The following is a 60,948-nucleotide window of genomic DNA, read 5'->3' on the forward strand; positions in this document are numbered from 1 at the left end:
ACAGAGACAAACACCTACAAGATCTCTATCAAGCATTCTTACAACTACAATACCCACCTGCAGAAGTGAAGAAACAGATTGATAGAGCCAGAAGATTCCCAGAAGTCACCTACTACAGGACAGGCCTAACAAAGAAAACAACAGAACGCCACTAGCCGTCACCTTCAGCCCCCAACTAAAACCCCTCCAATGCATTATTAAGGATCTACAACCTATCCTGAAGGATGACCCAACACTCTCACAAATCTTGGGAGACAGGCCAGTCCTTGCCTACAGACAGCCCCCAACCTGAAGCAAATACTCACTAGCAACCACATACCACACAACAGAACCACTAACCCAGGAACCTATCCTTGCAACAAAGCCCGTTGCCAACTGTGCCCACATATCTATTCAGAGGACACCATCACAGGGCCTAATAACATCAGCCACACTATCAGAGGCTCGTTCACCTGCACATCCACCAATGTGATATATGCCATCAAGTGCCAGCAATGCCCCTCTGCCATGTACATTGGTCAAACTGGACAGTCTCTACGTAAAAGAATAAATGGACACAAATCAGATGTCAAGAATTATAACATTCATAAACCAGTCGGAGAACACTTCAATCTCTCTGGTCACGTGATTACAGACATGAAAGTTGCGATATTACAACAGAAAAACTTCAAAACCAGACTCCAGAGAGAGACTGTTGAATTGGAATTCATTTGCAAATTGGATACAATTAACTTAGGCTTGAATAGAGACTGGGAGTGGCTAAGTCATTATGCAAGGTAACCTATTTCCCCTTGTTTTTTCCTCACCCCCCCCCAGAGACGTTCTTGTTAAACCCTGGATTTGTGCTGGAAATGGCCCACCTTGATTATCATACACATTGTAAGGAGAGTGATCACTTTAGATAAGCTATTACCAGCAGGACAGTGGGGTGGGGGGAGAGAAAACCTTTTGTAGTGGTAAAAACCCATTTTTTCATGGTTTGTGCGTACAAAAAGATCTTATGTACTTTCCACAGTATGCATCCGATGAAGTGAGCTGTAGCTCATGAAAGCTTATGCTCAAATAAATTGGTTAGTCTCTAAGGTGCCACAAGTACTCCTTTTCTTTTTTCAGGAGGAGGAAGAGTCCCCAGCTACGGGGGAAGTCACACCTCTGCTGAACGGCTCCTGCCCAGGGATGTCCGTGCCCCTCTTACCCACTGACTGGTGAGTGTGCAGGGCCTTGATAGTGGGGCTGCAGAGGGCTGGTGACACCAAATCCCTATATGTGCAAGGAAGGCTACACTTGGCCAACTGTTACTGATGGACATTTTTTTTTCTATCTCAGTGCATCAGGTGAAATTGACGTTTACCGACAGCCAACTATTTAAATCGAATCCCACCGAGCCTAATTATACAAACGTATTTTTGTCCAAGTAGTCTAAGAAATCAAGATTCTATTGTTCTATTCTATGAAAGTATTAGCCTCCAAACACAATATTATTCGTGCAGTTTTTCAGATCCTTTTCAGAGTCACTGCTTTCCAAGATATGATCTCCCATTCTGTGACCATGGCATCATTCTTTGTTCCTGGCAGTATGACCTTGCATGCAGCTGTATTAAAACACATTTTGTTTGAATGGGCCCAGCTAACCAAGCAATCCAGATTGACCTGCATGACTGCCCTGTCCTCATCATTATTTACCTCTCAGTATTTGTGTCATCTGCAAATTTTATCAGCAGTGATTTTGTATTTACTTCCAGATCATTGATGAAAATGTTGACTAGCAATGGGCCTAGTACTGAATCCTGTGGAGCCCCATCAGAAACATCCCTATTTGATGATGATTCCCCATTGCCAACTACTTTTTGAGATCTGACAGTTAGCCAGTTCTTCATCCATTTAACGTTTGCTTAACTGACGTCGTAAAATGCTACTTTTTAAAATCAGAATGTTGTGCAGTAGTAAGATGCCTTGTAAAAGTCTATTATATCTACACAGTTATCAAACTTATCAAAAAATGGAATCTGGTTTCTCTGCCAAGACCTGTTTTCCATGCATCCATCCTTTAAGTCTTTATTGTTTGATTCTTGTATTAGTTTTTCTGTTATTTTGTGTGGGATTGATGTCAGTTTAACCTGCCTCTAATTACTCAGGTCAACCTGTTTGCCCTCTTTGAATGCTGGCACAACATTACAGAAATCCTGACTGTAATTCTCCTCTGGGGAACAGTTGAAAGGATGCATTAAGTTCTTGACAGCAACTCCTGTTCATTTTATATATTAATTATGCTTTTCCTAATATTCCAGTGCTTTTTGTTCATATCTTCAAACTAGGGCAGTGTTCCCCCATGAGACGATGTATTGGCAATATACTAGCCGTTGTGGACTGCACATAACTTACATAAAATGAAACAGGCAGCAACCACCTTTTATCTTTCATACAGAAATGTAGCCAGCAGAGATGACAGGTCCAAGCATGCAGTGTTTTATGTTGGTGCTGTGGAACATCACAGGCTACACCTTGCCAGCTCTGCAGGTTGCACCTTGTTATAGCTACTCAGATAACGATGATGTGATCTTTCTAGTGTGGATGGCCACTCTGATCATGGCTGCTTAACTTCTTGTGCCTCCGTCCCATGTGTGAGATAACTTGGGGCTAATACTGTCTGGGTGTCATTTTCACTACTGTACTAACAATGTAGCACTGTTGAGAGCCAAACATAAGTAGCACTAACAGCATTACTTGTGGGCACATCACCAATGGCAGGAAAAAGCTCAACACCAGATCTATGTGAGTTCTGCTTGTCTTTGGGCCCAATCCTGAAACTGTACCATCAAAGTTGAAAACAAGACTAGCCACTTTTACCAAAAAAATCCAGACCTCAGCATATCCTCAAGCCTGAGCACTACAAAAACCCCAATCTGATATCTGGATCCTGCTGTCTTCAGCCAAAGTTTGGCTCAAATTTCCCATATTCTAGGGGTTAGAGGAACAGTCTATCAACGCTTACTGCACCAAAAACTTCTGGACCCCACAGTCCATAAGCCTTATAAAAACTCAGATCACACAACTGATATCATGTAGGTGTGTTTTCAGTGCTATTAGAATGGAATGCAGATTTTTTTCCAGTAAAGGAGGAGCAGCTACACTGATTTTCCATTTATACTGAACAATTTAGAGTCAAAAATTGCCAAGATGCACCTAGATGTAAATGGTGGATCAAAAATTTTTCAGTGCTCATGTGACAAGATTCATCAAAGCCCAGAATGTTTTTGGTGCAATAGAAGAGGCTAGAGTTGTTCTTGATTTATGCATTGGAACATGGGGGGCATCAGGCCAAAATTTGCCTGAATCCAGGAGCTGGAACTGGGATTTTGTAGCAATTGTGCCCAATGCTGTCAGAATCCAGGGGAGGTTGGTGCAGGAAAAGGGGACTTGATACTAAATAGCAGCAGAATCCAGGCAGATTTCAGCTTTGGCCTTTTTCTCTGATTGAATAAAAGTCTAAATGTGCAGTTTCCCCTTCTCTGCTCAGCAGGTGGGCGGCTAGGGGCTGGGTAAAAAAATCTGTTTGCATTTTGCCCTCGTACCACACCAGGGGCTGTTCAGAGGGGCAGAGGGGCAGGTCCCCTCCAGGCAGCAGCAGGGGTTAGTTCAGAGCAGGGAGTGGGGCAGTGCCAGGGATTTCCTACACTCCCCCACCAATTTTCCCAGACACCCCCCCATGGTCAACTAGTTACATGCAGTATTGCCAATTTAGTCATTGGCTGGAAATTTGAATTCAAACTGAAACATTAATACACACTTTAAAAGCACATACAGTATATGATAAAATATGTGTATCTGAAAAAGCATGATAGGTTTGAAAAGTATGAACCAAGACTAGCTTCCTCACACAGCTGTGTTTTTTATGACACTGTCGACGCATTCATTTCAGGGATGTTGGCTGACCTAATAATTTAAATTATTATTTGCAAGCAGGGTCTGAATGAGCTCTCCCTTGACAGCTAGTGATGATCTAGGGTGGGTGAGGGGGAAAGGCTTCAGGACCAGATTGTATTTAAATGAAAACACCTATTCTGCCTAGGTATCCAGCAGACACAGTTGTGTTGCCCAAGTGATCAATTCTGGCTGGTGTTGGGTTATAAATCAGTTTAGAATTGAATGCCGGGGTAATTAAATGTTTGTTGTTATTTTATAATTAAAGGGCAGCAGAACTGTGCTTAGCCTGTCCTGACTGAGGGGGTCACCCACCCTCAAGTGAACTACACTCGCTAAGCAGAGGGCTTGGAGGCCAGGTCCCAGTGGAGAGAGAGGGTGGGGACAGGTGTTTTGCTTGATGGTGTGGGCTCTGCCTAAGGCTTTGTCTATACTAGGACTTATGTCAGCAAAATTTTTGTCTGTCAGGGGTGTGAAAAAAAGACACCCCTGACCGACATGATTTTCACCAACAAAAGCGCTGGTGTGCACAGTGCTATGTTGGTGGGCGCACTCTCTCCCACCGGCACAGAGCACCTACACAGGAGACCTTACAACAGTGCAGCTGCAACGGTTCAGCTGTGCAGCTGTAAGGTCTGCAGTGTAGACATAGCCTAAGGGCAAGTCGACACTACCGTGCCGCATCGGCACAGCTGCACTGATACAGCTGTGCCACTGTAGAGCATCTGGTGAAGACGCGCTATTCCAGTGGGAGAGCACTCTCCTGTCGGCATCATTACTCCATCTCTGCGAGAGGTGGAAGCCATGCCAGCGGGAGAGCGTCTTCCACTGACATAGCACAATGTGGACAGCGCTTAGGCCATTGTAACTTGCGTTGTTCAGGGGGTGTCGTTATCACACCTCTGAGTGATGTCAGTTAGATTGACTTAAGCGGTAGTGTAGACCAGCCCTAAGAGTGACCAGCACTATTTGACCTGCCTCTATCCCCTGTTAAAAGATAGAGCTGATTAGGCACCATTGAGAGTCTTTTGTTATTAGGATACCACTAGAGGTGAAATCACTGATAATCAGGCCTAAGTGCTGAGACCTGCTGTGGGACAGTGTTTCCGTGGAAGAGACTTGCCCAGCCTTCACCAGCAGTGAGGTTCCCCCACTGAGAGCTGAAATCACTGAGAGCTGGGTGGAACCTCAAGAGACCTACTCGCAGAGGTCATAGTGGTAGGTGACAGCAGAAGGTGAGGGTGCAGGGCCATTGGCAATGGAGCGGTAGAGTGAACGGTGACATGATGAACAACAGTGGCCAGAGCAAGCGGTTAGCAGCTGGAGGAATCAGCAAGGTACTTTTCCACCCACCCTCCTCCATGGGAGGTGAACTCTCGTGAAAGCACCTCTGCACTCCGGAACTCCAGTGACCAAAGACAACAACGGTGAGTGAGGTGGGGTGGAGGAAGACTTGACAGCGATGTTAAAGGAACCTTTGTTTGTTGGACTATGTTTTAGTGACTTTGCTCCAGAATGCCAGATTTGTGACTGGGAAACTTATATAAATATATGTTTCCTAGTAGGCCAAGATTTTTAAAATGCATTATTTGCCAAGGTTGTTATCTCACATTGTTACTATCTCAAGAGGTTGTTATCTTGGGGAGTTTCTGTACTAAACATTTTTATTATTATATCATAATTAATTTTTACATAAGAACGGCCATACTGGGTCAGACCGATGGTCCATCCAGCCCAGCATCCTGTCTTCCTACAGTGGCCAATGCCAGGTGTTTCAGAGGGAATTAACAGAACGGGCAATCATCAAGTGATCCATCCCCTGTCATCCAATCCCAGCTTCTGGTGAACAGAGGCAAGGGACACTCAGACCATGCTGTTGTACCTCTGCCAATCCTACCTAATAGCCATTGATGGACCTATCCTCCATAAACTTATCTAGTTCCTTTTTGAAGCCATTTATACTTTTGGCCTTCACAACAGCCCCTGGCAATGACTTCCACAGATTGCCTGTGTGTTGTGTGAAGAAATACTTCCTTTTGTTTGTTTTAAACCTTCTGCCTATTAATTTCATTGGTGACCCCTGGTTCTTGTATTATATGAAGGATTAAATAACATTTCCTTAATCACTTTCTCCACACCAGTCAAGATTTTATAGACCTCTATCATACCCCTTAAGTCATCTCTTTTCCAAGCTGGAAAGTCCCAGTCTTATTAATCTCTCCTCACATGGAAGCTGTTCCATACCCCTAATCATTTTAGTTGTCCTTTTCTGTACCTTTTCCAATTCCAATGTATCTTTTTTGAGATGGGGCAACCAGAACTGCAGGCAATATTGAAGGTGTGGGTGTACCATGGATTTATATAGCGGCATTATGATATTTTCTGTCTTATTATCTATCCCTTTCCTAATGGTTCTTAACATTCTGTTAGCTTTTTTGACTGTTGCTGCACATTGAGCAGATATTTTCAGAGAACAATCCACAATGACTCTGAAATCTCTTTCTTGAGCAGTAACAGCTATTTTAGACTCCATCATTTATGTATGTATCGTTGAGATTATGTTTCCAACGTGCATTATTTTGCATTTATCAACCTTGAATTTCATCTGCCATTTTGTTGCGCAGTGACCCAATTTTGTGCAATCCCTTTGTAACTCTTCGCAGCCTGCTTTGGACTTAACTATCTTGAATAATTTTGTATCGTCTGCTAATTTTGCCATCTTACTGTTTACCCCTTTATCCAGATCATTTATGAATATGTTGAATAGTACTGGCCCCAATATAGACCTCGGGGGAACACCACTATTTATCTCTCTCCCGTCTGAAAACTGACCATTTATTCCTATCCTTTGTTTTCTGTCTTTTAACAGTTACTGATTCATGAGAAGACCTTCCTTCTTATCCCATGACTGCTTACTTTTCCAAAGTCAATTTAAATTCAATACATTTTTATGTATGTTTTTTGTTTTAGAAATCTAGAACTGTTATGTGTTTTGGCATAATTTGCATTATCCTTATGTTAAATTTGTATTATGCTAACAAAACATTTAATTTATTCATATCTGTTTTATGTGTTGCAAGTCCAAGTGAAAATGAAAAGACAAAAAACAATGCCACAATTTTTCCACTCAAAGGCCTCAAAAACCAGCCAAGATAAAGAACACATCAAGAACCAAGAATATACCTATATGTGATCTGAAGGTTAAAGTGGTATATACTATATCTGACCAGCCTAAAGCACAAATACAGCAACCTGCTGAAGAAACAGTGTCTCCAAAACCTAAAGGCGTTTCCAATGTTTGTCGGTCAAAGTTTTCCCATATATTGAAGTGACAAAAGATGGCTACCAGTGCACCTCTTGCATAAAAGCTTATGAAGAAGGAAAGCTTCCCAAAGCTACAACTGATGTGAAGGGGCTTGGTTTTCCAGACCAACTTGCAAAGTCAATACTGACAAACTATGTGAAAAGGCTACAAAACCCCAACCATCTGCACTGCATCGATATGCAGAAAGCCTTATAAGCCAGTCACTGTCAAAGCCAATATTAGAAGTACTTTATGAGGCTGTTAAGAATGCTGGAGACACAACACAGTTTATGCGAACATATGGCTGTCACATCATACTTTCTATTTAAGCAAGAGATACCACACACTACAAACTTGAGGCCAATGTTAAGGGCAGTGTCACTTGCTAATCCTGAAGTTGGACACTGGCTCTGAACAAGACTGGCAAATGTTCACTATCTTTCTGCAAGAAACTCAACTGACTGGTTAGAAGCATGCGGTGCAACAGTGAAAGACTCAGCAGTTGAAAAAGTGAAGCACTCTCTCACTACATTCAAAAAAATTGCATAAAGGGCTGATAAATGCACTGATACAAATGGATGTCAAGTATTACGTCATTGCATACATTATCTTGATGCCAGTGGTAGGCCAGTAGATTCATTTCTAGATGTTCAGGTTATAGAAGACACATTGGCTGCATCTGTGACAACCCATATCTTAGAAGAGTTAAATACTTGTAAATTGGACCCCAAACAGATGGCTGCTTGTGCATTTGATGGAGCTGCAAACTTCTCTGGAAGACATAGTGGAGTACAAGCTTTGCTCAGAGAAAAGTGTAACCCTAATCTCTCCTGTACACGCTGCAGAGGCCATCTACTCCAACTAGCGCTAGTATGAGCGCCAGACTCTTCAAAAGACATTTAAAAAGCTATAAATGTAATGTCTTCATTATACTCTTTTTTCAGCAAGAGAACAAAAAGACTGAACCTCTTGGAAAAAACAGAAGATACTCTGGGATTGAAGTTCAAATTAGTCCAACCTGAGAAAACCCGCTGGCTTTCTCATGGGTAATCCTTGGCTGTTGTCTTAAAATTACTGCAACCGTGACTCTCCTTGCTTGCAGCAGTCTCTCCCAGCCGGTCATTCACCTGTCACCCATGCCTCTGCCTGATCATATGAACGAACTAATGAGCATATCAGTTGAAGGAATGGAAGTACTGGACACACGAGAAGCCACTGAAGATGGACGCACTGTATTCAAAAGTTCGTTAACAGAGTTGTGCAAAATTGTAACTCGAAACCAAGAAGGATGTAGCTGTTGTGCTTCATAGCCAGCTTGTGGAGCTAAATTTAATATATTCAATGATTTTAAAACATGAGTTAAAATTAATGAAAAGGTCACGAAACGTTTTTCAATTTTTGCTATGGTGCCATGACTACAGCCCACCTTCTCCCTCCTGCTCTCGCCCCCGCCCCAGTTTCAGTTCCTGGGGGATACACGGGGCAGTGCCCCTCTAGCCAGCAGCGCGAGGCAGTTCAAGGGGGAGAGGAACAGGGCCCCTCCAAATTAGCAGCGGGGACCTGTTCACGCGGTGCACTGCCCGTGTCCCACCCGCCTGCCGGGGGAAGCTGCTGGACATGGAGGAGAACGGGGCGGGGAACCCCACGCGCCCCTCCAGGCTGCAACCACAGACCCAGCCACGATCGCGCCCGCCATAGGCTCAGCGGGGCCGCCGGGCTCCACCCTCCGAACGCTGTCGCTCCCAGCTGGGAATGACCCGGCCGCCATCTATTGGCTATGCAAATGAGAGAACGGCGGCAGCACCAATGAGCAGCGGCCACGGCTGGGAACTCGGGGCCGCGTGGGCAGGAGGGTGGGGGTGGTGGGGAGCGGATCTTAGGGGCCGGTTGCGGGGAGGTCGCGAGCCCGCCAGCGAGACACGGAGCAGCCCAGTCACTATGGGGATGTTCGGCGCGAGCGGCCTCTTGCTGGGTAGGCGCCCTGCGAGCGCGGGCTCCGGCGGGCGGGGGCCCGGGGGGAGGCCTGCGTGGGGCCGGCAGGCCGGGGTCAGGGCGCTCCCCTGGGAGCTGGTTGGGCGGTGACCCTGGCGGAGGCTCCATCGCTGGCCGAGCTCCGTGCTCTGAATGGAGCCGTGAGACCCTGGGCTCGGCACGAGCCCACCTTGCCCGGGGCCCTGCGGGCGCAGCGCGGCTGTCCCTGCCTCTCGGGCCGGGGGCCAGCGCTGCCGGGCCGGGGGGGCACTGTGGAGAGGGGGAGGCTCGCGGCCGAGTCAGGCCTCCCTGCTCGGTCGGTGGGCGGCTCCTGGAGATCCCACGCGGGAAGTGGGGGCCCTAGCGCTGCAGTGGGCTGTGTGTGTGTGCTGGGGCGGGGGGGCCTGAGTGACTGGGGCACAAGCTGAGGGGGGAGAAGTGTGTAACCAAAGCTAATGGGAAAAGAACATAGATTCGGGCTCAAGGAAGAAACCAACTAATGGGGAGATTTGTTAGGTTGCAGAATAATCTTTGAGGGGAAAACAGTGGGAGCCCTAAATAACGAAGAGTCCTTGTGGCACCTTAGCGACTAACAGATTTATTTGCCTAAATTTGTTAGTCTCTAAGGTGCCACAAGGACTCCTCGTTGTTTTTGCTGATGCAGACTAACAGGGCTACCCCCTCTGAAAATAGGAGCCCTGTTCCTGAAGACATTTTAAAATTAGGCCTGACAAATAGCAAGAAAGAATCCTGCGATTGCTCCTGGGGGAGTGGCCTACATGAGCCAGTGGTGAGCCTCTTCCATCCTTTCATAGAATATCAGGCTTGGAAGGGACCTCAGGAGGTCATCTAGTCCAACCCCCTGTTCAAAGCAGGACCAGTCCCCAATTTTTGGCCCAGATCCCTAAGTGGCCCCCTCAAGGATTGAACTCACATCCCTGGGTTTAGCAGGGCAATGCTCAAAAACCACTGAGCTATCCCTCCTCCCACCCCTCATTTATAAGAACCCAGTTCTGTTCTAATTTGGGCCAAGCTCCTGTTGAACAACTGTGGAAGTTCATGGGATTGTTGGACTCTGATTCTAAAAATTTTACTTCTCTGTGTATTTTCTAACCTTACCAAGGTATCCATCTATAGCAAACCTTATTCTTAGTTGAGCCACACTTTCCAATGGAGGTGTAGGAGACTATTCTCCATGCATGAAGAAGATCATTCCGGGAGATAAGGGTTCAAGTTGTGAGATGTAACATGATGCAAAGGCCAAATCATAGAATGCATGGTTATGCTACTGGATTCCTGAATTGTAAAAAGTGTTGAGTGCATAACTTTGAGGGGAGGCCAAAGCAGCAACTAGATCTATGAACAGATCACTGCAGTCTCACAGATCATTTTATTAGAAGCATCATGTTGTAATGGAATCATGTTGATAAGTTGTATCATTTAACATCTTAAAGAATTGCTTATAATTGCTAGCTCCAGAGCACACAAGAGCAGAGACTATCATCCTAAGTAACACACAGGTGAGGAATTAATGATAGGTAGGCTACTGAGTTCTAGTGACCACAATGTAAGTAAGTTTTAGCATGGAGGGATAAGCATTGTGAGCAAGTTTAGAAAGTGAGACTATTTTTTTAAAGGAGGATAATCAAAAATGAGAACTAAATTTCTCAGACTCAGCATGTATATCATAAGCGGCAAAATATATCGTAAGACTCAAAGCATGTATAATACCCCCCCTAACCAAAATAATAATTACAGGAAGGCAACCAGTATGGATAGTTAAATGGGAAGGTTCCAAATATGGATTCAGATGTGATCCTGGAAAATGGAAATCCATATTGAAACCAATAGGAATGTGCAGTTACTGTCAGGTGAAATGCAAGACGAATAAGAGGGAATGGCCAAAGAGACGCAACCAAATGCAACACAAATATATTGGAAGAGGAAATAAGTGCTGAGATGATGGCTCTCTTAAAATAGAAAGCAAAGCTGTCTACAATGTGCACTTTAACTGTTGCAAAATGATGAATCATTTGCAGTAGGAAATACAGTGGTAGAACACTTGAGATTACCTGTTTGTTTTTTGTAGAAAATACATACTGTGTATTTTTCCCTCTCTAATCCAGGCCTAATTAAATGAATTCTGTTTTACATCTCCAGTGAGTGTCTTGAGGCTTTATTTACATGGCTGCACATAGCTAGGATCCTGCACACCAGTGTGAGAAATCGATATTTTATCAGAAAGCATAGAATTTTGATGGGGGGAAAGAAGGAAGGGTAGAGACTAAATAAATACTTCTGTGGCCTTTTTTCCACCCCCATTACTCATCCTGGCCCTCCAACGCTTTTGTGAGTGTGTATCCCTTAAAACATTCACAGGTAGGGAGAAATGCTGAATAAACAGCACCATGCATGGCCAGGGTGGAGTGTCTTACCTGTCATGCATGTGCACCAGTTTATGAACTGCACAGTAATCAGACTTTTACAAAAATCCTTAGTAAGGGACACATGAAATAATCTGCTCTTAGGGGAAATTTCTTCCTTAGCCCTGTCAATGCGTGGCTTTTGTCATGACAGTGAAGGTTTCTATGTAACATTTATACTTCTATTCTGTCATAACTATGGATGGGCTTGTTTTCTGTATAATTCATTCAAATTGTAAAGCACATTTTGTTTTGACAGTGTTGGGGATCCTTTTACTTTGTATTATGCTCTTTGTTTTGAAAGCCCTATTCCAGGTTTGATTACTGTTTGTGCGAAAGTGAGTTTTAACCTTGAATTTTTGCTGAAGGCAAATTTCAAATTGCGTATGCGGTTGTAGAAGTTGCAAATCACACTTTTGGTTAGTGCGATGTCTTCCAGTCTGGGAACAGAAAATGACTTGGGGCAGATTTCATAGTGAACTGTTAACAATTTGGTGATTAACAAAAGCTTCTGATAAATTGGAAGATCTGTTTATGAAAAGGGGGAAAATGGCAGAAATTATTGAATAAAATTCATTGAGCTCTAGTTTTGACTTCATTCTGCCACAGATCTCTTAGGTGATATAGAGTTACTTCCTGAAAAAGTTTTGCTGTAATTCTACATACAGCGTACTCAGCTCTGAGGGGAAGTTTTCCTTTTCTCTTAAGAGCAGCTGTACCATGCAGCTAAGGCTCTCTTTCACTTTCTCAATGCCTTACCTTACCCTAAATGGCAGCTGTTACTGCAGGTCAGCTTGACATGCTGCAGGAGCAATTGTATGTGGGCTGCGTGTCACTCCTGAAGTACAGTGGTGTGAGTTGATCACCTGTGGTGAGGGTAGGAAGGGGATGAGGGGAAGAAAGACTCTCTAGAACAGGGATCTCAAACACGTGGGTTGCATGCGGCCCGCAGGGTTCTTTCGTGCGGCCTGCCAAGCTTCCTGTACACCCCCACCCTTCCCGTGCGTCCCGCCGCCCATCTGCCTACCCCGTGGCGCCGTGAGCCCCGTGCCACTCCCTGAAGCGGCTGGAACCATGTCCCTGTGGCCCCAGGGGGGCAGAGGGTTCTGTGCATTGTGCTCGCTTCCAGGCACCGCCCCCCTCAGCTCCCGTTGGCCGGGAACAGGGAACCACAGCCAATGGGAGCTTTGGGGGAGGTACCCGGAGGAGCTGCAAGAGCAGCACACGGAGCCCTGTGCCTCCGCCTCCCCCAGAGACGTGGTTCCGGCCGCTTCCTGGAGCAGAGCAGGGCCAGGGCAGGCAGGCAGGCAGCGAGCCTGCCCTGGCCCCAGTGCGCGCCACTGCCACCCCAGAGCCTGCACCCCGAACCCCTCCTGCACCCCAGCTCCCTGCCCTGAGCCCCCTGCTGCATCCCACTCCCCTCCTGCACCCCAACTCCCTGCCCTGAGCCCCCGCCACACCCCGCATCCCTCCTGCACCCCCTGGGGGTAGGGAGGGGGCGGAGTTAGGGTGGGGACTTCGGGGAAGGAGTTGGAATGGGGGCAGCAAGGGGGGATGTCAGTGATGCGGCCCTCGAGCCAATGCACTAGTCCTCATGTGGCCCTCGTGGTCATTTGAGTTTGAGACCCCTGCTCTAGAACATGAATAAACATACTTAAGTTGGTCCAGGATTACTTCAAAAGAAACTCCCAGATTTTAAGGCCAGAAGGGACCATTATAAGGCAGTGTGGAGATCACTGGAATGGGACTCAGGAGAACTGTGCTATATTTCCAGCACTGCCACTGATTTCCTGGGGTCGGAAAGGAATTTTCATCCAGGTCAGATTGGCAGAGATCCTGAGGGTCCTGGTGGGATTGCCTTCCTCTGTCGAGTGGGGCATGGGTCACTTGTTGGTCTGAAGTAGAGTAAAAGGCGTCTCTGTAACTTGAAGTCTGTAAATCAAGATTTGAGGATTTAAGTAACTCAACCAGAGGTTATGTGCCTATTACTGGAGTGGGTGGGTGAGGTTGTGTGGCCTGCTGTGTGCAGGAGGTCAGACTAGAAGATGATCACAATGGTTCCTTTTGGTCATAAGGTCTGAGTCTGGGCAAGTCTCTTCACCTCCATGGCTTAGTTTCCCCATCTGTAAAATGGGGATAATGATACTGACTTCCATTGTAAAGCACTTTGAGACCTACTGTTGGAAAGCACTGTGTAAGAGGTGGTATTATTACCTAGTCTGACCACCTTTATAACATGGGCCATAGAATTTCATAATCACTAAGGCAGATCTTCCAGAAAGGCAGCCAGTCTTCATCTAAAGACTTCAAAAGATGGAGAATCTACCATTTCCTTTGGTAGCTTGTTCCAATGGTTAATCACCCTCACTGTTAAATTCAAATTAGAAACACATCACACATTTTTATCTGCCTTTAACTTCCAGCCATTGGTTCTTGTTATGTTTTTCTCTTCTGTTGTGAAGAACCTTTTAGTACCTAGTATTTTCTCTCCACGAAGGTACTTAATATATTGTATTCAAGTCACCTCTTGATCTTTAGATAAGTTTAAACAGATTGAGTTCTTTAAGTCTCTCGCTCTTAAGCCATTTTTTCCAGCCCTTGAATAATTTTTATGGCTCTTTTCTGCACCGTCTCCAGTTCAAGAAAAAGAGTTGCTCAACTTTTCACCATGAAAAATCTTCTAGAGTTCAAAGAACCTTTTAGAGTAGGGATGTAAATAGCAGTTTAAAAAAAGGAACCGTGTAACCGATTAACATTTTAATTGGTTACACGGTTAAACGTTTCACCGGGGAACTGAGGGTGCGGGTGGTGCTGCAGTACCCTCACATTTTACGTGGGGCTCTGCTCCCAGGGATCCCGGCCCACGTGCCCAGGGACTCTGCCGCCGGCCTTCACCACCCGCCACCGCACCCGGGGACTCCGCTGTCGGCCCTGCGCCTGGGGCAGCAGTGGAGTCCTGGGCTCCAGTGGGCAACGGAGTTTAATCATTAACCGTTAACCAATACCAGTAAGTAAGACTGATGCTTATCGGTTAACCTTTTACATCCCTATTTTAGAGTGTTTGTTGTTGCAGGAGGTGTGACCCAAAGACTAACTTCTGGTTTGCCTCCCACCACTTGAGAAACAAAACAATACTGTAGGTGCTAGGACTCATCAGTAGCAAGGACAGAGGAGTTCCTTCCTTTCTTCCTACCCCTCCTGCTGCTGCTGTTTGGTACTAGTTCCAAATTGAACGTAGCAAGTCCTAGACTCCAAACCAGTGTAACTTGAAATAATTGAACTAAGACACATGTCCTGTTATCTTGGGGGGAAAAGATCTGAGAATTTTGGCCTATGCTGTCCTTGTATCATGTTGGGTAAGGGGTGTGGCCAGCCAACCCTCCATTTTTCCTGAGACCTGTGAGGACATCCTGCAGATCTCCAGGGTATGCACATGGAGGTCTAGCCTGTCTGTGCTGTTCCAGACCTTCAGGTAGTTGCTATGGCCTCCAAATGTGAGCCAAAAATCTTTGAGGAGGTTTGGAGAGGCAGCATAAATTCCATCAGGTTTGCTGGAAGATGGTGGTATAGAAAGCATCCATGGAGTCCTGGACACATGATCTTTGCATGGGAAGGCTTCTGCAGGATGGCAAGGAGAGAGAGATGGGTTGCTGCAATTTCCCTCCCTCTGGCAGATTTGGTGTTCCTGTCTCTTTCTCCCTACTGCTAAAAGAAAAAGGGGGTGAGAGGGGGGTCATTCAGCCATGAATCTAGTACAGCCGTTGATATTTTTGATGAGACTATAATTTGGGTTTTCTTTTTGTTCTAGGAGCTGTGAGCTGCACATTCTTCCTGGCAGCTAACAGCCTATATTCATCCAGTGATGATGTGATAGAGCTAACACCAACAAATTTCAACAAGGAAGTCATTCAGAGCGACAGTTTATGGCTGGTAGAATTTTACGCACCATGGTAAGGATTATAGCTAGTCAGAGAATCCTAGCACATGCTGTCCTGCCAGGAGTGCTTGTAAGAGGGTTGACTAATTTCTATAAACAAAGGACTTCCTGCTCACCCTTATATCTTCGAGGAATACGAAAGGTGACTTACTAGAAATCCTGGACCAACCATTCACTCTCTCACACAGATCTCACTTGGGTTTCAATGCATTTCAATAGCCTTGTGGCCAGCAAAATAAACCTGGGTTTATAGAACAGATTGGTGGAAAATAATTAGTCTGGATTGGTAAGAGGTGCATTAGATTCCAGCCTAGACGCTCAAATCTTTTTGCATTTATAACTTTCAATATTAACTTCAGTAAAGATAGAAAAATAATTAGAGCTGTCAATCACCATTAACTCAAGCGATTAACTCCAAACAAATTAACTCAATTAATTTTATCACAATCACAGTTTTAATCACACTACAATAATAGAATACTAATTGACATTTATTATGAATATTTTGGATGTTTTTCTACATTTTCAAATGTATTCATTTCAATTACAACACTGAATACAAAGTGTACAGTGCTCACTTTATATTTTTATTACGAATATTTGCACTGTAGAAAAGATAAATAAAAGAAATAGTATTTTTCAATTCACTTCATACAAGTACTATAGTTCATTCTCTTTACCGTGAAAAACAATGTAAAAATTAAAGTCTACAAGTCCACTCAGTCCTACTTTTTGTTCAGTCAATCACTAAGATAGACAAATTTGTTTACATTTATGGAAGATAATGCTGCCTACTTCTTATTTTACGATGACACCTGAACGTGAGAACAGGCATTCAACGCCAGCTACAATAGTGCCATATGCAAGATATTTATGTGCCAGTTGAGTGCAGTTATGTAAAAAAAAATTCTACATTTGTAAGTTGCACTTTCACGAAAGAGATTGCCCTACAGTACTTGTATAGATGAATTGGAAAATACTATTTCTTTTTTCTTATCTACAGTGAAAATATTTATAATAAAAATAATATAAAGTGAGTACTGTACACATTGTATTCTGTGTTATAATTGAAATCAATATATTTGAAAATGTAGAAAGCATCCCAAAATATTTAAATAAATGGTTTTCTGTTATTGTGTAACAGTGTGATTTAAAACTGCGATTAATCGCAATTCATTTTTTTTATTGTTTGGCAGCCCTAAAAATAATTGATTAGCAGTGTGTTCTAAATGAAGAGTTTCTCTGCGTCCAATCTTTCCCATCCTGACCTCGCCACGAAGGCATAAGGCTGAATTTGTGGTTATGATGCACGCACCTAGCTGCCCAACTTAGCCTGTATTACTATTCTAGGCAAAGCTTTGTGTCCCTCTTCTCCTCTATGAAATGTAATAGCATACTAACAAGGGTGAATCACTGTTGGGCTAACACATCCAGGTTCTAATCCATTATAACTAAAGATAACCTATCATAAAGTAACCAGCGAAAAAGGGAAAGTCTTCAGGGTTAGCCTGGGGCAAAGCATAATGGAAGTATAAGAAACAGGTAAGATCTCAGTGTATGCTCTTTGCAGAAGAAAATGTCTTTTACACACCAGAAACAGAAGAGTAGCTTACTGAAAACCACAGCTTACCAGAGCATGTGTATACTCTTACAGTTTTCTCTGACATGCCTCCTGTGCAGATCTGCTTAAACAAACTACTCAGTTATCATCCCTCAGTCAGGATTGCTTGGGTGTTCTGCTTCACTGGAATAACTTCCCTTGAGATTTCCCCTCTCCTTTCTTTAAGGCTTAACAGTACTAGGCAGTCCAAGTTCTTATCATATACAGTTCTCTTGCTAGGTTGGAGCTCACCATCTCCGTTTGAGGCTAGTTTTTAGATTATCGTTGTCAGCAGGGTAAGAATCCTTTGCAGTGTTTGCTCCTGGTGTCTGCAGTGACACGGTGATATCACAACTTGGTATTCTTCCCCCCCTCATGTGGCTAGAACTCCCAACTCCATTTCACAAAATGCAAATAGCAAATGATAGATTACATTCGTATGCTGGACTCTTGCAGAGTTCAAACTTCATTGATTTCTTAGGTATTTTGTGAAATGAAGTACTTACTTGAATGAAAATAAATTTATTTTTCCAAAAGGTGTGGTCACTGTCAACGACTAACTCCTGAATGGAAGAAAGCAGCGACAGCATTAAAAGTAAGTTTAAACTTTCCCACGCACATGCAGTGCTTTGGAGTTGGGGGAAATTGGCTTTTGTGAGCTCTCTTAGAAATTTACAACTAACTTTAGATCAGCCTTGTGAAATTCTACTAGCCCTGGACAAGTAAAATTCTTTAACAGGCAAAACGTCAGGTTTTTCTAAATAATCTGTCCAAGGGTTTTTGCTTTTTCTGGTAAACTTCCATGACTGCTTTGGAAGGCTGTTATAGAATCAAAAATCAATGGTTTATAATCCAGATTTCTGGTTGAGAAATATTTTTCTTTCTCTCTCTCTCTTTCTCCCCCCTCCCCCAAAAGCCTCTGAATGCCTTTAGATCCCAGAACTAGCACAGGTTGGGTGTGTGGAAATAGCTCTGTAAACTGCAACATACTAGCATTTGTTTCAGTATGGTAAATGTGACAATGCAGTGATCTGCTGAGCTTTGAATTTGCTGTTTAGTCTTTCTACTCACCTTTTTGTTTAATACAAAAAAACCATTAATTGATAACTTTGTGTCTCCCATTCCCAACTACTAGGCTGCCATGGCCCCAGACTTCCCCAGTACATTACTCACTGGTTCTTTCCACCTGACCATTATGGCTCCTGCTGTCAAATGCATTAAATTACAGTTGAAGCTTTTTAAAATTTAAATAGGGTGTTGTGAAAGTTGGTGCAGTTGATGCAGATAAGCATCAGTCCCTAGGTGGTCAGTACGGTGTTCGAGGATTTCCAACTATCAAGATATTTGGATCCAACAAGAACAAAGCAGAAGATTACCAGGGTAAGTGCTGTGTGGTACTCTTTCATGTGTGGTGTGTTTTCATGTCTCATGTGATATGATTGGCACGATAGATAAAAAGAATTGTGAAATTGCTTATTCCATGTCTGCTATCTATAATCAGTAAGGCTATGTTTTATTCAGTTATTTTTAGTAAAAGTCATGGACAGGTCACGGGCAGTAAACAAAAATTCACAACCTGTGACCTGTCCATGACTTGTACTGTATACCCCTGACTAAATCTTTGGGGGAGGACGGCCCGTGGATTGCGGGGGGCAGGGGCGTGCAGCCTGGGACCCCCGCTGTGAGGTGGGTTGGCGGAGCTGCCAGGCTCCCTGTCTGACTCCATGTCTCCCCGGAATTGGCAACATCCCCCTTCCTCAGCTCCTAGGCAGAGGTGTGGCCAGGCAGCTCTGTGATGCCTCCGCCCTGAGTGTCGGCTCCCATTGGCCGGGAACTGCGGCCAAAAGGAGCTGCGGGGGTGGTGTCTGCAGGTGGAGGCAGGGCACAGAGCTGCCTGACCACGCCTCTGCCTAGGAGCTGAAGGAGGGGGATGTCGCTGCTTACTGGGAGAGCGCCCCCCCCGAGGTAAGTGCCACCCAGAACCCGCACCCCCTCCTGTGCCCCAACCCTGAGTCCCTTCTCACACCCAAACTCCTGCTGCTGGAGTGGGGAGGAGACTGAGACTGCCCCAGGTGTGACTGGCTGGGGGGGCCACCCAAGCTGCTCAGGTGGCCTCTAGGCCAGCCGCACCAGCTGCTGCAGAAGTCACAGAGGTCTCGGAAAGTCACAAAATCCATGACCTCTGTGACAAACTCTCAGCCTTAATAATCAAGTATTTTCATGTAGATTGTGGTTATTTTAGGAAACAAACAGAAAAGAACTCTGCTGCTAGTAGTTGCAGTTGAGTAATTCATCTGATGTGATGGCATGGAAACATAATAGCAGATTCCCAGTTAAATCACGCTGCAGTGCTCAAGTTTGGAAGGTCCGAGGCATTGCAGTAAGATATTACTGATTTCTTGATGTGCATGCACTGCGGAGAGGATTTATTAGAGAGGGTATTTGTTTGCTGTCCTGGTGATGGTGACCTAATTCTTGTAGAGTATTGTGTTCAATATCAATATTGCCTTGCATGTAACTTCCTTGCTTTTTAGCATTTTTGAGGAAATACACTTGTGCAACCTTAGTGCCCAAGTTAGTTGAGTCCCACCATACATAAAATGTCAGTAAAGGCCAATCCTGTGCCCACTGAAGCCAACCGGAGCAGGATTGGGCCTTGAATCTAGGCTTGTAAAATAGGGTGCTAATATGATTTGACAGTTCAGCCCTTTATCTCTTTATTCTGCTGTGTCACAGGTGGCAGAACAAGTGAAGCTATTGTTGATGCTGCTTTAAGTACTCTTCGATCACTGGTGAAGGATCGTCTTAGCGGCAGAAGTGGAGGATATAGTTCTGGAAAGCAGGTAGTTCTGAGTGAATGGATAATGCATTATTTTTATTGATGAGGCTTCATGTCTTCTGCAGCAAATCAGAGCCTTGTGCTCCAAGATCTGTGTAGCACTTGAGGGTGCATGGGATCACTTTATGTGTTCATGCTGGAACGACACTTGCAAAGTGTGTGAAAGAACTTGGAGTATTGGTTAAGCTGATTGACAGAAGATTATCTCTTCGGGCTGTTTGGCAGCACATTCCAGAAAAGCCACAAGTCTCATTCTTAGGATATGTCCGCATGGCAACCAGAAAGCCTAGGGAGGGAAATGGGCTTCAGAGCCCAAGCTGCAGCACGAGCCTGAATGTCTATGCAGCTATTTTTAGTGCTGTAACTTGAGTCTGAGTCTGTCGACCCAGGCTCTGAGACTTACTGCTGTGGGTTTCTGCTTGCTGTGTAGACATACCCATAAGGTAAGATAAAGTGAATTACATGGTTTAGAAAACAGCCAGGTTGCATGTGACCCTGATGTGGTATACCAGCTGCAGCGGAACTCTTCATTGGCCAAAATGGTTTATATGGCATGTTTATCTCAGTCCACCAGTGAGCAGTCAGAATGTCTATCAGCCTTTTAGAGGTTCAGTAATTCAACTTGAAGGAAAAGTCATAGGGTAACACTGTCAAAAACGCTTGGTACCCAGCCCCCATTTTCAAAAAAGGCCATTGACTTTCAACAGGATTTGGGCTCCTGTGTGCCTAAGTCACTTCTACAAATATGATTTTTGCACCTAACTGATTTAGGAACCTCCTGAAAATTTTATACTTAACCTACCAAAGTGGATAAGAACTTTTTTAATGGTAATTTTTTTTAACCTGACTGTGTCCCTTTATATTCTGGCAGTGAGACTTCTTTCTAAAAGTGAACCAAAAGATCTTGAGCCACTAAGATCAGAGTTCTGGTCTTTCCAGAGACTATAGTGTTGCTTCCCATAGGTCTTTAGGAGTTTGCTGCAATCTGTATGCTCTGTGGGTGTTCTTAACATGGATAGCTCTAGCATGGGAAACTCAGATTGTCTGAACTTGGAAATTTCTGATAAACGTGTTTTAATTTAGCAAAGAAATGTCTAGGTACACACACATGGAAGTGATCACATCTGGAGCAGCTGTGGTGTGGTTATGTGAGGGAGCAATGGAAAAGTTCCCCCGGCTTAACAGGTTTTATTTTTGAACTACAGAATAGCCGAGAAAGTGGAGGCGGTGATAAAAAGGATGTGATTGAACTGACTGATGACAACTTTGATAAGAATGTTGTGAATAGTGATGACGTTTGGCTGGTAGAGTTTTATGCCCCATGGTGTGGACACTGCAAAAAGTAAGTGAAGCTGTTGGCAATCATTTTAAATGGGTACTTGCTTGTCATCTGCAGTTTATGTAAGCAGGCTTATTTCTTGAATTGGGACCCTGTCTCTCTTGTTTTATTGGATGTGAGTCTTGACAATGGTGCAAGTTACTCTTTAACTTGTCCACTCCAGAATTTACTAGGGAACCTGTGTTTCTTCCCTCCCCACCCCCATCAGCAGTTTTAGCATTTGTTGGACCCAGTCCTGCTTCATTTGAAATCATAGGCAAAATTCCCACTGCCACCAGTGGGAACAGGATCTGGCCCTTTGAAAGTTTCTTATGTTAGGAGAGTCTTCTAATCCCAGAATTCAAGATGTCCTGAGATATTCCATGTAGTCCTTGAGTCCTTTTCCAGAGCTGCTCCTACTCTGGAGAGAGTGCATTCCTTCAGGTATAAGCTGTGGGTTGTGGTTTCACTAACTTGCCTCTAAAATACCAGTTTTTACTGCTAGTAATTGGCATTATGTTGCTTTCCAGTCTGGAGCCAGAATGGGCAGCTGCTGCCACAGAAGTGAAAGAACAGACCAAGGGAAAAGTGAAACTGGCAGCCGTAGATGCTACAGTGAATCAGATGTTAGCCAGCCGATATGGGGTGAGTGTGCTCTGCAGGCTTGAAAATTCCCTCCCCTTGTTTGCAATCTCTCTAATAGGTCACGTTCCCTGGTAATACCTAAAGAACTCTTACCTCAGCACTTACTTTTAGTTCTTAGTACTAACAAATATTAGTATAAAAGGGACTTGAGCAATTCATGGGGAAATCAGTTGCTTTTCCCAAACGCTGAGAGAAGATGGAATAAATATGGATGTTTCCATTGAGAAAGTATCTTTGACTCCTGCAGTTTGCTTCCACGAGGTCTGGCATAACTGCACCCTATAGTAATTTACTAAGTGCCATCCTAAAATATATACCACCTCTCTGAGACTGGCAGTTTTTGTACATGGATCCAAGTGCAACTGGTATCTCCAGCGGAAAGAATTCCAAAGGTGTCATGTTAGCTATACAGATGTGATACCTCAGGCTCAGAACTTGGTGCTTCGTTGGCTCGCTCTCCCCCAGAAAGAAGTTTCTTGATTTTTAAAGGTATTTAGGCACCTAGTGGGGTTTTCAGAGGCACCTAGACACATAAAACTCATTGATTTCAATGGGTGTGAGGTGTCTAGTTGCTTTTGAAAACCACACTTGGCTCCTAAGGGCCTGATTTTTAAAAGTATTACGTGTCCTTCCATATCTCATTAATACTAAAATAGTTTAAGAAAGTAGAAAGAAAAAACATCACTGAGTAGCATGCGGGTGGAGGGTGAATTCAATCTCACTGTAATTCAACAGTCATTGATAATCAATTGGCAATCAGTGAAGGTACTAGAACAAACTTATTAAAAACGAGTTGTTTTTTAAGGTCCATGTGATGTAGAGGTGGCCACAGTTCTTAACAGGCCTCCCTCTCTTCCCTAATAAACTCAGGGGATCTTCACCTTCAGAGGCATGGAGGAGTAAGCTGGCCCTGCTGATATTTAAATCCATGGCTCTAGGGAGATCTGGTGTCAAAACTTGGACCCTTGATGCACCACAGATGCTGATAGTACAATAGCTAATAGTGTTTTTAACATGTAGTGACTAACCCAATTTTAAATTGTAGCATAGACAAGGAATAACTAACTTGCCTTTTAAAATGTTTAGGCTGAGGGTGTAGCCCTGCAATGTAGTGTGGAGATCCCCTGTCTTGATGCAAAACTCTCCCTCTTTATCTAGAGCACATCATGGTGGTATTCCATTGCAACCACTAACATTCTTGTTAATTTGAACTAATAACTTCTATATTTTATTGCAGATCCGTGGATTTCCCACAATCAAGATCTTTCAGAAAGGGGAAGACCCTGTTGATTATGATGGTGGAAGAACAAGATCTGATATAGTTGCTCGAGCTCTGGATCTTTTTTCTGAAAGTGCCCCACAACCTGAGCTGCTAGAGGTATCCCTGCTCTGCAAACCTAACTTCTCTGAGTGCTTTTCCATCCTGTCTCTTGGGCCCTGCAGTTATTTTTAAGGAAAAATAGTGATGGTAAAGAAAATGACCAAAGTGGTGCATGAGCAGAGCTTGTTTTGGATCAAAAGTACCCAAAGATCACATCTCGGTCCATGGTGTAGCTTTACATTTTTTACAGTGTATAGTACTGCTCATTAAAGAAGCTGGACTGATAGTCCTGAATGCTGAAGACCTTGATCCATGGAATAGATACCGTGAAGGTGGCAGCAGTATGAGCTATCTTGCCAATGTATCTAAATCCTCATTTGGAGAAAGGGGGTGAGATGAAAGTTCAGATTCCATTTCCACTAAAACCTTGGCTGCTTTGCTGAGACTCTGGTGGTGGCTTTGTCATGTGGATCACCTGTAAATGAAGGACTGGGTGGAAACCACACTCATGTCACTTAGTCTAACGGCCTACAGTTGGTAACTTCTAGATTTGATTGACGTGGGCTGGATTTGAACCACTGACTTAGAAGCAGAAATTGACTCCTGTTATATAGTGTGTGGTGCTGCCATTATTTTAACAAGGAGCTTCCACAAATCTCGTGCCTTAGCCTGAGATAAAATCTGTGCTGAGGTGAGGGACTGGCCAATTGAATAACTTTGCCATTTAAACAAAAACTCCCTTCTAACTGACATCAGAGAGGCTAATGACGCTACTGGGCAAACTTATACTAAGCTGCACTTTGTAGCAAAGTGTTTACGGTATGCATGGAGAATATTAACATTGCAGCACTGTCAACGGTTTATGTAATCTGACACACATGCAAATTTCACCAGGGTTGGGTGTCTGCACCGCTTCAGTGCAATTCTATCTATTTCACAGGAAATACTGTTGTTCAGAAGTAATAGTTATCTGGCCTGGTATCACACCTCTTCACCACCCCCCCCCCCCCCCCCCAAATCATGGTATCTTAGTGACTGACAGAATTATAAAATGCACGCACCCCTCTCACCCCCTGGAGATTGGCAGGGTTGGACTAGGCCTTTTTTTGTTGTTGACAAACCACAATATGTCTGTCTAATGATCCTCAAGACTAGAAGTCCCTCTTGGCTTGGGAAGATTTAGCAGCATGCCAAGTGTGGTTGGCTCCACCAGAGGCACTGAAATCACCCAACCTGTTCCCAGTTCAGTGAAATTTTTACCATGGCGATTCTGTCCGCTGCACTGCCCCCCTCCTCCCCACATGTTGCTGCTAACCACTTCACTAGCTTTTATAGTTAGCCTGCTGACAGGCTGTATAAAACTTTATTTCCTATCAGCTGAGTCTCCATTTGATCTCCCTTCACATCTGAATATGCAGCATCAACAGTATTGGTAGGAATATTCATAGGTTTGGGCATGGTGTTTCAGATGAGCATCCTGCTAGTGGACTAGAGGGAGGCTTCCAGTGTCTCTTCTGGCATGTTGCCGTGGGGAAAAGTAGGTTGTTTTTTTTTTCTCCCTCAAAGCAGTTGTCTTTTCAGGCAGGACTAAGTTTGAGGCTATGGCACCCATGACTGTTAATCACCTGAGTGCTGTGGTGTTTTATAATCTGTGGTTTCTTGTTTCATTCTCCCAGATTATTGATGAAAATATTGTGAAGAGTACCTGCGATGCCCACCAGCTCTGTGTCATTGCTGTGTTGCCTCATATTCTTGATACAGGTAGAATAAAAGGAAGCATTTTTCTTTATAATGTCACTTAAGGAAAAAGAACGACCTGCCTTAACTTGTCAAATTCTGTCTGGCAAACAGGAGCTGCAGGTAGAAATTCCTACTTGGAAGTCATGTTAAAAATGGCAGACAAATACAAAAAGAAAATGTGGGGGTAAGTGTCATTGCTGGCTTGGCCACTTCTTTTGAAAAGGGGTGTGTGTGAAGGACCTCAGATGTCCACGTTAGATTCGGAGAGGTAGTTACTCTGTGTTCTGGAAGATCCCGCGTCTTGTTTTTCTGTAGAAATACATAAATACCTTGCAGAGATGGGCAGAGCTTTGCATCTGACGGTGCTATTTTGCAGATAAGCTAAGAGCATGGTAAAACGGAAAGCCCTGTGAATAGGTCAGTGGATACCTCTGTCAAATTGACTATTTTTTAAATGGCGTCTGTTTAAAAAAACAGACAGAAAACCAACTGATTTAATCCTTTTTTCACCTTGTGTGCATTTTGACTACTTAAGGCTAATGTCAGCTAAACATTGAGATTAGATCAAACATACCTCCCAGGTCTGAATGTTGAAAGCAATATTTGAGCTGTAAAACATGTCTGGTTTCTTTGGAGCTTTACTTTGGTAGGCTGGTTTTTCTCTGTTGTTGTGTCTGATTATATTTCAGAAGTGCAGGCTCTGTTAATGTGTTGCCTCACATTCCCACTGTGGGCCAGCTGGCATTTTCTTTCTCCTTCTCTCCCCCTTCCTCCATGCTGGGTTGAGCCAGTGTGTCTTTCGTTTCCCACAAGCCAGGGAGAGGTCTGCTAAGGAGGGTGATGTTGCCTTAGGGCTACCTGTGGACTCCAGGTTGCTGGACATCACAGGAAGTGTTGGGGAGCATTCTGACATGGCAGCTGCTGGGAAAGAGGCCATGGGAAGGAGAGGGGGTGGCATGACAGACTTCAGGGGAGTGCTGAGACCTTTTGAACTCCTGACTGGTCTAATGCTTCACTTTCTGTGGAGGACTTGTTAAGAGCAAGAGAAACTGAATTAGCCAACTGGAGAGTGGAAACATCACACTCCCCTTCTCTGCTCAGCAATCTGCCTCAGGCATTACTCAAGGCTACAGTTTTTCTTGTTTAGGTATGTGACTTAGCCCACTGTAAGCCTTGCCTGCCTAGGTTAAAGCACAGCAATCTGTTGAAGTAGAGCAAGTCTGTAACTGTTCAACTGTGCTTAAGCATTTGTTCACTAACATGGTTCCTGTCTTGTAGGAGCATCTGTTTATAGCCACTTACTATAGTACAGACTTCAATGGCTGGGCCTCCTTTGGGACCTTGGGCTAGAAGTCATTGTTGAAGATTGAAAAGTTTTCTTCACATAGTCAGAGCATGATTCCACATCACGGCTAGATCTTACTGACTTGAATAGAAATGAGGGTCTCTGTGCAGTTTTCCGTGATGATACTGATCAAAAACTTTGGAATCTTCCTTAAACTTTATCAGTTTTATTCGGTGGGAATCTGTGCAGCCCTGTGAACAGTGCTACAAAGGACACGGATGTTTTTGCAAAAAGCAGACTTGCCAAAAACTGGTGTAAAAGCAATAATATAGTACTGTCTTCAAGGTTCTTTCTTTTTTCTTTTTTAAGGTGGCTGTGGACAGAGGCTGGAGCTCAGTCTGAGCTTGAAAATGCATTGGGAATTGGAGGATTTGGGTACCCAGCAATGGCAGCAGTCAATGCACGGAAGATGAAATTTGCCCTCCTGAAAGGATCTTTCAGTGAACAGGGGATTAATGAATTTCTCAGGTACAAACTTTTTTTTTTTTTTTAAGTAATTTAAACTGTTCATTTAACTAAGTCTCTGGATCTGTGGAGACAGAACACATTGTACAATGTACATTGGCATGCCAGTGTAAATTCATTCAGGAGTGTGGAGCTCTGGAAATAAGATTACAAGTTGCTGTGGATTTTTTGTTGTTAGTGGCTTTTTTTAACTAAAATATGGGGCTAAGGGGGAGTGTCAGAAAGCATAAGACCCTGATCCTGCAGAGGATTTGCAGGATCAGACCGAGCCCTTAAACTGTAAGTTGCCAAATACTCAAAGTAGTTAGTGTGGCAGTAGTGTGGGGGGACATGGTGCCTATCCCAACTGTTTGATTCTAATAGACTGAGATTGTGCTAATAATTGAAGTCCAATGCAGAATTTTCCTTTACCCAGTGTCTGAAGGTAGGTCTGCACCATCACCATTCTTCCTAAGTTTTAAAAATGCACTGTAAAGCAAAAACATTTCTGTGCTCCATGTCTCTTCCAGCCACCATCACTCTTTCCTCCCTCCACCAGATTGTGAGTGCACTAAGCATGGCATGTTCTAACCACCATTTCAGAAAAAGTTGTTTTTGCACCTGTGGCATCCTGGTTAACTGACTTCCCAGACAGTGACTTCACCAATACTAGATGTTCATTTTAATCCGGAGTACTTCATATCGTGATTATGCGCTCTGGGTAGCTTCAGTGAATCGGGAAGTACCTGATTTTACATGAACTTTACTAGTATGAGTCCATTGGTTGCGAGCAGCTCAGTTAAGGGATTTGTCTCTGATGGAAAACCCCACAACTGCCAACACCAGTGAGTTTGTAACCGTATTCTTTCAAACCAGTTGATGCACTGTGAACCCTAGCACTCTTCTGTGGTGACGGCACAGAACAGAATCTGCTGCATAACGTACATACTTACAAGGATGTAAAAAATCATTGTGGAGGCATCAACCTAAACCAGTGGTTCCCAAACTGGGGTTCATGAACCCGTGGGGGTTCACGAAATGTTACAGGGCGTTCTTGGGGAAAATTCCCTAATGGCAGACAGAGCTGCCCTTATGGACCTCTGGCAGCACGGGGCCATCAGCCCGGAGCCCCGGGGACTTCCAAGAGCTCTGCAGATCATAGCAAGCATATCTATCACACTGAGGAGACTGAAACTTCAAGACTCTACAAGAAATGGAAAGGGAGTGGATTTTTTTTTTTCTGTTTTTAAAATTAAATGACTACTAGTGTTGTTTTTAAAATGATTATGAAGAACAAGCTTAAGCTTTGTTTTAACGAGCGTTGGTTGCCTGGGCTGCTCAAGACCTGAATGCTTGTGCAGGAGGAACTCCTTTGAGTTGGCTTCTTAAATCCCTTCATGCTGTCTCACATCTGATACTCCTGGATGAAACATAGGAGCCTTGTCTTATAACAGGCTTAATCAAAGTGACACAAGGTACGAAAGTGAGGTCTTGGAAGAGTGTTGGTGTTTTCATAATGTAATGATAAATAATAAATAGTGTGTAATAAGCACGTCATAAAAACAAACTTTATATTTCCAAGATCGCTGCTTTTATAATTTATGCTCAGGTAAGGGAGAAAATCCCTGGAAATATTCATTTTTAGGACGGGGTTCACAAGACTGGGCATTTTAGTGAAAGGGATTCACGGGTTGTTAAAGTTTGGGAACCACTGACCTAAACCAATGTTTATTAGACTGATTTAGTGGGTTTTCCATTTAGTTTTGGGTTGAAATCTACCAGAATCTTTTTTTCCTTTAAGCAGAAAGATGTAAGTTTAACCCATGAAATTTAAGGTCTATTAAATACAAAAGTAATAGCCTCACAAAGCATACCAGAAAGTGTCCATATGCTGGTGGTCAGCACGGCTATGACAACTGTCTGTCATTTCTCAAACTTAGTAAGTTCTTGTATGTTTTAAAACAACTTTAGTGAGACCTCAACAGGTGCTGTGAATAGTGATGCCAGAGGACAGTCTTCCTAGGGCAAATATCCCACAGTAACCACCATATTGATGGGCTGTATAATTAAAGGTTCATGTTACCTTACCAAAGAGAAGGACTTGCAAAGTAGAAGATGACATTAACACTTCAGCTCTGGTGTGCTGTGTCTAAGGGAAGTAGTACAGTCACAGCAGCTCTAGTTAGCTCTCTTAGTGCACGCTGAGCAGGATGCTAAACTTACGACTTTATGTAATGTGATAGGAAGCCTGTAAACTGTTCAGCTGAAATCAGGAAAACTAAGCCTCCGAAGAGGAGAGGAGCAGGAAAACGTAGACTTTAATGAGATAATGAAGGACAACCTCAGAATAAGTGTGAATTTACCACTGGAAAAAAAAAATACTGAAAGGAATAATGCTTGCTGTTCATAAAGGTCACTCTCTTTCTACAAACTGAATTAGCAGAGCAGGTTGAGATGAATGCAGAAGCTGTTCACCCTGTGAATCACTCTGTAACTGATAAAGATTTAGGCTTCTGACTTGAAGGAGATGAACTTCTGCAGTTGGCAACTAAGAAACGTTACTGCCCATCTTAAAATAAAAACGTCGTTGCCAGAACGTGTAAACCAACCAATAATTTTGGGCTTGTCTCATCTTTACTGTGAGGGGCACAACTAGGTTAATCCATTATAAAAAGGTGCTCAGAAGCTGACCAGTCATGGCAATAAATTGTTTTTAAAACCAACCTCCCCTGTTTATGGGTTGAATGCTTTGAAGTTTGTTGGTGTTTACCTTGGGATCTCCCTAAAAATTCTTCTTGTCACCTTCAAAGTTTTTACTGTTCTCTAATGATCTATGAACCTCAAATTAGGGCTATTTGATGTGGTGGAATTGGGATCCATTCAAGCTAAACATCCAGTAGCACACCTAATTCCCTATTAAATGTATACAAAGTAATACAGTGTGTTTGAGGTGGATGAGATTGGAAACTTCTTAAATGTGTTTGGTTTTTTTTTCCCCTTCCCCTCCCGCCCTCTCTCCCAGGGAGCTCTCCTTCGGTCGTGGATCAACTGCACCAGTAGGTGGTGGGGGTTTCCCTAAAATTAACACAGTAGAGCCGTGGGATGGCAAAGATGGTGAGGTAAGAGGCACCTCGCCGCTGGGTGCATGAACACCTTGTTAGGTTATAAAGAAATACTGGACATAGGAACTGAACCAGGGTGGACATGCTTTCTCAAAATACCTATTCCAAGAGTAAGTGAAACACTTGTAGTTTCCCTCACAAAGTATTCAGACTGCTGCTTTTTAAGCTTACCTCCATAGCCACTTGGTAATAAAGAATAGCTAGGTAATATTGTAATGCTCATTCTCTAAACTAAACCTCTGTTGAATCTCCTAGTTACAGAGACAACAGGATTTAAACAGTAGGAAACCTAACCAGGCCTACCAGATAGCTAGTTACCTGAAGTCATGGACAGTTATACTCTGCCTTGTTAATGTCTTATGTTCTAGTCAATAGTATTAAATTACAAACTGTTGAGGATGAAACGCAGTTTATTGCCAACATCTGGTTATGAGGGAACCTTAGTGTGTGAACTAAAGGGGTGACTACACTATAGCACCTGAAACTTAGATGGGTGTTGACTTTGTAGTATAGTGACTTGAAACTCAGAAGTTTCACTTGCATGGGACGCAGCTATACAGTTTTCATTGATAATGAAGTCATGATAATTGAGGCATGCAGTAAATCCTTGATTATATAGGGTTCAGTGGCAAAAGGTGGTGGTGGTGGTGGTGGTTGTTGTTGTTGTTGTTAAAAAGGCGGGGAGGAGCCAAAGAATCAGTGGTGTGGCTTTGTTTTAATAAGAACTTGGCAACGTCGTACAAGTTACAACTTTCTGGATAGCGTGTTGTAAATAAATTCCCTGGTAGAAAACACTCCCAGCAACATGTATTGTACTGGTCCCAAGCTCAGTTAAGTGGCCACTGGGCCTGTGTTGAAATGCACTAAGGGTCTTTTAGTCATGTGAGCTTCAGCTTTTTCCACTGAAGTGCCATTTAGCTCTGTCTCAAAGTAGCAGCCGTGTTAGTCTGTATTCGCAAAAAGAAAAGGAGTACTTGTGGCACCTTAGAGACTAACACATTTATTTGAGCGTAAGCTTTCGTGAGCATCCGATGAAGTGAGCTGTAGCTCACAAAAGCTTACGCTCAAATAAATGTGTTAGTCTCTAAGGTGCCACAAGTACTCCTTTTCTTTTAGCTCAGTCTGTACATCCAGACTTAGTCTTATTTTGGATGACACCTCTGTCATCCTCAGCAGGGCATTGATTTTTCAAGTCACATATTAGAACAGCGTTACAAGCACTGGTGTTCAAAAACTCTGCTTGTGGTTCCACAGCTTCCAGTTGAAGATGACATTGATCTGAGTGATGTGGATCTCGAAGACTGGGATAAAGACGAATTGTGAGATCTTCAGGAAGTTTCTTTTCTTGGGAGAGTTTGTGCAGCAGTTTGGAACGTTGTTCAAAATCAAATGGATATTCCAGTGGCCTTTTTACAGAGAAGTAGCACTTGGCCAGCTCTCTGGAACACTGCGACAGTGAACTGTATGCCTCTCAAGAAAACATTGCAAAAATTCTATGAATTGTTGTAACCAGTAAATTTGATTGTATTCTGTGTAACAAATATTTTGAGGACAACATTGATCTTTGATTACATCTTGGTTTTTACTTTGTCCATAGCGTTTGTGTTTTTTGAATGTTTCTGGGGGATGTTACTGTAACCTGTTTTAGATGTGATTTTTTTTTTCATTTAGATGGAACCTGACCAGCTTCTGTTTCAATTAAAGAATAAAACAAGGTATTTTTGACATAGAGTATTCGTCTTGTACAGAGCAACAAACCAGCACACAATTAAAACTGTCCAGGTTCAGATGACTGTTGCAAAGTGAACAGTGTATCATAAGGAATGGCACTGTAAGGCTCTTAAACTACCCTGCCACTATAAAACTTCTTGACAGTCTTTGCCTGAAGATTATACCAGACAATCTTGCTTTAAAATGCTCTTTCTAGTCTAGTCCTTTTCCTCCTGTTTTCAGTTTCTTGGAAACAACATACCACCTCAGATGGTGATCTTGTCATCTGATAGCTAGGTTGCTGCTTGAATGGGAGATTTCTAGGGAAAATGCAGGCTCGTGAAAAGTACTGCTGATTTCAGAAGGTGGCAGTTTTCCTCTGAGTTGGTAGTGAGCGAGTGACCCACCAGAGTGTGAAGGGTCAATGTGCTGCTGTAGCTGCTTTCTCTAGAGAGAGGACTAAAACTGATACTGACGGGTCTCTTCAATGGAATCCAGGTGTTATGTCCAGCATCCTGGCCCAATTCCAACTTGAGTGATTATGTTCTGCCTTCTTAAATGTCCCCTGCATTTTCCATTGGATCTGGTGTTCCTTGCTTCCCAACTTACACTGTTAAAATACTTACTGTTTCACCCCAGGGGTGGTTACACTTTGGTGTTTGGTATAATTACTGCTGTTTGTAAAATCAATATTATAAAAAGGCAAAAGGTACTCAATAAATTATTCTTGTATCAATGTCTAGCAAAGTTACTGTACATGGGACTGACCTGTGTATGAGAGAAGGAGATGGCACAGCTGAAAGCTCCTTTTCACAATAGTAATTTTACAAATCTACCCCCAACCCAATAATGTCTTTAAGGAGTCTTTCACACTGACAAGGTGATGGACTGTACCAGCTATGGATGATGATTCATGCTGGCCTTCAGTAATGATTAAATTCTAACTAAAGGATCTGGGATAAAATTTTTTAAAGTACAGGCAGCGCTAGGTCGACGGGAGAGCTTCTCCCATCGACACATCTGCTTCCCAGGCAGGTGGAGTACCTACACCAACGGGGGAAGCTCTCCTGTCAACAGAGGTTGCATCTCCGCTCAGTGCTGCAATGGCACAGCTGCAGCGGCATAGCTGTGCTGCTGCAATTGAAGTGTAGGCAAGCCCTTGGACTCTAAAGTTGTGTTTTCAAAAGTGACTTAGGCACTTGAAGCCTTTGAAAATTTTATTCCATCTGGTTTTAAGGTTAAGAGCAGGATTTCCTCCCTTTCTGTTGGATTAGTAAGAAATCTGTTACAAAAACCTGATTGTACATTGCTAATTAACCCACTACCCACCAGACTACTTTAACTTTTGATTTTATTTTAAATTCCAGTAAAAATGATGATCCCCTCTTTGTAACTTACTAAATAAATAAATAAAAACTACCTGCTTGTGAAGCATGTTTCTAACCATACAAAGTGAAGAGACTATAAAATAGTAAAACACTTTCCTTTCAAAGTGGAGTAGATTGACTGCTTTAAATTACTGTGCTACAGATGCAAAAGAATTCTTATAAAATTATCCAGCTAAGTAGGTGCCTGCATTTTAATTTGATTGTTAATGGCTGAAGAGCATAACTCTATTGGGACACTGGGGACTTGCACATGAGTAAGTCAAGCTTGATTTTTTGTTTAAAAATTTTTTTTTAATTAACTGTAATCAAGAAGACTGAGGTCGATCTTGAAATAGACATAAGGATAGTATTCTTGATTGCTCAGTTGTAAACCAGGAATGTCCATGCTCATCTGCAAAAGGAGACAAAGTAACTTAGGTGCTAGAAATAAACTCTGTTCTGAGATACGATCACTTGTGTTTTTACATCCCTGTCAGTAAACAGAACATGCTCTTACATTTGCTTTAATCAAAGCTTTCTGTCTGAGAAGTCATGCTCAGTTCTGACTGTGGATTCTTTTTGAAGTATTTATAAATTAATTTTTTTAATTGTTCAAAACTAATTCTTCACCTCCTCCACCCTCCAGGGTGGATACCTACTAGCCACTTGTCTGTAAATTGCTCCCTACTATGGGATTGTGCTCACCTCCATTAGAATAAAGTGAGGTTTTTGTAAATATTGCTTAGGAATAGCCAACAGAGGCTGGGGAGAAACCAGGGGGGCTTTTTGGTCACAGGAATTGCCACCCTGGATCCGACACGCGATGGTGGCCAGATGTTTCAGAGGGAGGTGTATGAAATATCCCATTAGGCCTCCCACACTAGATCTCCTAGCCCCTTGAGATAGCACCTCATGCTCCAGGGTTTAGGCCTATGTGATCTGCTTCCTGAGCACTGGTTTTAATTAAATTGATACAAAGTCTTGCAACTATAGTCTTGTTCAAAACTAATGGCCATAGTCTCTCATGCAGTAGCCTGAACACATACGTCCAATATACTTGCTGCTGCTACTTCGTCCAGGTGTTTGAAGACTGCATTTAGAACATCTCTCAGGCGCTTTACAGACTTCTTGCTGGGCTGCAGCAGCATTGCCTGGAAATTCACCGGTAGGCCATACCTTTAAATACACAGACGTACACTTTTTGCTCTTGCATTCCTTTCAAAACTCTCTGGGAACTCTTCCTCGTCTTTCTCCAATCTCCTATCAGCCTGTCTTCACCAGCTCACTCCTCTCCACCAGTGCAGAGTGTCTTTCCCTTGTGCTGTCTCATCACCTGATCACAGTGCATGGGAGCACCCTTGTGAAGTCTAAAGTCGATTAAACAACATGTTCTGTCCCCACTGTAGCCTTCATTTTACTCCTCCCCTGTAAATACACTTGAATAGTGACTTTCACCCTTTTGCCTCCTTCAAGCAACAGTGCTGTTCCTCTCAGTCATCTAAATTTTGTATGTGCTGGTGGCTCTAGCAATTCCTAACTCTAAAGTGGTGAGCCTTTCCCTCTAAAGTTGTCTGAACACTGCTACAGGAAAATAAACCGCTCGTTTTAACTTCTGCATATTTGCCCACTTACCTCAGGACAGATTCAACAAAAACTCTCAGGGCTTTTACGTGAATCCAAGCCACAAATGCTTCACTGAAGTTCACTTTCAGCCAGCGCAGTAGTGGCCCCTATGGCAATAAACAGAGTAACATTGCGGTTTCTCACCTTGCTTTGGAAGCAGTGATACTGGTGCTAATTCTGAACCATTCAGATTTACGATTGGGGGCCTGTAGGGTAGGAAGGATGATTTAGTGGATGGGGCACTAGACAGGGTTCCAGGCTCGTCCACAAGCTTGAGTGACCTTGAGTGGCAAGTCACTGACTCGACCCTGTGCCTCAGTTTTCCCCCTGAATAAAAGAGATTTTTCTACCCTACAGGGATGCTGTGAGCTAAAAATCCATTTATGATTGTGAGCTGCTGAGATACTACAGTGATGAGGGCCAAATCAGTCACTGGAAGGTCAAATCAAAGTGTTACTTGTTACTTACATATTGTTGTTTCTTATCAGAAGCTAATTTAATCATTTCTTCCTTTTCACATTTCAGTTCTTTCTCATCAAAATAAAATTCTCGGACCATGAACCTTAAAACAAATATATTGGCTTGTAATAGCTGCCACTCATGTAACTTGCCTGATCATCTGTCATACGCTTCTGGAATAACATGCATTTCTAAATTGCCAGCCAATACCATACAGCATGCTGAATGGTGCTGTTACCCCAGAGCAATGTGGAGTCACTTCAGCATAGCAGGAGTTATTCTCCCAGACACATTGTGCCTTAGGCGGGCAGCACCAGGAGCGGCGGTTGTGGACAGCTGCTGTGCCACTCTTGGAGAATGCCGTGTACATTCACCCCACAGAGGACAGACCCTGCTGGGTTTCCCTGCTCTCAGTGAATCTAGAGCCAGCAGCAGCAAGAGACGTGAGCAGTCCTTGCACTTAGAGAAGTGTAAAGGCTCTGGTTGTGCTTGGCTCCTGCTTCATGCAGGCCAGGGGCTCCCTGCATCCTCTCCCCACCCTGAGCAACCATGTGAGGCTGGCCCACTCTGCAGGAGCTATTCAGTAACTACAGTACCTGTTTTCTCTGGCTTTGGCTTTGAAATCATCCATCACTTTTCTAAACAGTGTCACAGTGAAGAGTCCTCCCTCCGCATCCTCAGCAATCATTCTGCAGGAAGGAAATGCACTGCAGTGAGCAAGCGTAGAGGATGCCCTGTGCTTTGATTACCTGGTTTCTGTTGCAATTCTCTTTTCCATTTACAAAACTGAATGATAACATGAACTTTTTTAGGTCTGCTGCTACTGAAAGCAACGGCAAAATGTTCATTGATTTCTGCTGGAGCACGACTGGGCTTTCAGTTCTAGGCCCTCTATGACCAAGCTTCTGAACCCTGCCAGGCAGGTGGGTGTCTGTGTCTGCTTGCTTCTCTCCTATTGTTCCTTCTTTCTGGCTCCTGTTTGCCCCTCTTCTTCCTTTCTGTCCACCTATATTTTTGAGACAGGAAGTAGCAGACAATCCCCTTTCCTGCCCACTCCCTAACTTGCCCTTCTCCACTTTCTCCTGCTCCCATTGGTTCCTTCCCTCCTGATCTTCCATCTCCAAGCCTTTTATCTCTGGATTGGACCTTCTCTTCTGCCATGATCTACACTTTCCTGCTATTGGCTATCCACTGGAACTTTTACTTCCTGGTAAGTCCAACAGGGTAAGGGTTAACTAGGCTTTTGCTGCTACAAGAGACATCTTGGAAGCTGAATTTACCCATCCCCAATCAGGAAACAGTTAAATGGTAGCACTTGTGTAAGTGTCTGTAATTCCACTGGCTTTAATGACGTGCCTATTTACATCAGGACAGAACTTGACCCATATTATTGTAACAACGTGTTCCTCTATTTTCATAACAATAGCAGGCAAAATAAATGGTTTGTTGAGTAGTCAGATGTCAAGGTAAAAGGAGAGAGACCTGAATCACTAGACATTTCAAAAGAAAAGCAAGGTTATTGTAAAATAGCTCACAGAAGCATTTGCATTCATCTGCACTTTCCCACAACCAAGCAGCTTCCATTTTAATCAGGGATTGAAGTAGCAACAATGAGATTGAGAGGATAGTGTCGTTCCATACAGTCTCATGGAGCTCTTCTGTTACATGCACTATTCCCTCTGCAAGCCAGGGACTTCAAAGGATTAAGATGAAAACAGCACAGAGATCTCAGGAGCAAACAGGGGAGCTAGTTCAGGAATGTCACTCACTTTGTGGATCGAGGCACTACCATATCGGAGAGGGATTCATATGTTTTTTGCCATTGTGCATAGTTTGATCTGTTGGCAATACAAAACAAAGTGCATTAAGTAACGGAAAAGCGCAAGCATTTTTACTAAGTATATACATGGGTATGTGATAGCCAATGCCAGGCTGCACGGGGCATATTATAAATTAACTTATCAAAAGTCTATTACCACATCACCTGCCAATGAAGCTCTTTCACCAGGATTTATTCTAACATTCCAAACTCTAGAGCTGTTTCAAACTGCAGCCATTAAATAAATAAATTAATAAGAAATCAGCCTGCCAGCACACATTTCCTCATTCCCTCACATGTGGCATTCCTCCCCACTTCCTCCACCCAGTTATTCTAGCTGGAGGCCCAGCATGACAAAGGTTTCCAGTGATGGTTTTTCTAAATATCAAAATAGCACAACTTTAAAATCTGGCATCCTTGAAGGTCTAGAAGCAGCAGCTTTATCCCATGGGAGAGGGGAGATTCCCAGCTTCCCAAAGGGACCCAACACTTACTCCTAGCCCACCCTGGAAGGGCCTGAGATAACAGACTATACACAGTGACATTTTGATGTTTAGACAAGGTATTTTTAGAATGATTTTTCCCCTCCCTTTGAGCCTTGGCCAGTTGGCAGCATGGTAAAAAGATGCACTTAATGTGCCACTAAGAGCATCCTAAAGCCAGAGGGCAAGGGGCTCCCAGGTGAAGCACTGAGTCTCAGCTGGCCTGTACACCCACCACCCACTGTCATGTTTATTTAAAAGGTGTCTCGCAATATATCACTGGAAAGCTAACTCACTGATCAATTAGTATGCTTGCACAGGGTATGTGCAGTTAGCAGATAAAGAATTATAAATGTGTGCTGGAACTATGTTCTTCAACTGCGCTTGGCAGGCAGGGCTTAAGGCACCCAGCCCTAGACTAAGGAATGTGCTTCCAGCTGGCTTGAATATATCACCAGTGTAAAATGAGCAAAGAGAGACCATGGAAATGCATTTACAGAGCAGGTGAACAAAGCCACCAAACTAGCGAGTGGGGGAGATAACCACTTAATTGTCATGACAGTGGGAGGAGACTGCAAATATTAAGATGGTGTCAGCTCCTTGGTGGCCATACCAAGCTGAGCCCCCCAGGAAGGCTTCCTAACTTTGAAAAGAAAGATAAAATTTGAGGATATAAGCAAAGAGAGAGCCATTCTGGCATCCTTCTCCTGCTGAGACAAAGGAACAGAGTGCTTTGAGCTCTCTGTTGGCTCCTGGTTAAGAACTGGCCAGCCATGCTGGAAGAATGACCATGGCGAGAAAACTAGTTCATTAAGTTAGGTTTTAGTCTTAGAGGCATACTTTTACTTTTGTTTGTTTGTAACCATTCCTATCTCAATGCCTTCTACTTGGGATTGCTTAAATGTCTGTTATTTGTTAAAGAACCAAGGTGGGTGAGGTAATAGTTTTATTGGACCAACTTCTGTTGGTGAGAGACACAAGCTTTCGAGAGCTTGTGTGGCTCAAAAGCTTGTCTCTCTCACCACCAGAAGTTAGTCCAATAAAAGATATTACCTCACCCACCTGGGCTATCTAATAACCTGGGACCGACACAGCTATAACACTGCTGCATGTGCTTTGTTAACAAACTTGATCTTGTTTTATTACACACCCATCTCAGTGCATTATTTCCAAATGTGGGGTAAAAACCTCAGCCAAACTAATAGCTGGTGCTGGGCACTGTTTCTTTAAAGGAGCAGCAAACTGAGTGCTACAGTGAGAGGGGCTGAGCACTGCAGAGGAGATGGTTTTGAGGAGACCCAGGACTGGAAGGGCTGCTTGGGTCACCCTGCAAGGAGTAATCAGGCTGGTGGAAGCCAGGGTGAGGCCATGGTGCTGCAAGCAGGCTGCTGGGACCAGGGCTCTGAGCCAACACAGAAGCGGTTAGGTTTACAGGGTAGATGGTGACACAACCCCATACTGTCTGGGGGAAACCCCAAAGTGTCACACACAGCTTTACAGGTACAGGGTTGTTTTTTTAAATAGTCCCAGTAAAAGTATTTTAAATTCTCAAAAAGTTTCTTAAAATAACTTTTCTGTACAATGTGTCATTAAAGAAACCATGATGATGGGGGTTGGTATAAAGGTTTAATGGGCTCTCAGTTGGCATGACTTGTGACATGTGCATTGCACGTTTATGTAGTTCCTAGATGTATCTTAGACCTTGTCTACACTCAAAAATTAGACTGACCTAGCTTCATGTGAAAAATTTCACATCCTGAACAATGTAGTTACATCAACCTAACCCCCAGTGTAGATGTGGTTAGGTCGATGGAAGAATTCTTACATTGACCTAGTTACTACCTCTCAGAAAAGTGGATTAACTACATGGATGGGGGGAAAAACCCTTTTCCGTTAATGTAGGAAGTGTCTACACTATGTAGACACAGTGCAACACAGCAGCAGCACAGCTGAGCCGCTGTCATGTAGACATACCCTTAGAGATGGGCCCAAACCAAAACCCTATATCCAAACTTTGTGACTCTGACCCTGTCTTTCATAACTACCTCCCTCCCTCTTAAAAGGAAACCACACACACTTGCATTCTGTCTCTCTCCCTCCTTCCCTGAAAGGGAAGACATGAGATTATCTTACTTTGGAACTACAACGAGAAGAGTGATGAGATATTCTGAATTCAGCACAAAGTCTTCTTTGTTCACTATATCAGCTAAAGTACGAGTTAACAGATTTCCCCTAAAATAAAACAAATCAGAAGAAAAGAATCATGACTGGAGCATATACAGGTGACTACAGCACTTGGGAAATGTCAAGTGCTATACAGCTAACTGCGAAGTAGTGTTACATACTGAGGAATGCACGTTCCAGATCTGACATGTCTAAAGGCCTCGCCTACACACAGGTTTTGTACTAGTATATCTATTTTGGTAAGGGGGTGAGATTTCTTACACGAGTTATACCAGTACAACTCCTAGTGTGGACTCAGTTATACCAATATAAAGTTGCCTTATATCAGTTTATTTTATTCCCCTGCTCATGTGGGAATATTTATTACCCCGGTACCACCGTGCCCACACTAGCAGTGTTGTACCACGTTAACTAAGTCTAGTTAAAGCAGTATAAGTTTTGTGTAGAGAAGCCCTTCAGCATTGCCAGGACATACTGTATAGAAAGACACCCTCCATGCCCCTGAGTCTGTGATGGTGAGTAGAACTGAAGCTTTCACTATACCCTTCATTAAGGTTCTTCATATTTTTGCTTAATCTCTTATTACAGCTCAATATATAACTGGAAACAGAACCACCACAGCCATGTTACTTCTCGCCTTGTCTTTCCCATACTGGAGGTCAATCCCTCTGAGGAATTGGAGAGGGGACAGCTAGTCTGGGAGCATCTGTCCCAGCTCCACTTAGCCACCCATGGGTATCTTCTGTCCCATGCGGCAAGTGCTCTTCTGCTGAGTCGGGGCTGGGAGGAAAGACCCAGGGAGCACAGCAAAACTCAAGTGAACAAACATGAATATAAAACAAAAAACAAAAGCACAAGGGGGGGAAGGAGAGAGGCATGAAGGGAATAAAGAATGCAGACCCAAAAGGAGAGACAGAGTAACCCTGCCAGCGTATGCCACAAACAATTAAGAGGGTGTTGGGGGAGGGAAGATGTTAATCCACCAGTTTGTTGCAAGGGGGGGCAGGGGGCTGCGTCCTAAATAGAGCTAGGCAGGAAACAGTTTCTCTCTTTCTGGCAAAAATTTTGAGATTTTGAAAAATTTTCACATCCTAAATCTGGATAAAAAGTCAAAAATCTCAAATTTTTGTGAACTGAAACTCCAAAAGACTTTGATTGTGTTCTATTTTACTATAATTAGCTTACATTTCAAAACAAAAGGGCATTTCAAATGGAAAACCGGAATTGTTCAAACATGCCAAAATGAAACATTTCAACAATTTCAAAACCTTTTTTTCAAAAATGTTTTGTGTCGAAAAAATGCATTGAAACAGACCAGTTCCTGCTAACATTTTGGTTTTGACAGAAATAAAACAAACTAACAAAAAAAACCCACTAAGATGAAAAATGCCTGGCTACTTCTCATCCTAACCATTCTCCAAAGTGTAAGCTACATTGCATGTGGCACTCTTCTCCATTCCTGGAGCCCTACTTCCCCTCCCACAGGGCCTGGGTAACTTTCATTGGTACAGTTCAGCTCCCTGGGAACAGTCCCAGCAGTGTGGAGTGGCAGCTGTGAGGCTGTTTATGGAACTAGAGAACCTGCACAGGAAAGGCGAGCTCACATTAGCATTGAGACTTGTGTTGGCACTGACAGTGGGTTTGCCTGGCACTCTCTAAGATGCGCCAAAAGTTCTGTTTACAGATGTTTTCTTCTCAAATGGGTTGCTTAAAATTCACCTTACCTAGGATTTTCTAACTCCCATTGGCAGTGGGGAGATGATAAAAGCAGACTTGAATTTAAAAAGAATGGAGCTGGCCAGTCAAATCTCATTGCTTGTTTAAGGAAAATTACAAAAGTAGTGAATCAAGGGAACCCAACATACTTTATATTTATAATAGTCTCAACATGTTTAAAGAGTGAACTTATTTAACCCAGTGACGAGAGGAAAGAGAACATTTACAAAAGCAAGAGGGGGTAGCTATGAGTAACAGGATGAAATTAAGAATGGGAAGGCTGATCATCAGTGAGATGCAGACAGCGGTGTAATGGTCTCCCAGGGGAAATAATGGAAGCACAATTGCATGTGACTTCTATAACCAAGTATAGGATACAATCTGCATCGCATGGGATTGCACTGGTTGACTTAGTAGAACGTCCCCATCTCTTATTGCTGATACTATGCGATATGCTCAGAACAAATGCAATGATATTAGGTTTTGATGCATTACAAAGCAAGTCAGTCACATTGCCTCTAATAGATAAGAGTTATGAACTTTAGCCGAAGCAAAGAGAAGGAATCTATTGGTCTGACTTTAAGAGGTACTGGACATCCCCATTCTCACTTAACTTCCGCTAGATCTGTGGGCACTCAGCACTTCTGACAATTACTCCCGATACTCATTCCTGTCAGAACATGTACACTTTTATAAAGTGGGCAGGAAAGTACATACATACAAACAACACCCCAGCACAAACACTCAACATACACAGGCACATACTGTACATACACAGTTTTTCTTTCCAGGCTTTGCAAATTTCCTTTAATGTTGTTGTACGCTGCTGTTCGGGACTTCAGGTCTGTTTCTATTTGTGTGATTTGCTAAATACAAAAGCAAAAATGCAACTGATGTAAACTGACTGCATTTACGTTTACAAAGTCAACAGTGCTGTCAAATAAGTAGCAAATGCTAAATTCGTTACAGGTACATTTTCATGACATTTTCAGTGCATCCACCAGCACAAGTAAGAGAGTTATCAGATGGCATGTTTGTTAATGAAGGGCGTTACACTTGCAAAGAGGTAGCTTCACCTGGGTTTAAGAAAATAACTATAGGAAAAGTGGTTGTGAACAGAATTCATTGTTTCCATGCTCTCTCCATTTCACCTCCCTCCCATTATATCCAATGCGTTAGGCCTCAACCATGATCTGGGCCCTATTGTGCTAGGCAGTATAGTGATATAAAATAGCAGATGGCTCCTGCCCCAAGAAGTTTACAGTGTAAATAATTCATCCATCCTGCAATGTGTTTTGATTTAATGTAAAGCCATGAATACTGTAGAAAAAAAATACAATATTTTCCACATGGACAACAACATTGTAATATATAATAATAACAAAAGTATTATAATAAAGGAGATTAAAGCAGTAGGAAGCTTATATAAAAATATTCTAGGAAGATGGGGTTGCCAGGCATCTGGTTTTTGACTGGAACATGCAGTTAAAAAGGGACCCTGGCAACCGATTCCTCGGAGCCACGGTAAACATGGCCAGGAACCCCCCCCCCCGCCCATCGTACCCCAATCCCCTGCCCCAACCCACACTCGAACCCCCTGGCCCAGCCTGGAGCCCCCTCCTGCACCCCAAACCCCTCATCCCTGCCCCACCCCAAAGCCCACACCCCCAGCTGGGGCCCTCACCTCCCCCACACCCCAACACCCTGGCCCAGCCCAGAGCCCCTTCTGTGCCCCAAACCTCTCATCCCCAGCCCCACCCCAGAGCCTGCACCCCCAGCCCAGAGCCCATTCCCCCTCCCACACCCCAACCCCCTACCCCAGTCTGGTGAAAGTGAGTGAAGGTGGGGAAGAGTTAGGGAAGGAGGGGGCCTCAGAGAAGGGGCGGGGCAGGGGTGTTTGGTTTTGTGTGATTAGAAAGTTGGCAACCCTACAGGAAGAGCTGTTAAGGCACATTGTCATCCTCCTGTGACATGAGTAGGTTTCACCATATATTATTCTGAGTAGATTTCACCAGCATTATTTCATAATGAAAACATCACACTGACTATTTCAGTACAAACGGTCTGCTTCTGCTCCTACTCAACTCAATGGCAAAGTTCCATTGACTCTGATAGGGGAAGGACCAGACACTGATACTAGCCCTGAGAACTGCAACAGCATGATACTCCCATTTGGATGTCTTTTTAGAAGTCGGTGAGTACGATTTACCTTTGCTAATGCTTCTGAAATATTCTTCAGTGGCTGCTTTATGGGATATTTGGCCATGTCCCACTCAAACCGGGTCAGGTAACTAATTAGGTCAACTGAAAAGATACAAATATATGTATGAAACAAGCAAGCTGAGAAATCCACTACACTATGTTCAAAAACTGAAAGTAAAATACAACTTTGGGAGCTATTCTCCACTTGCTTCACTAGCCATACCTTTCATTAACATTAGAGAGGGGCTCACCCAGAATCCCACTTCTGAATGACCCAAGAGTTCCGCACCAGATCTGAACTTCACAAACAAGAAGCACAACTCTAAAAAACCCTCAAGATCCTCCCCTGCCGCCCCCGCTTTCCCCAAACTTGGAAAAAGTTCAGATCCAGAATTAAACTTTGTAGCTCAGGCCCAACTAATTAATAATCAAGTCATACATCCTCACTGAGGTAAATTGTTCCCAATCAATTAGACCCAGATCCTCAACAATATTCAAACACCTAACTTCCAGTGGAAAATATTTTTGAGGATCGGGGCATTAGTATCTATCACCAAACTAGAGTCACTATAAAATTAGCTGTGCCTGTTCTGGACAAAAAGATATTCAACAGTATCAGATTTTGCAGTCATTCTCATTTGAGGCAAATATGCTCATGAAACACACCTCAGTTTTGATTATTAAAGTGTGGCTGAAGTTTATAATCATATCAGTAGGAGCTGATATCATTCGGGCAAACACTGGAGTTAATGGAATTGCACTGAGAGAAGTATTTCACCCAATTTGCTACTGATACAGCTGATACTGTTACTCAGTTTTGACTCTGTCAGACTCCTCCTGAAGTCAAACCTGAATAAGGAGTGAGTCAAAACTGAGCAAGAAACTCCTGATTTGGCTTTGACAGTGTACCAGTGCAAGCATAAACTCAGAATTCCCAAGCTAATGGAAGCAAAGCTGTGCAACAGTGTTTCTACGAAAGAATAAATCAATCCCAGGACCCAAAGTCAGAAATTCACAGCAAATTCTGTTACGCATACAGCCCCCATGAATGAGTCACTCTGAAACTGAGAAATGGGAGCCTCTACTCCTTCCTGTGATGGGGCAGAAATTTACCAGTGACTCCCAGCTAGCAAAAAGGATTCTTGCCATGATGCACCTCTTTGAAAACAGTGATCATTACTGTCCGCTACCATCAAAGGTTGAGTAGACATTACAAAACCAAATGAATGTTTTTGCTCATCAATATGTCAAATGCTGTTATGAAACAGGCAATTTTTTGCATAAGTCAACCCAGAAAAGTTGTACACTGATGTTACGTCAGTGTAGGGTTGTCTTTATGTAAGGTTGTACAATGTGATAAGCTCACATGTCCTCAGGTTGTGTCATGACGTGACAAGACCATGATGCTACATTAGAATTCTACCGTGTCCCATCAAAAGTTCAGGCAACCTTTAGAAATTATTGTAGGACTGTCATGGGGTGAGCTGGCCCTTTAAGGGAGCTGGGGTTTGGCTGCACCCTGTGCCAGGCTCAGCCTGCCTTCCCAACAGAAGAGAATAAGTCCTGTGATCACATGGTAGAAGATTGGGCCTCAGAGTTGGACCTACTGGAATATAATGGGCAGCCTGAGTTGAGGGAGGAGGCTGGAGACAAGAAGGAAGACAAAGGCTCTCTTCAGTATCCAGGCAGCAGGTCTGGGACTGTAACCCTGTAGGCTAGGAAGCTCGAAGTTCATATATTGGAGAAAGGCCCCAGCAGGCCAGCAGAGGACCTGGGGAGTGAGACCTACAGGGAACAGATAGGTGCCTGCAGGAGGCTGTGAGTCAGGGGAAAGGACCCACAAACTGGTATCATCCCACAAATAATATTTGGGTTCAATGTGAAAACAGTAATTCATTGTCCTCAACCAGTGCAACATTGGGAGGCAGTTTTCAGAGCAAGACAGCCTAAAATACAATGCCACCCAATGTAATTTCCCCACGACTATTTCCTCTACTCAGTGGATTTTACACCTGCGTAGTTTTTTTTATACATAATAAAAGCTGGCTGCCTCCTAGACTGCAATCAGAGTAAGACAGGGTGTGTGGTGTAGAGTCCATGCTTGGGGGAAACACCTTCAGGGCTTGGCTTTGCACTGTGCCATGTGAAGAGCTGAGAGTAGAAGCACCAGGTTGAAAGAGGCGAGCAGGATGGGGAATGCTGCAGTTTTCATCCTCAGACAGATGAGGCCCTCCACTACCTCGGAGGAAAGAGGCCTAAGAAAAGGACAGTATAGCGCCCCCCATGCTACCTCTTACTCAGAAGTATCTGTTTGAAGAATTGAGTGTAATGAGAGTAAAATAAACTTGTTAATTTTACAGAAATAAATAATATATAAATATGTGTGTAGATAAATGTTTGATGACTTTATAATTTTTTTTGCAATATGTAATTCATACTTAGGCCCTTCCCTCCCATTAGCCTTAGGCCCCTCATAACCTTAACCCGGCCCTGTTTGCAGGGTTGAGGATTTTGCCTGTTAAGAGCACATTAATGTTTATTATATTGCATGCTCTGTGTGGAGGCAGGCTGCACTTATGTGGGTGTTACAAGGTGGAAAGGCAAGGGGTCCAGCCCATCCCTACTCCAAGTTCTGGCCTTTGAGGACAGGCATTCTGGGACCCTGTAGTTCCCCAGAAGGATCATATGACTACAGCCTACAACAAGGCCTATTGGGAAAAGGGGCAGGACTATACAAGGCTCCCTTCTGCTCACTGTGACAGAGATTTAGTTGAGAAGGTGAAGGGCCAAATTGCCAACATGCCAAATCAGCTTAGCAGCTGGAGGGAAAGTGAGGCAGTGGATGCACCTCTGTGCTGGAGAGGTAAGATGTCTGTTACAGTCACTTCGGAGTTTGTTTCTTTCATGTGCATAGTGAAAAGTAATGCTTTATAGGTGACAAACCTAACTGAAACCTGGTTTCTAGGCAAGGTGTGCCTGAATACAACATGGAGCTACTTGCAACTAATGATGTAGAAATTGCTCATGAAAACACATGGAAGACAGAAGTTCCAAGACTTTACCAACCCCCTCCCTGGGGCAAACAAGCCAAAACACTCAAAACATTAAATTCAGAGTTCTCTTTACCTTGGGCACGCCACATCACATGGTCCCTGCCCAGATATCTAACCTGGCCCCCTTCTGTGTTCTCTGCTGCTCCATCATCTCTGAACCTGCCAGTGATGCCAAGGATCCCCCTTTTCTGCTCCTTTTTTATGTCTGGAATGCCCCTCCCCCAATACCTATTCACCAAAGCACCTTCCTTCCCACATTCAGATGCCTCTTAAAACTCATTTCTGACAGCTTTCCTAGAGAAGGAGGTCAGGTAACATGCACACAAACTGAATTGCCTTCCTGAGGAAATGCATGCTCTTATTATTGTAGCTTATGGGTTCCAGCCATATGCTATGGAGTATGATAAAATAGCCTCAAGGGTCTCTCTGTGGCAACAGAAGTGAACACTCTGTGTGACTTTTCCTCACTGGGTTAACTGACTTCAAAATCATCTTAGAGCTGGTACAACGCCAATGAAAGCTGGTTACTGTAAACCTGCAAGTCTGTTAGCCAGTCAAGAGCGTTTGGAAGAAAGTCGGCATTTGAGCAGCAGGAGAGAAAATAGTATCCAGCTTGATACTATTGGTCAGAAGAAAGAGATGAGCACTGGTAGTCACCCACATAGTCTGTGAATGATCTGACGGTGTCAATCAGCCTAGTTTGGATAGTAAATAGATGTAGCAAATTCTACACAAGCTTCCACAAGCATTTGTTCAAACTTCACAGTCACTCTGACCCTTTTTATGTCTGCATTTCACTCACACTAGTACTTCCAAAGTGACCTTTAAGTCTTTCCAAAGTTGTTGTGCAACAGTACTCGGAGCTGGGATAATTTGAGGTGGGACGCTGCTTGACACAACAGGGACACACTATTCCCCAAACCCCTCACCAGAGCTACTAAATGAGCCAAACAATCTACCACACCTTTGCAGCTGGGACAGCACACACTGATTTTGTGTGTCCCAGGCAATCAATGCTCTGTCCCTGTAGTGTGCTAATTGTAGTAGGAATGGCACTCCAGGCAAGCCTTTGTTTCCTCTTATGGGCCACACATTACCCCTTCTAAAACTGATTAAGCTGCTATTCATCCCTGAGATTCAAAGCTCCAGAGCTTCTGCAAGCCCCTCCTCCTGATCATGAATTACATTTATCCACCTAGGAAGTAAACAGAATATCAATACCATCACAAACTTTCAATACAAAATACCAGATATTTACAGAAAACTGTAAAGAATCTATCCAAAGGTAAGAGAAAGATCCTCAAAAAATTGCATTAATTCAAATACTAAAAATCCTTGAGGAAAATCACTGCTAGTAGTAGTAAATATTCATATTATGGTAGCACCTGAGGTCTGACCTAGGATTAGGGGCTTCATTGTGCTGGGTACAATGTACAAACAAAGAAAAGAGACATTTCCTGCCCTGAAGTGCTTACAATCCAGCTGCTGTTGGCACTCCAAGAGCCAAAAGACAGGCTATAAGATAAATCCTACAAGGAAATTATTGAAATTATTATCCTTCAAGACTGTGAATTAGTCACTCAGCTGTAATAATTTTATTCCACACTGTTTAATTCTTCAAAATGTATATGTATTTCCACCCCTGTTTTATCCCCTCTTGCTGTTCCTTCTACTATAGAACATAATTTGTAAAGCTGGCATAACTCCACTGAATTTCAAGTCACCTTGAATCAATGTTGCTATAAATGACAGCAGATTTGGGCCTAGCACCTTTGGAAAAGTTTTATTTTCACTCCCTAGCTTTTGAAGTTCGTATAATTATGCCGCAAGAAGGCATTTCCTGCTGTTGTGATGGGCTAGTGTTCCTGGTAGCATATTCATTTTGCTTTTTATAAAAGGCGTACCCCACCTGCCCAACACTAACTGGCTCCTGCCCTAATGAAGTCTGCATATGTCTGTTGGCTAACCTAAAAAGGCAGTGTGTTGTGCTATTCCCAGTCCTCCCTGCTTGAATGTAGACAAGACACTGTCATGTAGACACACATGCCATTTTGATAGTTTAGTCTCCTGAGGGCTGAAATACTTCGGTTTAATTCTGGGTTGGTGTGGAGATGGCTGGATGGTGTTTTGTCACCTATGATTTACAGGAAATCAGACTAGATGATCTGGTGGCCCCTTCTGGCCTTAAACTCTCTGAATTCAGAAAGTCTGGGCCATATTTCCGTCAATCACACACATGATCCAGCTGAAATCAATGGGATTGCATGGGTGTAACTGAAGAGAGAATTTGACCCAGTATGGTCAAGTGGGCTGAAAATGGGAGTAGGAAGCAGGAGCTCAAGTGTTATAGTATTGATGCTGACTTGCTCTGTGGCCTTGGGCAAGTCCTTAATTTTGGGGTGTCCGTTTCTTCCACTGTGAAGTGGGGATAATATTTATCTCAGATGGTGTCAAGAGGATTAGTTAGCTGGCGTCTATGCATGACATCCTAATGTATAAGGAGAACTCTTTAGTGTACAAAAATCTGACTCCATTTTCAAGACGCAATAGTCTTTGAAAGGCTGAAGTACTCCTAGCCTGAGTTTAAGAAAGAAATGAATTATCTTAATCATCAGAACTTAAACGTTTGTAACAAATATTGCACAGCCAACTCATTCCCACATTTGTCTGTTGTGCATGCAGAGTTGTTAGAAGAGGAGAGGAAAAGGGCAAAATGAGGAAATAAAAGAAGACAATGGGTTAAACCTGTTGTTATCTAAGTCATAGGGATATCGTGATCGAGCTATGAGGTTGTTACTTGAGAAATCCCTCGTAACCTGATCACTGTATCCCTACAACCAGACTGAGAGACCCATCATTTGCATTAACACACTCAAGTGCATGCTTGTAAAAACACAGCAACAATCAATACTCAACATACTCTTTAGACACTTCATTTTATTCTTCAGTCCTGAAACATAATAAGTGGGATTATTAAACTTTCAGAATTCGACTCATCAGATGCAGATTTATTATATGCAAGAGGAGCTTTTCTAAAAGAGAAACCCCAACACTGTTCCTACAGGGTTTGGAAAGCAAACAATGCAAACAGTCAACGCTAAACTACTTGTTTAAAATTGGAACACACAGAGTATGACTGCCAAAGTATTCCTCTGGTATCTAAGGATTTCTCGCTACAGGTCTGTGGTAGCCTAAGAAAACATGAGGAGAACAGACATTTCTAAACAGCTGAGACACTCATAGGCTAATGATATGAGCACAAGACTGGGAGCTAGAAGCTCTTAAACATTAATTCCAGTTTTGGCATAGACTCTCCCTGTGGCCTTGGGCATGGCCTGTAACCTTAATTTCTCCTTCTGTAAAATGTGAATGATGCTTACTGCAGAGGTACAATGAGGAGTGGTCATTGTAATATTTGTAAAGTGCTTTGAGAATGAAGAGCACTGTATGGAGTACAAATGCTGCTGGCTAGGGCAGAATTGCACAGGGAAGATTGAAGGGAACACACTCCAAACAGGAGCAGCATGTGTGTGTATCCAGCTACCACACAGCCACTGACTGCTGCACTGGAGTTGGTCCTGCTCTGTAATTGGCAGACTAGTACCCTGGCCACACACTGTGTCCTCAAGAGAACATCTCAAAACACTTTCAGCACTATAGCAAGTTCATGCCCTGGAAAAAGCCCCTCATCTGCTCTCTCTTCCTGTACAGAATAAAGCAGGATTTTTGCCCTATGTATCAAGCAGGAACACCATTATTCTAAGTTATTGGTACAGAAAACTGCTTAAAGTACTGCTTACCCCTGAAGTATTGAGACTACTGTATTATACAAATACAATGTCCGCTGTCCTGCTACCCAGAACTGGCACTTAGTCTCCATTAGATGAAGTGACTTTTAATGGTCTGGCTCTGAGGCAGACTGACGTGTCCACTTATGATATCAGGTAGGTAAAGCTGTAGTTACCAGAGAGTTCCTCCTTTCTCTGTATTGTAGTGGAGAATGAGAGGCATATATGCCTTTGCTAACTGATGTCACAAACTAGCATTCCAGTCAGATAGTCAATCAGAACAAATTAAGGCTCAGTGGTCCATACATTTTCAAAACCACACAGCCCATGAGGGGTCATGAGTCAGACAATGACGCCTACCTTCTTTTCTATTCCCCTCCCCAGGCTGATAAAAGTTCTCTCTTAAATGAAAAATGGACACTGGACAATGGAAAGGGGAAGTGAAACTGAAATAAACTGGAAAAAGCTTGTATTAACATCGGTGGAAGTAGGACCAGGGTTAAGATCTGTTTTAGAAAATTTAGAGAATTTCCTGCATCTCCCCCACAAAAAAGACAGATGTCTTAATGCTACTTGTTCAAATTCTAACGTAGATACAGAAAGCATCAATGAATAAAAACATTCATATTCACAGCACCTACCTCCATTGGCCAGAAGATTCTCCTGGACTTTATCTTTCGAGTCCTCCATAACCTCTCCTATGTACTGTGCTACTTTCTTTATTACGCTTATGTGTAACAAGAGAAGCTTTTGTTAGTGACAGAATCTAATTGAAGATAAAACAGTTACAACAATTATCTGATTAACAAGGAGGTACTTGTTCAACATATTTCTGAGGCAAGGCTTTTAATTTGTAATTCAAATGATGATGAACAAAAGACCTATGGCATATTGCATAACTACACTGTTTATTTCTAAATACACTGTATTCTGTAAATACTCTCTAGTCGAGGCTATAATCTGGCCCCATTCAAACCTATGGGAATCTTGCAATTGATTTCTTTGGGATTAGGATTTGACCTCATGTGCATCTACTACACTTCATAACACCGATGCATAAAGACTTAATCCTAGAAAAATGTATGTGTGCATAAAATTCCAAGGATGGTCAAGGGATTGTCTTCTAAATATTGAGTATTCCAAAGTAACTGTGGTTGAAATAAAAAAAGTAATGCAAATGTGCAACTAGAACAAAAATAAATCAGTTTCATAGGATGCTAAATCAAGTTCTGTAGTTCACTAAGATTTAAAAAGCTTCCTAAGGACAAAACCAAAATCCTACTGTACAGCAAAGGTGCACCCCCTATGTATTATCCCACAGAGGGACGGGCCTAACTGCCCCTCTCCTGCAGAAATATCCATGGGAGGTAGCTGGGGGAGTGCAGAATTCCCCGTACAGAGTTTCCTCCAAATTTTACTTCTGTTGGGGATTTCCCGCACCCCACCCCTTCACTTGCCTCCTTGCAGAAAAAGCAGCAAGTCCAGCCTCCTAAACTGGAAAGTTCAACAAGATATGCAGGGATCTGGAGACTTACTGGCTACAAAGAACCATCTTGCTGAGGCCTTGTGCCAGTGGTCCAGTTCCTTGAACCCCCTACTGTCTTCTCCAGCTCACTAGCAACACAGCTATTTCCTCTAGTCTAGGTTTCTTCCCTCTGCCTCCTTGAGAGAGATGGCAGCACTTGGCTCCTCACCACTCCTTTGCTGGGCATTGGTGTCATACTCTCCTGGGCTCCACTGCCAAGGAGAAAACTGAAGCAAAATATGCTTCAATGAAGCCTCTTATTTGAGTAATAAGAATCAGAACCTATGAACTGTGTTCTCTCAAAATAACCATCTTGTAGTCTATTATAATGGTCTAGAACAGCGGTTCTCAAACTGTGGGTTGGAACCCCAAAGTGGGTCATGACCCCTTTTTAATAGGGTCACTAGCTCTGGCGTTAGATTTGCTGGGGCCCAGGGCTAAAGCCAAAGCTCAATCCCCGCCACTCAGGACCAGAGCTCAAGCCTGAGGGCTTCAGCTCTGGGTGGCGGGGCTCAAGTTACAGGCCCCCTGCATGGGGCTGAAGCCATTGGGCTTAGGCTTTGCCTTTGCCCCACCTGCCCAGGGTGGCAGTGCTCAGGCTTCAGTCCACCCTCTCAGGGTCATGTAATAATTTTTGTTGTCAGAAGGGGGTCGCGGTGAAATGAAGTTTGAGAACCCCTGAACTCGAAGAATCAAATATGTTGCATGTGAAAGAAGTTTGCAATGTTATCACCTAAAGAAAACTACCCAGCACTGGATTTGTAGGCAACAAATGCATTAAACAGCAGTTAGTAGATAGACCCAGAGGATACTAATGGAAAGGTTAGAGCAGTGGAAATGGTATGTGATCTGCAGCTCCTTTTCAATTGATGTGGATGAAATATTATGAGAACTGAACAGTGCAGAGGGGTGTGGGGGAGATAGGTGATAGGGACAGGACAGGGGTCAATGTCAGGATCTCTCTCAGGAACCAATTCTGAAAAGGTGTTGAACACCCTCAACAGTCTTTGAAACCAGTGGATGTGAATGTGTTCAGACCCTTACAGAGTGGTCCATGGAACAAAAATGCTGGTGAATCCCTGAGTAAAGGCATGTATCGGGAGTGAGCAATCAGAAAGTAACAGAGCCTAACACTGCCTTCCAGTGACATGGAAAAACACTCTGTCTTGCTGTGTAAATAAATAATAAAAGTATGTGGAAACAAGAGACCCTGAAAACTCTTGCCCCTTCTCTGCTGTCCTAGTGAGAAGTAGTGCTGACAGGTTTGTGCTGCCTCGCTTTAACCAGCATTTCTTGCATTTGTTTATCTAACAACAGTTCAGCAGGGAGCTCCTTTCAATGAGCAGGAATGTAAATGTCCAGTTCATTTTCATAGCCTGTCACTAATAACCAACTGTACATTGTTTACTTCTACTGAGGCAAGTGTGCTTGGTACATTAACCCTTGGATTACACAATCTAGTCTCAAAAACCTACCGGACTATTTATATAGTGAATAAAACATATGCTTTTTTTTTTTTTTTTTTTGGTATTTCACTGTGCTAAGGCCTTACCACAATTGTATCCACTGATATCTTTCTCTGCTCATCCTTTGCTTTGATATTGTACATATCTGTCTTATATTTAAACCAGTTTAATTCTTCGGTACTGCTTAGCACCACTGACAAGCAGGAGTTTTACAAAACAGATATACTGAGGCCTTGCCCCAAAGACCTTATAATATAAGGGCCTGATCCTGATCCCTTTGCTGATGATGGATATCACGTTACTTCACAAGTGGGACTGCTGAAGTCAATGGGACCATTTGTGGAGTCAGGTGCGACTTGATAAGGGATCAGAATCTGGAGCTAAGTTAAGACAAGGAAAACACAAGGAGATGACAAACAAAGGGAAGGGCTGGGGGAGGGATGAGGACACCTTGTATTTCTACACACACTGAAATACTCCAGTGCACAGCCCAAGCTCTAAGAGCCTGACTCTTAACAAGTACTGAGCACTCACTCTAGTTGATGGGAGCTGTGCATACTCAGCACCTCTGAAAATCAGGACCTAAGTGCTTTTGACAAACATTCAAACCCAAACCATGTAGTAACTTTGCCACTGGCTCACTTGGATAAGTGGTACCCTATTGTTACAGCTGGTGACTACAAAGTGAAAACCATCTTCCCCATTTCTTGCCCACTCTTCACCCCACACCACTGTGGACATTGACGGCTGTGACTAGGTTTTCAAAGATTCTGGGGAGAAAATCTGACTCCCTCTGCCACCACAGGAATGGCGGGTGAGGACTGATCATTGAACTAAGCATGAAATAGCTTCTGCTTTGCGAAAAGGCTGGAGAAGCAGCCATAAGAAGTGCAACTGCATGTGCACCATATAATGATTAAAAGCAATGGTCCACATTCAGCCCTGCTGTAACTCCACTGAAGTCGAGAATTACACCAGGAATCAGTTTGCTCTAATGGGCTTAATCCTGATGTAGCTGTAAGAAGCCCTCATATCCCCTCACAGGTAGCCCTGCATACAGCTTCAGCTGCTGGACAAAATCCCTTCAGGCGGCAAATATATATCTGGGCTAGGAAAACAGCCTGAAGAGGGTTAGCATGACTAGCCCATAAGTGAGCATGTGTGTATTCCGCTGCCACCGCCAGAACCATGACTATGAGCAATGTGTGTTGCCAAAAGAAAGGAGCAAAGAACACCCAAAAGCAGGTTGTGCTGGCTCAGCATGTGAAGTCTTGCCCTGTGCTACAGAATGCCTTGTAATGAGGCAACCTCTCTGCTCCCTTCATGATGCATGCAGCCCTCTGTGTGCAAGTGTGATTTGGCCCAAAGGTCAGACCTTAGAGCGGTCACTCATTCATTAAGGTGAGTCCCAATGAGATCAGCATGGCTCTTTGCTTCTGTACATGTTGCTCCTCTGCGGAAATAAGGGCTCAACAATCTGACCAGTGTTGGCATGGCAGGAGTTGAGGAATGTGAATTAGACTCCTGGAAAACTCAAACTTCTTGCTTAGACAAACCTTCCCCTGAAAAATCCTGCCTCTTACCGGGGAGGGAATAGAGTCTTTTGAGAAATCCTTTATTCATTGGAGCACCTGCTTTTAAAAACCTCCTACATTTCTCATTGGAGCTTCCTTCCTAGTACTATAGCCTTAATCAGGGTTACCTTTCAAACAAATTCTGCACAAGGACCCCAGTCCTGCTGCTCTTACTTGGACAAAACTGCCACTGACTTCAGTGGGCCTGTTGGTTAAGGAATGTAGAATCTGGCCCCTTATTTGTGGTGACCCACTATAGGCTAGCCAAACCTATCAACTTTAGTTGAGTTCTAGAACCAGGTTTAGACAAGTCAGGGTAGATGAACACAAGGACACTGTGTCCTGTGAAAACAACGTCCGTTTCTCATTTGTATGCAGTAAATAACATCTATTTTACCTTTCAGCAGAGCTATCAAGTTTTCCCAACTCATCTGAGAGACCAACAAGAGCATCCAATGTCCCCACCTGTGCAAAGGACCATAAATAAGTTAAATGTACACAAGCCTGTGCAAGGCGTATGCTTTAAAAGCTTTATCAGCACCGACTTCTCTTTAGCAATTATAAAACCAGCAAACTTAGTAGAACTTTGTTCGCTTAATGGAAAATAGCAGCAGGTGCTCTTTTTAGATTTTGGGACTATAAAGCGCATTATGATAAATGGAAAAAATACATACATTAGTCTCATGATCATGCACTGATGTCCTCCTTCCTATTTTTCATTCCTGAATCATCACATAGAATAGGCTGGACATTTCACTAATAAAATACTGTATTTTTGTAAGCATTTAAGAGACTAACACATACACACAGGAACAAACTTGGTGTGGGAGGAGGAACAGTATTTATACTAAAGAAATGCTTTTGAGCAATGCTTGTCTGTTTTCTTTGCTATTACTGAAGATCGTGTCTTTCTCCAAGCCCAGCTTCTCCTTTTTGTATGATTCCACACTATAGTCATAATCTTATGTTTATGACATCACAGTCTGTTGCTCAATCTATTATTGTAATGTTGCCAAATCATCATGATGGACTTTACTGCAGGGTCATACCAAGAGAGAAGAAGGGTTGAGTGGAAGAAAATGCTACGGAGTGTAATTAGCAAAAATATGGTAATCAAAGTAATAGGGCTACATCTTCAGTTGATGTATATCAGCCTAGCTCCCCTGGTTTCAAAGGAGATCTACTAACTTACACCAACTAATCTCCTTTGAAGCCAAGGGAGCTATGCTAATTTACACCAGCTGAAGATGTTGCTCATAGTAGGTAACTATATATTTGGAAAGCTGGCCCCAGTCTAAAAGCCCTGTGTTGCACAAACTGTTTTTCATTTCAGTGTTTTAACAGCCAGAAGGCCAGACTCTGATCTCCACTACATCAGTAGAAATCTGGAGTAACTCAATTTGTAGATGGTTAGTGGTTCCTCTGGATTTAGGGCTGGATTCTCAGATGTTCTGAGATTCTCCTTCAAAATGCTGCACATCGTCAACTTGGATTGTTCCCTCAAAAAATCTGTTCCTAAATCTAGTGTAACTCCATTGACTTTAATGGAGTGACTGGAACTGCTGGAACTGAGATCAAAATAAGACTCAGAGCTTTAAAAATAAGGATGAATAATGGACTGAAATTTGAAGTGTAATCATCTATCTATCTATGAGAGATTTAGCTCATTATCATATCTAAATGTGCACACCTTGGTGTACAACTCTTTGTTTCCTCAGAGCAACATTTATCATACAGACTCTATTTTCTTCTTCGTCAAGTTTCTCATTAACACACTCCTGGGTATCCATATATCTAACTACTCCCATTGCATTAGTGAGCCTATTGTGTGTAATGGTTTACTACCTTGAAGCGCATGGGTAAACGGTGAGCAGAGTGCAACAGAGATCAACCAGCATGTGTAGAGTTTTAATTGTCTAGCCACCCCTGGCATGTACCACTCCTTGCTGACATCCTCTCAGTAAAGTAAAATGTATGCAGGCAAACTCAGAAGACCCATTTCTTTTTTCTCTCCTGATCATCTCTGTCTCAGATCCATTTTCATTGGACTCCCTGCATAACTCTCTTCCATTTCCCAATATATGTACCCCATAAAGAAAAAGAAAGATTTCCCTGTTTGTGTTCGTTATGCCACCCAAACCCTATCCTCTCTTTCTGCTTTTACCTTGAGGTCTGGGATGAGGAATTTATTGTTGCTGGACAGGTTGGCTTTGGATGTCACTGTGTTCATTCTCTCCAGGGCTTGCAGATTTACTTTATCCCCCGGTGCAGAAATTAACCAGAACTCCGACATGCTTTTTAGCCTCTCTCTTCACTCCTGATTACTATAGCCACAAATAACAAGACAAGCAAAGGTTACTGTATTTCCCCTGTGAACTGAATCCAGATAGAATGAAGCACTATATAGATACAGAGAATATCCAGACTAACTTAATAAATAAGTTAAAGAACATTGTAGCTCCCTCAGTTTGAAACCTAAATTGAATGTGACCTTCTCCTGAATGTCATGAAAAGGCAGCAGAAGTTCCTCCTCCCCCAGAGTTGTTTCATCTGGTTTCTGGAGAGGAGGTTTTTGTAAAAATAAATCTCCATGATAGCACACCATCCTCTATCAGATTTAAGGCACTGATCCTGCTCCCATTGCAGCCAATGAAAAACTCCCACTGGCTTCAGCATCTATGGGGCAGGGAAGGAAGAGTGAACCTTTTGTAGGTCGCAAAAATCCAAATGTAATATGTGTTTCTGTTTGTTAAACACAGTCTCTTAAAAAACTTTAGTACCATGGTGGTCGTGTAGAAAAGGAAAAGTAGACTGTAAAATAAATTAAAAAATCCTTTTCTGAACTTTCAGGCAGTCAGAAAATGCCACTACCATAGTGATCAATTTCCACAATTCTATTACTTATATACAGAGAAGAGAGTTGGGGGAAACCACACTAATTGGTCTCAAATCTACAGCATAAAGAACACGTCAGTAAATACAATATATTTAGCAACTAATAATGCAAACTGCAGAAAAAAATAGAGAGATGAATGAGAAAGTACATTATTAAACAGTTCAGAGTAAAGGAACAGCTGGAGTGGATGGGAAGAAAATTTCCCTCTCTGTCACACAGAGATTGCTGATTTTTTTCTTCTTCATAAAAATATCTCAAAAGACCCTTCAAATAGCATTTCCTGCAGTGGACTTCATGATTTAGGTTTCTTTGCCCATTTTCACAGGTTGTCCTAGGAGGGACATAACTAGTTTGATCATTTAGGGCTTAATCATGAATTATTTGCATGCACATACACAGCTCCTTGGGAATTTGGGGAGCATAAGAAATGCATAATCAGCGCTTAGAGTATAAACTCCTTGAGGCACAGTCAACATTTACTTATATGTTCTGTACAGAGCCTAGAACACTGTGGTAATTACTAATAAAATATAACTGTTGTCATTTGCCTCACATTTAAGATTCTGAGACAAGGCACTAGAGAGACCCCAGTTACCCAACACATTAAATCACTTAAAAATGACATAAAAGACCCAGGGCATAAATCGTTTCCCCAGCTCACACACAGACACTATCGTTCAGTTGCTTTGTTTCTCTTACCTTGTGCTGGATGGAAGTTTTCATTCCATGAGAGAAGAGGCTCCGATGCTCTGAGCCCCTGCTGGTGAGAACGGTGGCTTGGTCTGGACTAGCTACTCTGTGCAGCTTGCAAGGGAGTGAAGAGTTTCAGGCGTAGTGCCAGACACTGCTTCCTGCAACTGAGTATGTTCCAGCGATCTGAGCGTGCTCAATAACATCTTCTGAAGGCACTGCCCTAGCTGTACCTTCTTTGCTATCAGAATGGGAAGGGAAGGATGGGGAGAACTTTTGCAGGGAGGAATAACCAGGTGGAAGGAGGGGTAGGAGAGGGACAGACAGGCAGAACTGGGGACCTGATGACAGAGGTGAGCCCCTGGAAAAGTGGCAGAAGGGGAAACCGCACGAAAGGAGACTTGATTCAGTGAAATATTTTACACATACAAAATCCCAGAATCTTTCATAATTCTCATATGTTTTTGGTGTTTAGAAGAATTCCTTGTCAGCTTCCATAGCTGCAACATGTCTACACATAATCTCATGGCAAATCACAAATTTCTTATCTGATGTTCTGATTGCCCGCATACTACTCTATTCCTTGGTCCCCACACTTAATGTAGTTTCACTCCTAAAGTGTGCTTATTTTAAAAATGGCATTTTTATGACTTACTGTCCTGAACTAAAGTAAATGATGTGCTAACATTGTGCTACTTAAATTATTGTTCAAATAGCAAATCACCAGATATTAACATGCTAGTAGCTAAGCACTCGCATCTTTAAGTGTTTTTTTATGTTAATACTTCCTATGTTCTGACTTTGTTATTTTATAACTTTTTTTCTACATTTATTTATTTCTGTTCTACAGCACAAGTTTATTTTTTGCTGGGTTTCCTGCATTGCTGTCATGATTTTTTTTTCATTCCCTTGGTCCACTCATGAAGACTGCCTTTCTTAACTGTTATTTTGCCTTTCTCTTACCTGTTTTTTCACATCAGCACTTGTAGAACTTATTCTTCAAATATTCAGTAAGAGCACTACACTACCATATCTGAGGAACTGTCCCAGGCTGAGCTGTCAATAGAGAAGGTTATGGAACAAATTGATAAATTAAACAGTAATAAAAGTCACCAGGACCAGATACTATTCACCCAAGTTCTGAAGGAACTCAAATCTGGAATTGTAGAACTACTAACTGTGATATGTAACCTGTTGCTTAAATCAGTCTCCACATACCAGATGACTTGTGGACATATAATGTAATGTTAATTTTTAAAAAATGCTCCAGAGGTGATCCTGGCAATTACAGGCCAGTAAACCTAACTTCAATACTAGGCAAATTGGTTGAAACTATAGTAAAGAACAGAATTATCAGACATATAGATGAACACAATATGTTGGGGAAGAATCACTGTGGCTTTTGAAAAGGGAAATCATGCCCCACCAATCTATCAGAACTCTTTAAGGGGCTTAACAAACATAGACAAGGTGTACTTGGACTTTCAGAAAGCCTTTGACAAGGTCCTTCCACCAAGGGCAAGCAAAATAAGCACTCATGGATAAGAGGAAAAGTCCTCTCATGGATCAGTAAAAGATAAGAAACAACGGGTAAGAATAAATTATCAGTTTTCACATGGAGAGAGGTAAATAGTGGGGTTCCCCCAAGGATAAGTTCATGGAGGATAGGTCCATCAATGGCTATTAGCCAGGATGGGTAGGGATGGTGTCCCTAGCCTCTGTTTGCCAGAAGCTGGGAATGAGCTACAAGGGATGGATCACTTGATGATTACCTGTTCTGTTCATTTCCTCTGGAGCACCTCGCACTGGCCACTGTTGGAAGACAGGATACTGGGCTAGATGGACCTTTGGTCTGACCCAATAGGGCCATTCTTATGTTCTAGATTCGATCATGGAGGATAGCTCCATCAATGGCTATTGGTCAAGATGGTCAGGGATACAACCCCATGCTCTGGGTGTCCCTAAACCTCTGATTGCCAGAAGCTGGACCTGGACAACTGGGGATGACTCAGTTGATGAATTGCCCTGTTCTGTTCATTCCCGCTGAAACACCTGTCACTGGCCACTGTCAAAAGATGGACCATTGGTCTGAACCAGTGTGGTCATTCTTATGTGCTTAGTCCTGGTCTACATTCACAGTTTTTGTACTGGTATAAATTTTTTGGTTAGGGGTGTGATTTTTTTTATAACTGAAATAGTTATGCCAATACAATCCCAACTGTGGATACAGTTATACCAGTATAACATTGTCATCACTTATTTCCCTTCCTGGATGGAAACACCCATACGAGCACAAAGCACCTTTATATGGGCATAACTGTATCTTTTCTATGGGTTGTCTATGCTGAAAAGTTATATTATGAACATAAGAATAGCCATACTGGATCAGACCAAAGGTCCATCAAGCCCAGTATCCTGTCTTCCAACAGTGGCCAAAACCAGGTGCCCCAGAGGGAATGAACAG

At 43.0% G+C, this 60,948-nt stretch overlaps 2 protein-coding genes across 2 annotated transcripts; one reads left to right on the forward strand and one right to left on the reverse strand.

Annotated features, from left to right (window-relative positions):
* The first annotated feature begins 9,083 nt into the window (after nucleotides 1-9,083).
* Nucleotides 9,084-31,522, forward strand: PDIA6 (protein disulfide isomerase family A member 6). Its single transcript, XM_084623193.1, has 13 exons — nucleotides 9,084-9,197; nucleotides 15,428-15,569; nucleotides 17,694-17,751; nucleotides 18,410-18,536; nucleotides 19,893-19,999; nucleotides 21,201-21,337; nucleotides 21,844-21,958; nucleotides 23,196-23,336; nucleotides 24,956-25,040; nucleotides 25,131-25,203; nucleotides 26,674-26,832; nucleotides 29,831-29,927; nucleotides 31,185-31,522. Exons 1-13 carry the CDS (start codon nucleotides 9,164-9,166, stop codon nucleotides 31,251-31,253), a joined length of 1,344 nt encoding a protein of 447 aa, XP_084479319.1. The 5' UTR covers nucleotides 9,084-9,163; the 3' UTR covers nucleotides 31,254-31,522.
* A 7-nt stretch (nucleotides 31,523-31,529) lies between these two features.
* Nucleotides 31,530-58,729, reverse strand: ATP6V1C2 (ATPase H+ transporting V1 subunit C2). Its single transcript, XM_084623194.1, has 13 exons — nucleotides 58,494-58,729; nucleotides 57,063-57,222; nucleotides 55,296-55,363; nucleotides 50,975-51,060; nucleotides 43,500-43,594; nucleotides 42,065-42,156; nucleotides 39,524-39,622; nucleotides 36,859-36,927; nucleotides 35,686-35,778; nucleotides 35,099-35,192; nucleotides 34,640-34,737; nucleotides 34,054-34,183; nucleotides 31,530-33,419 (listed from the first exon to the last, which is right to left on the reverse strand). The coding sequence occupies exons 2-13, from the start codon at nucleotides 57,189-57,191 to the stop codon at nucleotides 33,324-33,326; spliced, it is 1,149 nt and encodes a 382-aa protein (XP_084479320.1). The 5' UTR covers nucleotides 57,192-57,222; nucleotides 58,494-58,729; the 3' UTR covers nucleotides 31,530-33,323.
* Nucleotides 58,730-60,948: the final 2,219 nt, after the last annotated feature.

The sequence above is a fragment of the Lepidochelys olivacea genome (genome assembly GCF_965140295.1).
Source record: "Lepidochelys olivacea isolate rLepOli2 genome assembly, chromosome: 3".
In the NCBI taxonomy this organism is placed as follows: Eukaryota; Metazoa; Chordata; order Testudines; family Cheloniidae; genus Lepidochelys; species Lepidochelys olivacea.

What these genes read in the sequence shown, in the direction of transcription:
- PDIA6 (XM_084623193.1), top strand. Translation starts at nt 9,164, where the DNA reads ATGGGGATGTTCGGCGCGAGCGGCCTCTTGCTGG. An exon ending in AAGCAGCGACAGCATTAAAA is followed by an intron (nt 17,752 to 18,409) that starts GTAAGTTTAAAC and finishes AAATTTAAATAG; the next exon opens with GGTGTTGTGAAAGTTGGTGC. An exon ending in CAAAGCAGAAGATTACCAGG is followed by an intron (nt 18,537 to 19,892) that starts GTAAGTGCTGTG and finishes GCTGTGTCACAG; the next exon opens with GTGGCAGAACAAGTGAAGCT.
- ATP6V1C2 (XM_084623194.1), bottom strand. Translation starts at nt 57,191, where the DNA reads ATGTCGGAGTTCTGGTTAATTTCTGCACCGGGGGATAAAGTAAATCTG. An exon ending in TTTCAGAAGCATTAGCAAAG is followed by an intron (nt 42,157 to 43,499) that starts GTAAATCGTACT and finishes TTTTGTATTTAG; the next exon opens with CAAATCACACAAATAGAAAC. An exon ending in TTTGTTGAATCTGTCCTGAG is followed by an intron (nt 34,184 to 34,639) that starts GTAAGTGGGCAA and finishes GTGTATTTAAAG; the next exon opens with GTATGGCCTACCGGTGAATT.